A 72,089-nucleotide genomic window follows, 5' to 3' on the forward strand; every position below is an offset into this window, starting at 1 on the left:
ATTTATATGAAATCTTAATGGTTAAATTGATAACGAAAGCAATAACATTCAATTATCATAAATTAATAACCAATGAATCGTAAGTTAATGATTCTATAACGATTCAACATGCCATCAAATGAATAACTAATATGTCAAACCGAATACTTTTAGAATCAAATCTAACCGATTGATATGCTTCAATGCTTCATATTATCTCTCAATTCTTTATTTGTTATATTATCCTTAATAATAATGGGAAAGCAAAAATAGTTTTTTCAAGATTTTCAAAAGTAAATTCTTAAAAGTTTCAAACAGTTGACTATCTGCATGTAAAAAGTCAGTTGATAATATAAGTCTTTGTTCCCTGCTTTATTCTTTCACTAACTTCCCTCTTTCCACAAACACAATGTTTTTGGGTCAATTTGAATACCTTTTTCACATTTTGAATGCTTGCTAAATAGCTTTTTCTTTTGGAAGTGCTAAATGAAAAATGTGTTTCTATACTATTGATTAATCATTTAAAAAAAAAATAACTTAATCATATTTAAATTTAATTTTGGTAAATAATTACATTGACCTTTCATAACTGAACTTTAAAATTTATTTTTAAGATAAGCTAATAAAGAACATGCCATTCTCAAAGTTTTTAACCTTTTGAAAATACTTGGTTTTTTTTGTTAAACGCTAAACAATATAGTATTCAACACCAAGATTATAGTGAGACTAATATGATTTTTTTATCATAATCAAAGGTCCAGACGAATTTAATCTATCGCTCACTCTTTCGTCAAATATTTTTCATATTTTAAAGATTATTTCTATTTGGTCAAATATTTTTCATATTTTAAAGATTATTTCTATTTAGGGGGTGGGGGTGGGGGTGTAAATGCCCATGTGGTTGGCCACAATGAGGGCTATTGCTGCATGCCTACAATCCTATGGAGGCACATGATTGTATGGACTTTTGGTTGGTTGTAACATGCCATCCCAAAAATAAGTAATTTGATAACATCATCACTTACTTTGGATAGGGCATAAGTATAGGCGATGTTTGCGGACAAAATTGGTTACAAAAGATACTTGGTAAAAGCTTATTATTGAGTGGTAAAAGCTTGACCAAAACCTATTTTATAACAAATTGAGCATCTTATTCTAATGTTTCAAGCATGTTAGGTTGATATATATGATGTTGTTATACATGTGTTTTAGACTTTTTCGTTGAGATATTCATCAATTGATGTTAGTTGTATGTACTAAAATCAAATGATGTATTTGTCTTGTTAATTCAAGTGCTTTTTATGTAAATGTACCGCCGCAAAAAAAAAATTCAAAAAAAATGGTCGCATGTATATATAATGTATCAATATTACATGAATATTACATAATTTGTATGTATATGATGTGTATCTATGTATAAGAGATATATACTGCTTTACAATATTTATACATTGCAACAATTATCTTCCTCAATGAGCTAAATTTTCGTTCCCAATCCTGACAAGCTCAAATCTCCTCGAAACAACTCATAATGATTCACGTTTTCGATAAACATCAACTTAAATCTTAATTTTAAAATTGAGCTTCAGAGCTCTTCAATGACAGATTTCAATAAACATCAACTTAAATCTTACTCCAAACAACTTAAAATTTTAGATATGAGTTCCTCTCAGTATCTCATTCTTTTGATATATAACTTAGTAAATAATTATAGGCATTGAAATTTTATGAGACTCTACGAGATGCTTTCAATTAGAGTTGGAACTCTAGAAATTGTGGTCAACAAATTAGGATTCTTGGAAGCTACTCAACCTTAAACCCTAGTTTATGCCTATATAAAGATCACTAAATTCTCTTAAAAGACATCTCGAAAATTTCATAAAGAGATCAAAACCTCAAATAATATGCAAATTGATAGATTATTCATCTAGAGAGGTCAAATCTAAATTATCCTAGTTTGAGAAATATGCCACTAAAGGGCCCTCGAATCATGGATAAATCTTAGGAGAGTAGAATCAAGAGATCAACAAAATTGTACCCGCAATATTTATCAATAACATCATGTTTCTTCAAATTTTATTTGTGATTGCAGTTTATTTTTAATCACTTTAAAATTTGTTGCAAACAAATTGACACGCCCAGTGGGACCAGATTTGCCCTTCATCTCTTCTCTCCTAAATCAAAAGTGAAAATCTGAAGCTGCAAATGTGGAAGAATGAATACTTAAGTCTCGTCTTTGAGTTTCGTTAAGTCTATACTCCGACAAACCTTGAAGCAGGGCATTTGTAGACATTGAAGTTTTGTGGGACTCTACAAGATTAATTCAATTCGAGTTGGGACTGTACAAATTGTGGTCAACTCAAATTAGGATTCTTGGAGGGCACTCAACCCTAAACCCTAGTTTATGCTTATATAAAGGTCACTAAATTCTCTTAAAAGATATCTAAAAAATTTCATAAAGAGATCAAGATCTGGAATACTACATAAATTGATGGATTATTCTTCTAGAGAGGTTAAATCTAAATCATCCCAGTTCGAGAAATACGCCACTAACGGCCCATCGAACATGGATAAATCTTATGAGGGGAGAATCAAGGGAGGAACAAAATTGTACCCGTAATCTTGATGAATAAATTATGTTTCTTCCTTTTTTTTTTTGCGATTGCAATTTATTTTCTATCACTTTAAAATTCGTTGCAAACAAATTTACACGCCCAGTGGGACCAAATTTGCCAAGCTGCAAAGGTGGAAGAACGAGTACTTCAAGTCTCGTCTTTAATTTCATCAAGTCTACACTTTGATAAGTCTTGAAGCAAGGCGTATTTGTAGACATTGAAATTTTGTTAGACTCTACAAAAAGTGTTCAGTTCTAGTTGGGACTCTACAATATGTGTTCAGTTTCATTTAGAATTGTTGGAGGCTACTCAATCTTAAACCCTAGTTGCTTATATAAAATTCCCTTAGAAGACATATTAAAAATTCATAAAGAGATTAAAATCTCAAATATTATCCCATAAACTCTTAGGTATTTTTTTAAGACCAAGATCTCGAATATTCTGCAAATTCATGAAATATTCATATAGAGGTTAAATCTAAATCATCCTAATTCGAGAAATACTCCACTAACGACCCATCGAATCATAGATAAATCTTATGAGAGGAGAATTAAGGGAGGAACAAAATTGTACCCGCAATCTTAATGAATAAAATTGTGTTTTTTCATATTTTTTTGTGATTGTAATTTATTTAGTATCACTTTAAAATTTGTTACAAACAATGATAAAAGAAAAAAATGATCGTTTATTCCTCTACTTCAAGTATATTTTATCATATAATAGGCAAGCAAGAAAATCATTTTGTTCTATAAAATAGGAATTTCAAGGATAATGAATCCAATTAATTACCATATACATTTTTTAATATAATAGATCGAAAAGGTTGGCTCTTCAAAATAGAGATGGTATATTGGTGCAAATTCAAGTGTTTGAATGACCCAAATAAACATTTAGTTAGGCTAGTTTGGAGAAAATGGTTATATTTTTATTATTTTATTATACTTTTTGGATATATTTATTTTTATAATTCAATTTTATGTACATATTTGCCCTTGACCGTTAAATCTGATGTTCCTCTTTTTCTTATCCCATGTAGCATCTACATATAAACAATATATATATTAAAAAATTTATGTCTTATATATATTCTATCCAACTCAATTATTGAGACTCACTAAATCCAATTCTTATACCCTTTCTCCTCTCGTCAGTTTACCCACAAAGAAACATAATATGGATATTATAATTGATATTTTTTTTAAATCGGAAAGGGAGCCACTGTCCCATTTAATTCATTTCAGTTAACATTGATACATCCTAAAAATAAACAAAAAATTTAACAATTTGAACTTAGAACATCAAATTTAGCAATGGATAAGAAAGAACTTTTCAATTCTAGGACAAAAAATATAATTCATATTGTCACAATCCAAAGTATATCCTAGGTATAACATGGTGTATAGGACATTGAAAGCTCAATACAAGCCACTTAGCATACATCATACAAGATAATAAAAACAAAGAAGTTCAAAATATAGAACTTCATAATTCAAAAGAGTTTGACGAAACGAAAGTCTAACATAAGTCTCTATAAGCCATCTAATACATCACAAGGAAAGTGATTGAGACGTAACTCATTCATCACATACAAAATGACATAAAACTATAAAAGTATCTCGATCCCCGGAACATGAAGACCTACCAATCATGAAGACTTACCAATTTTCAAGTCAAGGAAAACCAACTAGCCACAAGTATGGGGATATGATGCATCAGACCCTACATTAGTGAAACAATGTGGCACAAATAAGCATTAGTACATAAAATGTACTAAGTATGGAGCAATATGCATAAATAGGCATGATAATATGAATGACTTAAAACATGCGTAGGCATGATCATTCTTTGAACATTTAAAGGCTTAACGAAGCAAAAAATGAAAATAATAAAATATAGTCAATGCATTTGAAATAAGGGACGTAACAGAAGATTTGAAGAAAACATAGTCAGTTAGTGGGATCTTTAACTTTTAACCGACAAAAAGATCATGAGAGCTATATCATAAAATTCGGTATGTCCTTCATACCGGAAGAGGGGGGATCTTCTTGCCAAGGTAGAATATGTACATATTATCATTTGCTAAAGTGGATCCACTAGCTAGGTCATTTAAGACAATTCTACAAGTGCACATAGTTTGGGACAAGAAATTTCTACTAAAGAGCCTCCACCTCAAAGCCCTCGCAGTGCTAAGTATAAATTAACTTTGTCTACTGAACTGAGGCTTAGAAACACAAACACAAAGTACTTGATATTTTTCACCTTTGTACTGTGGGCTCTCATGGTCCGTTCATGTCACAATTCAATTATCATAACTAAATCCACACTAGCTAATTTACCTATGGACGAATCATATCTTACTAATCAAAGTATTATACACCTAATTATTTTAATATAATTATACGCACAAAGACATAAAATAAGAGTTTCAAAATTAGTAAATAAAAGAAAGTAAGGAATTTAACAGCTATTACACTTTCCAAAATTTGCTAATCACCATACAAGTACTTCAATAAAAAATGTCGAAAAATAGCAAATAATTAAAGAAGTAAAATAATGTCCGAAGAAAATAGAAATCGATTCTTGAGAGGATTTGTGTTAGCCTGGATAGGAATAGCTCACCCTCGTATAAAACTATTATTTCGTTAGATATGAGGTCGCGTACGTGAAAGATTTCGGATCACAATCTACACTCAAAGAAACATACATGAATAACATCAACACAAATATTATTTACTATTTGATAATATAGACCGAATAAACTTAGTAACTAATTTATTGGACAAAGTGTAACACCTCAAAAGTTAGAAAGTCGAAAGAAAAGGGAAAGTTCTTATTTTAGGCATTGCGAAGGTTCTACGAGTCTAACCTACAGACTATAGGAAGTCCTGCATATCATAGAAAGGAAATCGTAGGCCTAGAGATTTTTTTTTTGGAATTTTAAGTTTTTGAAGTATGATTTGGGAATGAACCAGGTGAACTGTAAGAGTTTTAGTGGGACGTAGAAGACACTCATAAGATGGAATCAAAGATTTGATTTAGGACCTCAGGTCTATTAAAGGTTTTGATCATTCGTGGTTGGTTTTACGAGTCATAAGGTATCCTCGTAGAATGGTCCCAAACTTAGAAATTTGTGAAGTTTAACTTGAGTTCCATGGATGGGTCTACAAACCATACAATGGACGGCGGATTGTAGGAAGTTCTCATGGGAAATTATTGAATTTTGAGTTTCTGAAGTTGGTTCTATGATTGATCAAGACGGGTCGTAGAAATTCCTACAAGCCATAGGTCATAACCGTAGGAACCATGCGACAATTAATTTTTAGAATATTTTGATCTTTTTCTACGCATCTAATACCTATATTATGTCGTTTTGCCCCTATTTAAGACTTATAAATATCCGTATACCCCCCAAACTTCCCCAATTATCTCATTCACTCAAACCCCCAAGTCTCGTACACATTCAATCCCTCCAAGTCTCATCCACATTCAACCCCAACAACTCTCTATCAAGGTCAAGAAGAAGAATCTAGTCTATCCAAGTTAAGTCTCCTTTTTAATAGGAGTAACTATAATTAATAATAATTATGTGACTCATGTGTAATTACTTATTCATGTTTTCTCTATATATACTAGATGTACACCTCTTTATCAATAAGACTCATTATTCTATCATGGTATCAGAGCAAGGGTTAAACTCTTCCGAAACCTAAAAAAAAAAAACCTAAAACCTAAAACTTCTTCTTCTTCTTCTTCCTGTCGATCAAAAAAAAAAATCGACTCCGTCTGCTTCTCCTCTTCAACATGGCAGCCGATCCCCTTGCCACTCTTCCCTCCGGCGTGAAATTGCTTCTTCGCAATCTTCACAATCTCATCGCAGAAAAATTAACCGATCATAATTATCCAGCTTGGTCGAATAGCGTCAAGACGGCGCTTTCCGCAAATCTTCTTCTTAGTTGGGTCGACGGTACCAGAACAGTGCCGCCCATCAATGTCACCGTCACAGACAAAGATGGTACGACCTCGACGGAACCAAATCCCGCCCATATGTCGTGGGCTCTTGTTGATGCTCAAATTCATGCCTGCCTTCTCGCTGTGATTACCCCCAAATTCAGAAGTATGCTCGTGGTTTTACTACTTTTGGGGCTCTCTGGAATGCTCTTGCTACCCGCTTTAACTCCTTATCAACAGCCCATGTTTTTCAGTTGCGTGACCGTATTCACACCCTCCGCAAGGGCACACTCACCATGGTCCAATATCTGGACGAAGCAGCCTCGATTATCTCTGATCTTGATGCCCTCAATGAACTTGTTCCCGAACGAGATGTCATCAATGCTGTTGTTCGGGGCCTGCCTGCCGAATTTTCTTCTCTAAAACAGCACATCCGCTATCACGATGGCCCACTCACACTCAATCAAATATCGGGCTGGTTGAATGCCGAAGAATTAAATCTTGCCATCGAATCCAAATTGGACCTCGCTAACTCGACAGCTCAGGCAACGCACATTGCACTTTACGCGGCTGGGCAGCATGGTGGCGGGCGTCCAGGCAGACGCGGTGCACACCGCGGCAGAGGCAGAGGACAACATCAGTCACTCGGCCAAAGCAGCAGTTCTGGCCGCAGCAGACCTGACCAAGACAGCAGACGCGGTGGCGGCAGTTTTTCGTCAAGTCGCAACATGCCTGTGTGTCAAATCTGTGACAAGCGCGGACACGCGCCTCGTGTATGTTGGTATCGCTACGACGAGCAGTCTGTTTCTTCCCCAATCGGCGGAACTCGTGCGATGCATGCATCTACAAGCAACTCTTCAAGTGATTGGTATCTGGATACTGGTGCAAATTCTCATGTGACGCCTGATTACTCTCAACTCCATAATTCGACTTCCTATTCTGGCATCGACACAATCATTGTAGGTAACGGTCAATCTTTACCCATCTCCAATACAGGTTCTGGCTATGTTTACACCCCCACAGGTACTTTCTCATTGTCCACGCTACATCATGTCCCATCCCTAACATCCAATCTTCTGTCTGTCTATCTGTTTACCAAAGAAAATAACTTCACTCTTCTTTTCAATGCCCATAATTTTCAGATAGTGGACATTTAACCAAATAGATCCGGTACAAGGGCTGTTGTGAGCAAGGTCTATACACTCTTCCTTCCAAGCTATCTGCGTCAATCTCATCTTCATCAGTTGCTCATCAAGCCATTCGTTCCTCTACCTGGCACAGCAGACTTAGTCATCCATGTGCCGAAGTTACTAAGTCCATTATGTTTGTCTTAGGTTTTTCGTTTTCCACTAAGGATCATTGTGAGTCATGCTATGTAGCCAAATCGAGTCGTTTACCGTTTATCTTATCTAATACTAAGGCCACATCGCCATTTGAATTAATACATTCTGATGTTTGGGGTCCAACCTCCATCTCCTCCTTTAATGGTTTTCGTTACTATATCTGTTTTGTTGATGATTATAGTAAATTTACATGGCTTTATCCCTTAAAACGCAAATCTGAAGCATATTCGGTTTTTGTAAATTTTGAATGCATGGTCAAAACACAATTCAATTCCAACATCAAAATCTTTTGTAGTGACAATGGCAAAGAATCTTTAAACAATGCCTTTGGCCTTTTTCTCCAATCTCTTGGTATTATTCATCACACATCTTGCCCCTATACTCCTGAACAAAATGGTGTTGCCGAACACAAACACCGTCACCTCATTGAGACTGTTGTCACCCTCCTTCATGAGTCTCATCTCCCTGCATCCTTCTGGGTCGAGGCGTTGGCCACTGCCAACTATCTCATCAACCGCATGCCCACACCCTCCCTCTCTAACACATCTCCTTATGAATGTCTATACAAACACCGTCCGGATTACACTCACTTTCGCCCTTTTGGTTGTCTTGCCTACCCTTGGCTACGACCTCACACTCAACACACACTTCAACCCCGGTCTACACCATGTGTCTTTCTAGGCTACCACCCCACCATAGAAGGATACAAATGTTTTGACCCCGTCTCTCAAAAAATATGTCTCTCGTCATGTTCGTTTTATCGATAATGAATTTCCCTATCCCCGGTTGAATTTTGTCACTGCCACGTCCAATCCACTTGGTATTATTCCAATCTTTCCACCGAGCTCACATGGCCTTGTACCGGCACCCATTAACCCATCCATCCTGCAACCAACAACTAACCCCGACTCTCCCGTCCAAAATGGATCACCCAACAACCACAATCCACCTATCCCACCAAGCTTCAACCCTCCTCACCAACACTTCCACCAGCCGAACCAGCACCCCCTCCACCCCCACCCCCACCACCTTTACATCCCATGCAAACTCGTTCTGAATCCGGCATTTTCAAGTCCAAAGCCTATGCCACTACTTTACCTGCTATCTCTCCCTCTGAACCTATTACCTACAAACAAGCCTCTAGCAATCCCCTTTGATGTCAGGATATGGACGATGAATACAGGTCTCTTATTAATCAGCGTACTTGGGAATTGGTGCCAACACCCCGACATCGAAAACCAATTGGTTGCAAGTGGGTGTACCGCATCAAACGTAATGCCGATGGATCCATATCTCGTTATAAAGCTCGCCTAGTTGCGAAGGGTTATCATCAAGAGTATGACATTGACTATAAGGAGACTTTCAGCAAGTCGTCAACCAGCAGACTATCCGACTAGTCTTGTCTCTCGCTCTTCATAATGACTGGCCCCTACACTAGCTATATGTTAGCAATGCCTTTCTGCATGGCACTCTGGAGGAGGACATTTATATGGATCAACCACCCGGCTACGTTGATTCCCGCAATTCACATCTTGTCTGCAAGCTTAAAAAAGTCCCTATGGTCTTAAACAGTCCCCCCGTGCTTGGTATAATCGTTTCTCTTCCTTTCTGCAGGATATGGGCTTCCGCACGTGCACTCATGACACGATTCTATTCACTCTACGGCATCCTCGTGGCCTGGTTATAATTCTTCTCTATGTTGATGATATTGTGATTACCGGCAGCTCATCTGATCTTATCTCCATTATCACAAAGGCCATGCATCAAAATTTTCAGCTGAAAGATCTTGGCCCTCTACATTACTTCCTTGGCATTGAAGTACTCCGTACCTCCTCTAGTCTCCTACTTCATCAGTCAAAATACACTGAGGATCTTCTCACTCGGGCAAGAATGGCTGAATCTAAAACTGCACCTACTCCCATGGCTGTCCGTCCACCATTCACCTCAGACAGCCGTCTATTCGACAATCTGACCCTCTATCGAAGCATCGTGGGTGGCCTTCATTATTTGGTTGTTACTCGTCCAGATATTCAATATGTTGTTAATCGTGTCTCTCAATCCATGCATGCTCCAACTGAACAAAACTTCCAGGCATTAAAACGCATTCTTCGTTATCTAAAGGGTAGCTCTCGTCGTGGACTTCTTTTCCAAAAAGGAAATCTGGAGCTCTCCATCTACTCCGACTAAGACTAAGCTAACGACAAGGATGATCATCGCTCCACTACTGGGTATCTACTGTTTCTTGGACCAAATTTAATCTCTTGGTGCACCAAAAAGAAAACGTGGGTGTCTCGTTCTTCCAACGAAGCTGAATACAGAGCTATGGCGGCTGGAGTTGCCAAAGCTATGTGGCTTCATCATATTACGGATGCTCTTGGTCTTCCTCCTTTTCGGCAAAAGATTTACTGTGACAACGAGTCCACCATTTGCGTTACGAAAAATCCAGTCCTTCACGATTGTATGAAGCATGTTGGTTCTGATTGCCACTTCGTTCGTGAGCAGGTCATGTCTGGTACTACGAGCACACATCATGTTTTGTCTTCCGAACAACTTGCAGGCATACTTACCAAACCTCTTCCACCGGCTGCGTTTCATTACCTCGCTACCAAGCTTCCCCTCGTACCCATGGATCAGCTTGCGGGGGTAATTACTTATTCATGTTTTCTCTATATATACTGGATGTACACCTCTTTATCAATAAGACTCATTATTTTATCACTTTTAACCATTGATTTTGGGATTTGAATAGAAAGTTATGTAGAGTTTCATCAATGGCTTCCATCAGCCATTGAACCCCAAGGTTTCTCAAATTCTCCAAGTTTAAATTCATCAAAAATTGATTGGGTTTTCATTCAATTCTTCATGGGTTCTAATTGTGTTGATTAAATAATTTGACTTTAACCTTATTGCGATTGTTTTGACTCAATTACATACTTTTCAGTTGTTTTCACATGAACTCATGCATTGATTATGTTGAGTATGTACCCTAATAGACATGAATTTGTGAAGAAACTACGAATCTATGAATGACTTTTTCATGAAGTTATGCATGATTTATGAAAAGAAATGTTTAACGATCTAGGTTTCTATGAGGTGGTGAGTTATGAAGGGTGATTAGGGCGTCATGCGGAAACTTATAATTAGCAAATCATATGATTGATTAATCAGATAACAAAAACTTATACTGAAAATCAAAATATTATTATATCAAAACTAATATAAAGAAAACCATTGAAACTGTAGAGAGAATAAATCTTCCCATAAACAAAAATCTTAAACGACTACATTGTGGATGTTATTGTTATGTCATGTTAGAAGAAATAAATCTATATTTATAGAGTCCGAAAACCTTTTCCAACTAGAAAAGGACTAGCTACTCCAAAACCTTTTTCCAAAAAGGAAAGAATAAATCAAATATGAAAAAATATTATATTTCCTTTCAAGAAAAGTAAAAACATTTATGGTAATGTTTTGACTTTTCTTCAAGAAAAAAATCTTAAATTATGATAAGAAAATCAGGGCAAAACATTAATACGATGAGCATCTATGAAAATGTGAAAGGGTCTTCTCAGATATTAAGAATCATAGTTTGGTAAATTGTTACCTCACATATGTCTTATTCAAGATTTAATGAGCTACTTTATGATATTTTCAGTTTGAATTAGTAAATTAATAGTACTTTTCCATGTATGATGATATGCTTATGTTTGTGACTATTTTGTTGGAATTTAACTTAGCACCGAGAGAACTTTGAGACTCAAACAGGATAGTCTCTAGTAGCAAACCCTAGTTTCAAACTACGTGCCCCAATAGATTTCCCTTAGATGACGATATATGTGTTATGACACTACGTTTTACCTTGACAAGTAGACTCTCCTTTCACGTTATTGAAGTTATATAAAATTTCATCTTAAAGCTCGCATGATATATTATTGGTTAAAACTAATATCTCACAAAATGAATATGAAGCTTTCTTGTGATTTTAAGATGCATTGATGATGTTCATATACATTTTATGATGTTTCTTTAAAGATTTTACTATGCTTAGATTGGTCATGCATTTCATGTTGTTTTTTCTTACGTCCCTTTATGATCATATTTCACATTTTTATGCATATCCATCATACATAGTATATTTCATGCACTAATGCATACTTGTACTTACATTGTTTAATAATATAGGGTGTGACACTTTCTCTCCTCTCGCTCGTGGCAAGTTAATGACTTCAAGGATTTGAAGACTTGGTGAGTCTTCATAATGCAAGGACTATGTCACTATTATTGATTTTATGTGTCTTTACTTATGAAAATTGTATGTGGTGTACATGTTACGTCCCAACCACTTCTTTTGATGTAATAGAAGGCTTGTCAAGACTATGATAGATTTCCGCTTTAATGTCAAATTCTTCTACATATGAGATTCTTTACTTCGTCTAATATATTGTGTATATGTATTTTAAGTGGCTTGTCTAGGGACTCTTGGGGTCCTATATGTCATGTCACATCTAAGGTGTTCTTTGAATCATGACATATAGGTAATAAAGCAAGTGGACATATACAATAATATATGATCGATTAACTCAACAATTCAACAATCAATATAAGCCAAATGAATAACTTTATTTTCGACATATCACTTGGCAAAAATCAGTCATTCACAACTAGTAATGAAGGATTCCTTGAAAAGTATCACACAATGACTGAACATGCAAATCACCAAGTGGATAATCTAAAGTTAATATCTTAAAAGGTCTCTGAACTATGAAAAATTACCTTGTAAAGTCACTAAACTTTGTAATGTATCACTAGAATCACTCAACTTAACGTTTTTTATCTTCTAAAAATATTAAACAATATTTATCACCAAAATAAATCTGACCTGGCAAAATAAATATATTTTATGCCATGTTATCATGGCCCCATAAATAAATAAAATCATAAAATATATTTATTAATATATCCACTACTCATAACTTGTCTTCTTCTAAAACACTTAAACCCTAATTCTCTTGCCAAATCTCCCGCTTCCTTTTTCTACTTCTTTCTCTATTTCTCCCAAAATTCTCACCTCACAAAGAAACACTGTAAAGTCTATTTTAAGGTTATTGATGCTGAATTTTTTCATAAACAATTATTTCCTTCATTTATTCGAGAAATAATGAGCTGAAATCTGTAAAAAAAAAAATGGTCTCCCGCACCCATAAGCCTCTAATACCGACGGAAAGGACCACTATGCGCTTGCTAAAACAATCCTAATTCAATTGATGTAAAAATTATAAACGTTTAGCTATATTGTCCTTTTATTGTAGAATGTCTAAAAATTGGTTTAGGACTTTTTGTATTCTAATTATTTTTCCCCTGTATTCAGAGGAGAGGATGCAGAAAGACTGACTCTTTAAGAGAAAAGTCATGAAGGAGTACATCGTTGAAGTTTAGAAGAAGAAAATATTAGAAATCATAGCAAAATATAGAATTATCTTTGTAATTTTTTGTGGTTATGTGAGACACCTATTGCAACACAATATATTCTTTTCTTTTTTGCTACAATGGTGCTCCTAACAACCTAGTATATAATATATTTTTAGAAATGTTGTAATATTATTTATGTGTTGCTTATTTATATTAGGCTTAAGTCATATGCGGCCCCCTAAAGTTGTCTGCATAATTCATTTAAGCACCTCAACTAAGGTTTGTACCTATTAAACACTTTAATTATTCAAAACTGTGTCTTTTGACCACAAAATGCTGACGTGGCTAAATAAGTGTATCTCACAGCCTAGTAGCGCGTGAATATATTCCTAATTTTTTTTAAAAATAAACTTTACTCTTTTTTTTATCCTAATCAGCATTAATTAATATAACTCAAAATATTTTTTTATTTAAAATAATGTTTGACAAAAAAAAAAGTAACCCCACCCATCCCCACCCCTGTAGGCTGTACCAATTGTCTTCTTCTTCACCCCATTTCTGCACTCTGTTTTTTTTTCTTTCATTTTTATTTTTCACTCTTCATAAATTGAATTTGTTAAAAGAACTTGCAACAAGAAACAAATGGGACATCAAAACTATAAGAGCAATACTTGTTCTCTACATTGATTTTGACATAATTTATCAAAATAATTTATCTACGTAGATTTTTTTCCATAAAGAATCTTAACAATCACTCCATTAATATATTATACTTCATAATTTATTTCACTATTTGCATTAGACTTGATTTCAAAAAGATTAATCTTTTCAAAGGAATAGAAAATGAGAAGTAATTGATGATGATGAAGAAGAAGATAAGGCAAATGATTAGGTTGACGAACTTGGAGGAGGGGGTGGGGGAGATTTTCTTTTTTCTTCTTTTTGTTGTTGCCGGAGGAATCGAATTTGTTGTTGGAATCAGGATGGCTGGTGAAGGGAAGAAGAAGAAAGGTGGGTGGGTGGGTTTGTGTGGGAATGGGGGTTTTCTTTTTTCTCCTTTTTGCTAATTAATTTTTAGGATTATTAATGATTGGAGTTTTTATTTTCATTTTTTAAAAAATAATCAAATATTCATTAGATGGGGCCCATGTACCACATACTGCAATTTTATTGGTTACTTTTTAAAAATAGTGTGCGTGAGTTATACACAACATTTTAAAAGCTTATTATTATTTTGTATTTAATAGGTACATATTCGTTAATATTAGAGTGTCTAATAGGTAGTAGCCTTAGTTGAGGTGTTTAAGTTAATTATGAGGACAATTTTAGGGGGCCGCAGATGACTTAAGCCTTTATATTGGAATTAATGTACATGGTTAACACGGGAGGTAATATAGTCAGTGCTATTGAATTTAACATTTATTTCCAGTGTTGATTAGAAATTTTTTAAATGTTATTGATAGGAAGAAATTTTGATTGTCGGTAATAGTCTAGAAAAATAAATTTTATTGCAAAAACAGAATTTAAGAGGGGAAGACATAAAATTAATAAATTTTATGATTTTGTTTATTTGTTGGTTCATTATTACAATACATTAAAATAAATAAATTTTATAATTTTATTTATTTGTGAGGTCCACAATGACATCACATAAAAAATAATTTAATTTATCACGTTAAATTTGTTTAAAAATAAATTGTAATTGAGTGATTTTCGAAGATAAAGGGTTAAGTTGAGTGATTTTAAAGACAAACTAAAGTTTAGTAACTTTACAAGATAATTTCACATAGTTCATTGACCTTTTAAGATATTAACTCAGATAATCTATAATCAATAAGTAGTCACACACTAAGGGTGGTTGTGAAGTAAATTTCAATTTTTAGCATAAGCTTAGTGTGGAATACCAATGACGAATCTAAAAGTATCAATACAAAAAATAGAATTTGAAATGGATAGGGTGTCGGTGTCACCATCTATGTCATGAGTCCTATGATGAGAGGAGGAATGTGACTGAATTTATTGATGTCGTGTGAAATATTATGCAATGTACTGAAATATCAAAAAAAAACAAATGAAATCGAACAAATTTGAGAATTTTATTGATATGGGAAAAAAACTACAATCACTAATAATTTCTTAAGCAAAATGTAATCCTAACAATGGTGATCTATAGTAGTCTAAAAGAGAGATAATAAAGATGGATCAAAAGAGAGAGGGGGGAGAAGAGAATTTAGAAAGAGAATATTCGTGAGCTTTTGGATAGTGTGAAAATGAACCATATAAATCAGAATTAATTTGTAATATTAATTAGTTATGTGTAATAATTGATTACAAAAATGTCCAGTTAAAATGAACACATGCTCATACTAATCAGTTCTTAATGCTTTAAAAAAGAATGACCATTTTTTTTAATTTGTTTAAAAAAGAATGATCTCTTTCTTTTTTTTGGTAATAACTTTCCAAGTTACACGTTTAAGGGCACAAAATCAAAGGACAATTTTGTACATTTAACCTAACTTTAATTTAGGATCACAAGATTCAAAAGTCTTTTTTATACTCTTAAACTCTATGTCAAGTCAAACCAGATCATTTTTTGTGAAACTGAGTTAGTACTTCTTTTTTATTGTTTACATGCTTGCAAAAATCGGATTTGAACCGACACTTTTCAGACGCACAGTCTGAATTTAAACTGTTTTTATCGTGATAGAAACTCAGGATTAATTATAGTAATTCGAGAAAAGCACCAGAGCAGCAAATTTCATAGCCGCGACAGTTGTTCCTCCATCAAAGACTCTGAGTCTGCTACGTAGCTAGGCTATGAAATTGATTTTCTGATGATAAAAATAGAAAGAATAAAGGATCACGCTTACAAGCAGCCATTTCCATCGTCTTTTGCTAACCCTGATTCTATCAAACCTGCTTCTTCAATCCTGATTAGAACTTCTTCCTGCCTCAACAAAATGTAATCTCAAAATCAAAGAGTATTAGTACATTTAAAATAATTTAAGACAATATATAATTAAGATGTGTGCTGAAATTTCTAGTATAGTTAAAAAAAATAAAAGGAATACTTGTGCTTCTTTCTTAAAAAATAAAAATAAATAAAAGATGTTTCAATTAGAAAGGAAGCGTAAAGTATAAATACGAAAGGAAAGGGCAGATCCACTTCTACAATTTCATTCACTGAACACAACAATGGTTCCTTTTCGCTCCATTTCGATCTTCACCTTCGGCTTCCTCCTTCTCTTCCGATGTTCCTCGTCGTCGGCGGAGCAGCAACAGTTCGCCATTGATGGGAAAGTATTGGAACTCGATGAATCCAATTTCGAAGCGGCTATTTCCACTTTCGATTATATGTTTGTCGATTTCTATGCTCCTTGGTGTGGTCACTGCAAACGTCTTTCTCCTGAGGTCTTTCTTCCTATCGTTTTCTTTTCTATTTGCTTGATTTGCTTTCTTTTTCTTTCTTTTTTTCAAAAAAGGTTTGGATTTGTTTATACTTCAGTGCTGTATTGTTAGAGTGAAATTAAGGATGATTTACATTGAATTCCATAGTTAATAACAGAGATATACTCATTTCTGTAGTTTTCAGGAAGTAATCTTCCACCAAAATCTAAAGATATATTAGAATCAGAAAATATTAATGTGCTTTAGTTTTAGTGAAGCTTCTAATTGTATAAACATTATTTTCAAATAGTAGACGAAAATTGGTGACATTGTTCCTCAGATAGTGGCTTTGATGGAACAATACTATAGGATATAAAGTAATATCATCGTAAGGTTTTGCTTCAAAGTTTTAATTATTAATTAACTATATATGGAAGTTTGATACCTACTGATGTAAAATGATGGTTTGGTACATGAATCTACTCTGCCTCAGATGCTAGTGTATATATGTTTGCACTCTCTTATGGTACCTAATAAGGTGTTGATAGTGTTATGTTTGACTCTTGTGAAATTCTTATAAAAAGAAATAGGCACTTGAGAAATAGATTTTTATGATCTAACCTGATTTGAAACTATAGAGGGATGGAGGGCTGACTTATTATGGTCACGTAATTAAACTCATGTGAAAAAGGAAGCTCTCCTTTATGCTACGAAAGAAAATAGAATGATTTCATTTACAGTGAAAGAAGACTTTGGATGTCACCCATTTAACTTAATATATGTTCACATTCATGATACATGAACTTCCAGAAAAAGCTTTTTTCATGAACAACAAAGTTCAAGTGGCTGAGGAAACATTGCTGGAGGCTGATCTTAGCTGTTGGATTAACCCTTTTATGGTCACTAGTGAGGAATTACTCATTTTGTAATTTCTTGTGACTTTTTTTTTCTGTTGTGGTACTGGTCAAATACTTAAAAGAATTTGTAAGGTTCATATGCAAAGTCAAATATCAAATCTGGAGAGGAAAAAAGGGGTCAGCGATGACGATACCTTGGAAAGCATGTCATTCCTCAGTACATAAAGTGGAGAAGAAAGATAGGAGCAATAGAGGATTATTGAGAACAAAAAAGGATATTTGATTAAATGTAAAAGGCTTAAAGTAATCTTGCAAAGGAAGTTCATTGATATCAGACAGGATCATGATATGTCATGTGAGAACTAAGAAGTGATTGTTACCACATGTTAATAGACTGATAGGCATACTTGTTTGTCGTTCTAGTCTTATCAACTGTTCCCTGTCTTCTAAGAGAAACTTTCTCCCCTTAATAGGAGTGCCTGTATTTTGGGTGCTCAAGTGTGTTGCTTGTGATCACTGAAACTTCTTGAGGGATGAGATTGAATTGTTTCTTTCTAAAGTTTGATGATATTGATATGTTCGTCAATGAAAGGTATTATCAAGCTCTTTACGTGAGTTCACTAAACTTCATATTCTGCATTCTATGTTAGAATTTTTCCCCAACAAAGGGACATTTTTCATTTGCTTGTTTTATTGGATAATAGATATTTTTGAATGTGACATCATGAAGCACTCTGACAAAAGTTCCTTGCAGTTGGACAAAGCATCTGCCAATCTTGCTGTATTGAAGCAGCCCATTGTAATTGCAAAAGTAGATGCTGACAAATACAGTCGTCTTGCTTCTAAATATGAAATTGAGTATGTCTGCTTTACACATATTAGTTATTACTACAATTATTTTGTTTAACCGTTTTCATAATGTGAAACTTGCTTTCTGGTTAAATCAAGTTGCTTGAACCATAAAAGAGAATAAGTTTCTTTAGTTTGGTATAACATTTTTATTAGCATTATTAGATCCACGGTTTGTTATCTTAATCCATTTGTTAGTCTGCTATAGATTGCCAAAGACTGTAGATGCAGATCCTACAAAAAACTTCCTATTCCTAATCCAGTATTTCTTTTTCTTTTTCTTGAGAAAGGTAACTGTATTAAAAAGAAACAAGCACTGAGAAGGTGCTGTTCAGAAGTATTTACAGAAAATTCTAAGATAATTTTTATTCTTAGAGGATTCTATAAGATTTATCATTGCTTCAGCTTCATTAAAAAAGGTCTATTTACACTAAAAGTAAATGTTTCATCTTTATCCCCTGACTAGAATTTTCCTCGTCTTCAAAGCATCTGTCATTTCTTCCTCTCCAAATATTCCACCATATACATGCAGGAATAGTATACCACCATTTCTTCTGCTTTGTATATCTTCCTTTAATGTTCCAGCACTTTAAAGTTCACATGTATCTCTGCGCATAGTCCGTTTAAGCCCCATCACGTTAAGGAACAACTGCTACAATTGATCAGTAGCATGACAATGCAATAATAGATTATTGACATTCTCAGATTCTTTTTTTTTGTTTCATATATAACAGTTTAAGCACAACATGATTCCTCTGTAGATTTCCATGTGTTAAGCAAGCTATTCTAGCCACCAACCAGGTGACCCATGCCACTTCATAAGTGACATTTGTTTTCCAGATTTTTCCTCTAGGCCAACATCCTCCTTGCTCTCCAACAGAATTCAGAAGCCTATAACAAGATTTTACTGTAAAGGCACCGTTTCCATGAGCTTTCCGGATTAGCTTATCTTGTCCTTGAGTCCCTTTGAAAGGTTAGAGTATTTAAAGAAATCAGACATTATGCTCAATTCCCAATCATTTAAATGTCCCTGAAGTTGAAATTTCATCCTTCCCCTCAGAATAGCCAAACTAGCATCAGGTAGAACAGTACGTCTGAATAGATCAGGGAATAACGTCTTTAAGGGAGATACCTAATCCAGTTAATATCCCAAAATCGAAATCTTTTTCCATCACTCACTACAAACCCAATATTACCTACAATGTTTTGCCAAAGAGCTTTAATAGTCCATAAAGTCGCTCCATATGGTGAAGTCACTACTTTTGTAGTCCAAAAACCTTGAGACCCATACTTTACACTTATTTCTTCTTTCCATAGTGCACGTTCTTCTAAAATCTAAAGTGAATCTTCACAACCATTGCATCAGTAAGCTCCAGTTGTGTTGCCTCAAAATTCTAATGTCTAAACCCCTTCTTATTAAGTGTAAATGAACTCCATCTAACTAAATGGAGAGTTCTCTTATCTCTGTTGCCATGCCAAAGAAAACCCCTTCTTAGTTCGTCTAATCTCTTCTCCACTTTGACTAGTAATAAAGACATCACATATGTGGGAAGGGCATCAAAGATACTATTTATCAGCATTGATCTTCCCCCAGTGTCGCTAACCTCTCTACAACCCCCTGCCAAGTGTCTATAGCTCTGTTGCTTGTTCCTAGATCCCATTGCAACCCCATTCCTGATCCATTATTCATCCCTATATGAAACCATTTTTGGATTGCAACAGACAAAATTGACTGAAGACACTTGTTTAAATCACATAGGTTATGACGCACGCACACAAAAACATGGAATGTAGCTTGAGCATCCTGCCCAAGCCTCTTTGCTGTCTATCTACACCTGACAGCTGCCACCACCATCCACTGCCCTGCACCTCTCCCGGAACATCTTCGGAGCCTCCTTATCTTACCTCCCTATATCCCAATTCAGAACATGATCTCAATGTGCCTTCTCTTCCAGACTCTCCCATATCTAAGTAGTTCCAACATTTCTGGAATTTCCTTGTTCATCTAATGTAGCGTTCTGATGTAGGATGCTCTTTATTTGGTGAATCCTAGTCAGAGGCAGATTAGCTTGGTCAGATAAGCATCAAGGGATATGATGAGGAATGTGCTGCTGGGTAGAAGATGATGTAAGGGGGAATGGGAACGTGATGCTGAGTTGTGGACTTTGTGGCCAAAGGATTTTTGAATCGGGGTCTTAATTAATCTATGGAGGATGTTTCCTATAGAGTCCCCATGAGGCTGAACCAGCTAACATCAATTCTTTTCAGTCTCCTTTTTCACTATAGTATAAACATTGGCTGAAGTCCAAACATTTTTTCCTCTTTGGGAGAGGATGAGAATATATTTTCTTCTCTTTTCATTCGACAATTAAAATCCAAAAGACAGACTATACCTATTCACATGTTTTAGAAATTTTGGTAATCTATTCTAGTAAATGAATGCAATTGCTGCCTGAGATGAATTAATGCGGAGAAACATGGTCAATGAGGATTCATATACCGGACCCATTATGTTTGAATTGAGGCGTAGTTGTTGTAAATGTTTGCAGTTATTGGGTAAAAAGACAGTGAAATGTTTCTTTTGTTGCAATGCAGTGGATTTCCAACTTTGAAGATATTCATGCATGGAGTTCCAACAGATTATTATGGACCTAGGAAGGCAGATTTACTTGTGAGATTCTTGAAGAAGTTTGTCGCTCCTGACGTGTCCGTACTCAATTCTGACTCTGCTATTAGTGAATTTATTGAAGAGGCTGGCAAAAATTTTCCTATATTCATAGGCTTTGGTTTGAATGAGTCTGTCATATCACATTTGGCGGTGAAATACAAGAAAAGTGCATGGTTTTCTGTGGCAAAAGATTTCTCAGATACAACAATCGAATTCTATGATTTTGACAAAGTACCTGCATTGGTAACCCTTCATCTGAGCTACAATGAACAGAGCATATTTTATGGCCCTTTTGAAGGTCAGTAAGTTCTTGAAATTTTGGTGTAGTCACAACCCTTGTGCTTGCATTATTCCCTTTTCATATGGAACACACAATTGACAAATACTGAGACATGTTTATTCTTGAAAGGCTTCTGCTTATATGCTTTAGTAGCTGCCCAAGTTCCATGGCTATGAGCTTTATACAGTGTTTTCCATTTTAATCGCTTGGTTCTGCATATTAAAGAACAACTGAGAACTATTTTCAGCTGAAATTGTGCCTTGAATTTTATTACAAACAGTGTCTGGATCTAAGCTTTCCTGCTATGGTTGCAGAAAAGTTCCTTGAGGATTATATCAAACAGAGCTTGCTCCCTCTGGTTTTACCTATTAATCAAGACACTCTGAAGTCGTTGAAAGACGACAAGAGGAAAATTGTTCTAACAATTGTAGAAGATGAGGATGATGAGAGGTCAAAAAGACTAGTAAAACTCTTGAAAGCTGCGGCATCTGCGAACCGTGACTTGGTGTTTGCTTTTGTTGGGTTCAAGCAGTGGCAAGACTTTGCCGAGTCATTTGAAGTATCCAAGAAAATTAAACTACCAAAGATGATTGTGTGGGACGGAGACGTGGAGTATTTTTCAGTAAGCTTGAAACCTTCTTTTCCTCTCCCTCTCTCTTTCTCTCTCTCTCTCTCCAAGTGTAGTTTTCCCTAGCAATGTTTTACAGCTCTAAACAAGATTTTGCTTGTGTGCACCTTCACATGTTAAGTTAGCGACCAGCATGACCTTGCGCATTCTATAATTTCTCTTTTAAGTATTAGAGTGACATGAATCTGTAGTTAGCCTACTTTCTGTTTGGACTTCCTCCTTTTTTGCCAATTTCCTTATCTATTAATTAACCAGCTGGTAAAGGAAGTACAAACATTAATTATTCGTGTATTATATACTTGTTTTAGAGGTTCAGATTTCCAACAACTGATCTTGAACTATGGATGACCTGATGACTTTAGTAGATATCACCTAGGTCATCTAAGTACTAAAAGAAAAAGAGAAACAAGGAACATAAAGCCCAAACATGTGAAATAACGTTGTAAATGCCCTGTTTAATTGTTATCTGCTCTCCAGCTAATAGATTCCACCAGAAGTTTCAGGGTGACAACTATTGCAGGACTATGGCAATTTTAAAACCATTGGACATGGTCTTAATTTAATCTTTAATTGTACATGAATTTGGAAATTTAGTCTTTGTTCATCTATGAGTATGTTTATTTTGCTTCATGAGGAGTATGAGTCACTTTTGACTTTTAGTTTTGATGCCTTCTTAGGTTTTTATAAACTGATAAAGCTCTGCATAAAACGCTTAAGTTGATTTTATCTTGAATTCTTGTTAGTTACCTAGTCCATACATATTTGCTTAGGTTTTATATTTATATGCTTCTCTTCTCTGGGATGAATCGATGCTGGATGCATATCGTGAAAGCTATAGGGGAACCTGGAAGAAAATTTTGAGTTGAATCTCGAGATGATCTTGTTATGTATTGCATTTTGTTGGTGCGCTTGGGATTATGTTATAGGTTTTAACAGCTTCTTACCCTCATTTTTTAAGTTTCTGACTGACATATAGTGTAAAACACATTTTTAAGTATACTCCAACTTTAGGACTAAGGTGAAACATTGAGGTGATAATGATATAGTAATTGACTTTATTTACTGATGTTGAGCTTTTACACGAACAATAGGTCATCGGCTCAGACAGTGTTGAAGACGAAGATCAAGGGTCCCAAATTACGCGGTTTCTTAAGGGATACAGAGATGGAAGTGTTATACAGAAACACATCATTTCGGATGATTACAAGGCTTTCAGAAACTCAATGTTTCTGATCGGAGCACTTATCCTTGTTCTCGTTGTGATACTGGTGGCGATGATGATGCAGGCTGTTAAAGAAGAGCCCTCTAGGGAACAGGTTGATCATCCAGGGAGCTCCACATCTCTATCAGAAGCCAGAGAAGCACTTCGTTCTGGCGATAAAGAAGAAAAGATAGATTAAGTTTACACTTTTCGGAACATTAATTTCAATCTAACAGAAATAAGTAGCTTGAGAGATTTTTGACAAGATGAGCAATTTTACATAGCAGCCTCAGAAAGATGGTTTAAGTTTATCGTAAACGAATACACCAACAGCTATACTTGTAGAATTGCTTTAGTGAAAGGACTGGTGATTTATTAATTATTGAAGTTGTAGAAGAAATGGGTTTGTGCTGTGTATAATATGAGTTAAAAACGAAAAACTAGAATGCTACTTTGTTTTGATCTTATACATAATAAATATATGCAGTTTGTTGAAAGCAGGACAAGATAACTCATCTTTTTACAACCCTTACCAATTAGATGCTACTAATTTTACATCTTCATTTTTGCAAAATCAGTAATGATGGCTGGAAAATTGCTGTTCTCTGGTGAAGATCTTGTATCCAAATTTAGACGAAAGATGAAAACCATCAACCCTATATTTACATGGGCCAAATAAACAGAAATCATTGGCCACTGGGGGGTGTGTGTGTGTGTAGGGGGGGGAGTTGATCAATTTAAATAAGAAAATATGATCAGTAAAGATTCATATAACCAACTCCAATAGATTTGATTCGGGACCACGGCATCATCCTTATTGTGAAACGTTAAACGTGTTCATCCTCTGATTACAACTGGACCCAATACATTCAAACTAAAAGCTTTAGTCATCTGTGTCAATGATCTATACATACAAGCTCAAACCCTAAGCAATAGGTTTCAACTAAAAAGGCCTAAACCATCTAGAAAATGGAGACTGTTAACATCCATAGCACTAAACAAGAAGGGTATGTAAAAAAGGGCTACTGCATACAGCATGAACACCCATCGCTTTGCGCGTGCACTCGTGAAAACATCAAAATAAAAATAGTAAAAACCTCAATATAGAAACCAAATCTGTAACATTAGCGTCACACTAATAATATACAAATCCAGGGCTTCCCGTCATTTTCCAGTCTGCACATATGCCAGAGCTGCATCTCCAAAGCTGTTGCTTTGTCTTTAGGTGTGATTTGAGGTGAAATTGACCCAACCTCACTGATCTTTGGTTAAAAGGGTAGTACAAACTTGAACCCAGATTTTCCAGAAACGACACATCATGACTCACATCCTGGAAGAGACTGAGCTGAAGCAAATGGCGAAAAGCTAGTAGTTGACTCACTATGACGCAGTGGGTTGGGATGCCGACTTGAGGAGCCTATATAACTGGACGAGGCATTTCCTGGACTAGGAATATATGGTGACATGTATCTTGAATTAAGAGGAGATAAAGAAGGATAGCCCAATGAGTGAGGGGAAATCAAATAAGATGCACGAGATCTCTGGGAAGACGCATTTTGAAGGTCAAGTGAACTGCGGCTTATAGTAAGATGAGGTGACTGATGGTAGAACTGAAGCGACTGATGATTATAAGGAGTACTAGAAATTGATTGAGGACGAGAAACTGAAGGGGATCGGGATGCTCCTTGGCCTATTTGTATTGCTGATGATGAAGCTAATGATGATCTTAGTGATGACAACGAAGATAAAGAAGCTAGACTAGAAGAAAGCAATGGCGTAGATTCTGATGCTGGTGGCTCACCATTGCTAGTTCTTGCATCACGTTTACAGACGGGGCAAAACGTTCTCCATGATGTAAGCCACGCATCAACGCACATAGCATGAAATTCTGCAAAAATTCCGAGGAGATCTGATGAGAACAAACAGAATATGACATATATCAACAAATTACTCCCCCAGATTGGGGAAAGTATTCATATGAACTATTAAGTAAAACCATAGATACACCAAATAAGCACTTTCACAATGTGATATAGCAGCAGGGACGAGGATAATACTCTGATATATCCACTGATCACACTTTTACTGTAGAATTAAGGTTTTATCATAGTGTGCTGCCTAGAATTTTGACAATGACTATTGCAGAACTGATATTCATAGATATGGATCCAGAATATAATTATTGAATATTACTCTATTTTTTAGAAGTGGAAAGTGCAAGAGAACAACAACAATCCTGGAAGTTTTAACAAAAAACATCACGGGTAATCCTTCAATGTAAAGTGCATTATTCACAGAAAATACAAACTTATCAAGTTTCAACCAACATTATCAATCTCAATAACAAATCTATGAAAAAAATCAGCATGTTCCATTCTATAAAATAATCTACATGTACCCTTGAACAACATTCTCTTCATGTTGTTCTTTTTACATCAGTAAAACACCTACTTTACCAATAAAAAAAATTACACCTCTGCAATAAAACATGAGAGCTAAAATGCTTGGGGTTTTCAGAAATAGTTGGCAGTAATCAAACCCAGCACGTGTACTAAGCTCTGCAGCAATAGCCATGACATGCTCATGAACTAAATTTCTCTTGGCTGCCTTAGCTGTGAACTCTGTGATACCCAGCTTAGGGAGTTCTGATCCCTCTGAAGAATTCAACTCCACTTCTACAATATTAATGCAAGGGCTTTCGACTAATGTTTCTTTTTGGTAAACCCTCAATACTTTTGATGTAATTACTACAGGAGTTCACTATCGGTGTACTTCTATGTTTATAATACCAGTTAACTTTCTCAAAAAAAAACTGTTTCTGATCTCTTTGACAACATTAATTCCAATTCACTCCTCAAGCAATGGTATAAATCTGAATTTCTGCTCTAAAAACAACCTTCATCTAGACATGGATAGATTTCAAAAGTCTATGCAATTGACATGCTGAAACACATATGACACCTTCAATAAAAAGTTGTGGAGAATATGAGGAGTAATGTCTCTATTTCTGAGAACCCATCCAGCTTCAAGCTGGGGCGCAATCAACAATGGAAGACATTCACCTTCTAAGGACATTGTTGGGCAGTATAGGGAGAGGAATAGAGGTGCACATATGGTATTCATTGACCTAGAAAAGGCATAGGACAGTCCCGAGGGAGTTTTATGGAAATGCTTCCAAACACTCAGTCCAGGTGGGATTGCACCAGGGATTAGCTCTCGGACCGTTTTTATTTGTCTTGGTGATTAATGAATTCCCATAGTAATGATCTCGTCCATGGTATTGATCGACAAGTCAGGTGGCGTAGTTGACAATCGATTGGAAATTTGGAGACAGACCCTAGAGTTAATTAAGCAGGACTAGACCAGAGTACATAGAGTGTCAGTTCATTGACAAACCACAGGAGACAGAATGGTGAAGTAAGGATAGCTATGATACACAAGTCATCCTCAAGAGAAGAAGCTTCAAATATCTCAAGTCAATAATCCCAAAAAAATGGGGAGATGGCACATCATATTTTAACAGGATGGATGAAATGGAGGCTCAATTGGTGACCTAGGTGATAAAAATGTCACCAAGACTTGAAGGAAGTTTTATATAGTGGTAGACCGGCTATGTTGCATGGGATTGAATGTTGGTCTGTCAAGAACTCTTACGTTCAAATTTCAGAAGACGATAGCAAAAATAAGGATGTATTAACAGACAAAAAGAGAGAAGAATAGAAACGAGGATACACTGGACAAGGTGGGAGTGACCTCCGTAGTGGACAAGATGAGAGAAGTGAGGTTGAGATGGTTCATGCAATGAGGAGGTGCAAGAGGGTGGTAGAGATAGGTCTAAGGAGATGTAGGAGTAGATCAAGTAAAAATTGGGAAGAGGTGATTAGACATGTCATGACTCATCTTCAGCTCACTGAGGGCATGACCCAAGATAAGAGAGCATGGAGGTCAAAGACTAGGATAGACGGTTAGTAGTAGTCAAGCAACTTCTCTCTTCCTAGTGATAAGCACATGGTTCTAGACCGGAGGACCTATCTGCTTTCTTACCAATAGTAGTACCATTTTGTTAGCATTAGCCTATTCTTCAGTTTTATTACAACGGCTGTTACTAATAATTTGGCTATCTTTACAATTTAGTTGTCAGTATTTCCTTTCTCCGATATTTCATCATAGCTTATTACTCTTTCTTTTTCTCAAACTTAGTTTTAAAAAACAATTTTCATGAGCCTAGGATCTTTCAGAAAGAGTCTCTTTACACCACAAAGGTAAGAGCAAGGTCTGTGTGCACCCTGCACAGACCTCACTTGTGGGACCACACTGGGTGTGTTGTTGTGTTTGCAAGTAATATTATGATGTAGAGTTGAAAATTTGCAAAATGTCATCTCAAAAGTGCATGCATGTTATTTTGTCCAAAAAAAAAAGTGCATGCATGTTATAGTGATTACACCAGAGTTTTTCCCCAATAAAGGGACATGAGGTAACCTTTTGACAGACGGAAGGCATGAACAGAAGTACACAGTTTCGTGGCCAAACAAGTAGCAATAATGCGACCGGATAATAGAGAGTTTTTCATCCAGGAAGTGAAGACATTCTTTAAGCAAGCACAGAATCCATCATGCTGCCTGATATGTGGTTGCGCTAGGCAACAAGTCAGAGATGAAGGAAAGCCAGAATTGCCACTTCTAAATTCCCTGAGTAAGTTCTAAAAATATGTAACAAACCTGAAATCCACCAATAGTGATATCACCAACCCCAATGTCAACTATGTCAAGCAATCTTAGAAACCAATCACCAGGTTGTAAACTCAAAAAACACATTCGGGGAAAACCTTGTCAAGTGACAACAACGCAAAGAATGAGCCTCACCCAAGGAAAGAACCAACCCTAAGGAATTAGTGCATTCATTGCTTTTACCTAAGTGCTAAACAGAACCTTTATATAAACAAGCTGAATTAGCGCATTCATTGCTTTTACCTAAGTGTCAAACAGAACCTTCATATATGAACAAACTGAAAATCACAATACCTCAGGAAGAGAGAAAAACTTACTGTGCCTGCAAGGAAGAATTCTAAGCTTGTCTCCCACAATATAGTCTTCAAGACAGATAGCACATGTTACTGATGTACAATTATCCTCCAAAACTGATGTAAATATCAAGCTTGGCATAGCTTTCACCAAATGACTACTCATTCCATGAAATTCACGAAAGCGTGAGGCCCGAGGCCGGTCTCTTCGTATCCGATGTCTACGGACAAAGAAACAGGTAGCAAGCACTGCTGACATAGCTAGTAACGAAATGAATGATATAGCCATGATGGACCAGGCAGAGTTCTCAAAACTTGGGATTATCCATACTTCAACATCAATGTCACCAGCATACTTTGTCATTCTTTCCCCTGAAACTCTAGAAACAAACACCGCGGGTATCTGTACACCAGCAGAGTTTCCTGCCACTGTATCATGTGACTAGTTAAACACTCGGAAGTTCAAAATTCAACAGTTTTAAATACTTGAGCAACAGGAAGCAAGAGTTAAAAGGAAGGAAACATGTATATTAAGGTGGGTAATGGTAACAAAACTAAATTTCGGAAAGATGGTTGGATAGACCAAACCTCTCTCAGAGAACTTTTTCCAGATTTGTTTCTAATATGTGAGAACCCTGATGCTAGAGTTAGCGATTGTTGGACAGAACAGGGATGGGACATATCTTTAAGAAGACTACTTAATGACTGGGAGGTGGAGAAGGTGGCAGCGCTACTGGAAAAACTAGCTTGAATGATTATTACTACAACAGCAGCGGACAAGCAACAGACAAGATCCTGGGGAAACATAGCAAGGATGGGAGTCTTCTCCGCTAACAATGCCAATAAAAGAGGACTAATGGGGATGACAGGGGCCCCAAAATATAATTGGAACTACTTTTGGAAGAGTTATATTCCTACAAAAATAAAGTGTTTCACCTGGTCAGTGATAAAGAGGGCATGTTTAACAGAAGAAGTTCTACAACAGAAAGGCAGACAACTGGTTCCTAGGTGTTTCTTGTGCAATTTGACAGGGGAAACAAAAAACCATCTTTTCCTGCATTGTAAGTTTACTGCTAAATTTGGAACTTGTTTCTATACATCACAAGCATGAACTGGAAAATGCCAGAACATACATTAGATTTGTTGAGCTGTTGGATTTGGAGGGAGGCAGTAAGAGTCAAAAGAGATGGTGGAAGCTAATACCATCATGTGTATGGTGGTCAGTCTGGAAAGAAAGAAATGGAATATGTTTTGAAGATAGATCCACATTTTCGTGTACGCTGTCTACTTTAATGCACCATTTAAATACCAGGACTTAATCCCAGAATGTCAGTAAATCATTACATCAAATATAAGATCAGGATAGCAAAAAGCAATAGACATTGTCAGTGAAAATGTGTTATTTCTTAATAGTCTTCCTCAATCACCTTTCACCCAGTTATCAGTTCTGGAGCAGTTTTCAGCTGAAAACAGTCATGACTTTAAAACATACTTGTATAACTGTCACTTATCAAAAGAAAAAAAAAAGAACTTGTACAACTATTATCCAGGGACCATAATAATTTACAAGAACGACATTTGAATTGTGCTCCAGGTGCTTTTTGTGCGGATCAAGTTCAGAGAGCATAGATCATTTGTTTCTACACTGCTATATCACTGATCAATTATGGAAACTGTTCCCTCACATGGTGGGACTTAAATGGTTCATGCTTAGAGACAACTGAGTTGATGAAGTGCTGGAACATCAAGGATAAGAACAAGTAGCAAAGGGAACGGGGGCGGCACTATACCTTCATGTATTTGGTGGTCCACTTTGCGTTAAAGGAATCTAAGGTGCTTTGAAGATGAAGAAAGCTCTATTAAAAAGATCGAATCTTCCATTGTGTTTAACATGTTATATCAAAGTCGAGCAGTTTTGGTAATGAGATTTCCTAATGTGACATAGCTGGTTCTACAGAGTTTGTGAAGTCAGTAGTGAGTCCTATGTAAACGTGAGTCGTAAAATTCATTTGCCCATCTTCTACCCCAATAAATCAAGAATATAGAGTATTAGCTGACAGGATACAAAACTTGAATCAGTTCCAGTGATATCCGCTTAAAATTAATCCATAAGCCATTTATGACCTCTTGTTACATACATAACCAAGTCAACTAAGACAGACCACTTCAAGTCTTCAACCTTCATCCTAGAACCCAAAACCCTAGTTCGAGCTGAATCATATATTTTAACAAACATCTTATATTGTAACTACATAATGCACTAATCAATAAATTCAAGAGGTAGAGTTTATTGAAATCTGTTTACTTTTTAGAACACCACCTTACTTTCTACCTCAATAAAATCAAGATTCGTGGAGTATAAGCTGGCGGGATACAGGACTTCGATCTGTTTCAGTGATATTTCGCTTAGAAAAAAAATTCAATAAGCCATTTTATGACCTCTGGCCACTTACATAACCAAGTAACAAATAAGTCCATTTCAAGCTTTATTTTGGAACCCGGGACCAGAGAGTTTGAGCTGAATCAGACATTTAACTAGAATCTAAGATTGTCATCAAGTTGTAACCTCAGAATGCACTAAATCAATAATTTTTAACTGGAAGAGTTCATTACTTGCAACTAGATCACCGTATTCATCGTTGTAGATAATGGCTGCCTTAAAACCTGCCGCCTGGGCTTGTCTGACTTTATCTTCAAAACTACATCCACCCCTTATTATCAGCAAGAACAGATCATGGGTGCTATTTTTAACTGGTTCAACCTTGTTGGTCAAAGTCGAGCAGGCATCTAAAGGCTCCGCCACATACAATATCCCGCATTTGCCTGATCCTCTTACTGAGGGAGCTGATATTTGAAAAAAATACATTTAGTACAAATACAACAGCATCAAAGAAAGTAAACAAGATGTCAAAAAGAAGTTTTAACGAAAACAAGACTAAGTTTCAACGAAAAAGCAGCAGTAAAATATCAAGAATCAAATTATACTACATCCACAATTTCTTATTGTTAGAATAAAGTTCAATCACTATAACTTAGGATAGTGATTTCTATTAGCTAGGATAGATAAGTTCTGTTAGCTACAGTTTGGGATATATGGCCAAGTGTAAGCTATATTATCTCCCTATTCTTCTGTAGTTTCGTGTAAACAATTGCGTATATTTTAAGCAATTCTACTCAATAGAAAACACACTGAATTCTCTCAATATCTGATCGTGTAACATGGTGCCAGAGCCTACAATGGAATCATCAACTTTCAGATCCACCTTTCCAACAACCACCTTAAGCACTCCAAGTCTTTTTGCTACTTTACCCCATGCTCAACTTTCTTTTCCTATGAAACTCAAACCAACAAACCACCTGACTTGGAAAACACAATTTGTTCCTATCATCAAATGTTACAATGTTATTCAATCATATCAATGGTACACCAGCACCTCCCTCCACCATGATCAATACCACAACAAGTCAATCAAACCCAAATTCTGAGTATCTAAAGTGGTTACAAGAAGACCAACTCTTACTAAGTTGGATTTTATCATCTTTAACCAAGGAAATTTTTCCTTATGTGACTTGTTTAGACTTTGCCGTTAAAGCTTGCACCAGTCTCTCAAAAGCATTTGGCATAAGCAACAGCCAATTACACATCACCTTGCAAAACACTCTTGGTGACAAACCACTGGCTCAATTTCTTCGCGAATTTAAAGCTATCTCTGATGAGCTTGTCACGGCAGGCACACGTGTCTCCTGATGAATTCAATGCCACCATTTTCCAATTACTTCCTTCTGATTATCATCCCGTCATTGCAACATTATCCGCAAAAATGATTTTCTAATCTCTCTGGTAGACTTATGGTTCATGAGATCCTCTCGCAGAACTCTCGCTTACCAATCTTTGTTGTTGCCGTTGTTGCTCGACAACACACTACATCTACACACCAATTCCATCGGAGCTCCCAGAAAAACAACACACAGAAACAATGGTGCGTCCTCTAAAGGAACAAGACGTGGTTAACTAATCCTTGTCAGATTTGTGGACTCAATAATCATCAAGCTAACTGATGTTCGCAAATGTTATGATCCAAATAATATCACAGCCAATGTGGCCAATGTTAATGCTTCTTCCAATGATTGGTTTCCTAAAACTGTTGCTTCTCATCACATGACTCCTGACTAGGGGTGGCAATTTCAGCCCATATTAATAAAATGAGCCCACTTTGACCATATATAATGACTTGGATCGCTCATATTATAATTGGTCAAAAAATATGGGCTTCAAGCTATTTTAAAAGTCTCTTCAAATATGGTCAATATGGGTGTCCATTTGATCCATATTATATCACTTACTTTCACTCAATAAAAAAAAATTAGAGATAGGTTGGTGGAAGTTGAGGTGGAGTGGGGGGGGGGGCGGAGAATGCCGGGAGAAGAGGGTAAACTTTTTTTTTTTTGCAAAAACAGTTTGTTTTTTTTTAAAAAAAAATAGGGTATGTTGGTGGAAGGTGGGGTGGGGGCAAGGGGTTGCCAGGGGGCGGGGTAAATTTTTATTTATTTTTTTGAAAAACAGATTTTTTTTTTTTGAAAAATAATTTTTTTTAGGGGTAGGTTGGTTAAAGGTGGAGGGGGGGGGGTATGTGGAGAGGGTACATTTATATTTTTGAAAAACAAATTTGGTTAAATGGGTTAGAACCATTTTGACCAAATCCATATTTGACCATATTATATTTGGATGGATATGATCCAACCCATTTTTCCTCAAATCATATTCAACCCATGCAAAACCAATCCAATCCGACCATTTGCCACCCCTACTCCTGACTTGTCTGCACTTGAGATTCTCAGAGGAGTACAAAGGGCCTGACATGGTCACTATAGGTGATGGACATAGTTTGCACATTAAAAAATTGGTCACACTACACTATCTTCTAGTAATAATCAGTTTCATTTGAAAAATGTTTTACATGTGCCTGCCATACAACAATTGTTGTCTGTCAATAAATTGGCTAAAGATAGCTCTTTTAAATTTGACTCTGATGGGCTTACTGTGAAACAATTAACAAATAAAAAAAGTGTTGTTGAAGGGACTAATTGAGGACAGAATTTCCAGGGTACCTATTGCTACATTAGAGGACATTACAAGGAAGAGCAAGGCTTTTAAATCAGTTCAAACTGCTAAACCCGATTGGCATGCTCGGCTTGGTCACCTTCAATAATCAACAGTCTCCTTCGATGTTAATATATAAGCCGTGTTTCCCTAGTAACTCAATAAAATCCTCTGGCCTACGTCAAGTTTGTTGTTTAGGCAAACATAGTCAGATTTCTTACCTGTCACTGCCTCTATTGATGTAAACCATTGGAATTGATTCATGGAGATGTATGGGGACCAACTCCCAACTTATATTTTTAAATGGAAACAAGTATTTTGTTCTATTTGTGGATGATTTCTCTCGTTATTGTTGGTGCCCAATTAAACAAAAAATTAGGTTCTTTCTACTTTTGTTGAATTCCACAAATTGGTTGAAACCCGTTTCAAACCAAAATCATTGATCTCCAATCAGATTTGGGTGGTGAATTTCGTACTATCAATACTTATTTGAAGGAACCTGGTATTCAACATCACATTAGCTGTCCTCATACACATCAGCAAAATGGTCAAGCTGAAAGAAATATCAGACACCTAGTGGATACATCCCTCACCTGGCTCGCTTATTCTGCAGTTCCATCTAGATTTTGGAACTTCGCTGTGCACACCACTGTATACTTAGTTAACAGGATCCCACTCAAGTGCTTCAACATGTCTCACCATTTGAAAAGCTTCAGGGCACTTCACCAGATTATGAACTGTGTCGTGTCTTTAGCAGCTTTTGTTTTTCTCGGTTACGCCAAGGACCATCATGGGTATGTCTGCTTCAATCCTCATGATAGTCAAATTTATCTTAGTAGACATGTTCATATAGATGAAACCCATTCTGTATCTAAGAAGAGAAAGTTGTTTGATTCCTCTATTCTAGGCACTCCTCCGGGGCAATTTATTTCCACTCATTGGCTCATATTAATTGCGGCAATACCACAACCTGACTCAATTGTACCATCATCTTCGAAACTTCCACATAATTCAGTAGATTCTTCTAACAACAACAATTCTGGTCTAGCTTCCCAGCTTCCAGTGCTTCTCAAGACCACATTAATTTCCATTCGGAGAAACAACTGGATACCCTTCCAACTCCTACTGAGCCATCACGACCACCTGAATGCACTCATCCAGTAGTTCTAGGGAAAAATACTAAGAAGAAGTTATTGGTTTTCGTCTATTTCGGATGATAAAGTTCAATCTTCCTCTGTTACTCTTTCGAAACCAACATGCTACGCTAAAGTACTCAAAGTTCCATCATGGAGAAAAGCTATGAGCTCTAAAATGACTGCTTTGGTACAACATCAAACATCAAAACTTGATGGCACCACCAAGTGGTACAATGATTGGTTGGTAGTCAAAGAATCAAGTTGGGGGAATAGATTATGATGCCACTTTCCGTCCAGTTATCAAGCCTACAACAGGCTAAGTGTTCTTTCCTTGGCAATCTACAACGAATGCACTCTTCAGCAATTGGACATTTCCAATGCATTTCTCAATGGAAATTGGAAGCAGATGTGCAAACGTCTCAATCTCCAGCTTTATTGATCGATGATGTCCTGCTTATGTGTAAATTGAGGAAATCAATCTATGGTCTTAAAGGCTTAAACAAGCCCTACAGTCTTGGTTTCACAGGCTCTCATACTGACTCCTTGCTCTTTATCAAACACTAAAACAGTGATGTTCTTTATATCCTCGTCTATGTCGATGATATTATCATCGACAGGGAGTCACTCAAATGCAGTTCACACCTGCATAACTCAATTTTTCCAAAGAATTCAAGTTGCAAGATCTCAGAAAACTTCAATACTTTACCGGAATTGAAGTTAGAAATCTCGGCAGTAGTATTATTCTTTCTCGACAAAAATACCTTCAGGATCTTCTCACCTCTGCTCACATGGAACATGCCACATCTGTCAAGTCTCCTATGGCTAGCACATGTAACCTGCAACTTCAAGAAAGCGAATCGCTGGTAAATCCCAAGTTTATCGGAGAACTGTGGGAGAACTACAATATCCAGACTTGGCTTTTGCTGTGAACAAATTCTGCCAATTTTTATCTGCACCAACAACCACTCACTGGACAGCCTGCAAACATGTTCTTCGATATGTCAAAGTCACCTTGCAGCAAGGATTTTTTATTACTCACTCAACCAGCTCCCAACTTCAAGCTTTTTGTGATGCTGATCGGGCAAGGCAACACAGGTCGTAGGAGATCTACGGTAGGTTTAGCTGTGTATATGGGACGAAATTTAACATCCTGGCCAGCAATGAAGGTTGAGTATCGATCCCAATACCACAGAAGAAATAATATGGCTTCGTTCTCTTCTTCAATAACTTAAATAGCCAATTAGCCAATCCGTAACCCCAGAATCATCTGGTCTGACAACATTGGAGCTTCATATCTAGCCGTCAATCTGTGTTAAAGGCTCGAATGAAGCATGTCAAAGTTGGTTTTCACTTTGTCAGAGAACAAGTCGAGGTTGGTCATATATAAGTGCAGTTTATATCCTCTATCGACCGATTAGCAGATATGTTAACTAAGCCTTTGTCCACCAGCCGGTTTCAACTCATCAAAGGCAAGTTTTCAAGAATCTTGGGCAAACACCAGTGTTTTGGAGAGCAAGAAGCCAGAAAAAGCATTGAGGGTTTGCTTCAAAGAAGCGTGAAGTGTGAACTGTGAAGCGAAGCGCACACATTTTTCTACTAAAGCGTTATTTAGTACAAAAATAAAAAATACTAAATATGCATATAGAAATTGCCAAGAACTCAATATAAATAACATAGTATAAGAAGTAAATAAAAGATACTCAATAATCCTCATAATCATAACATATTAAAAATAAATTAAGTATATAACAGATGGTCAATAATCCTCATAATCATAACATACTAAGCAAATGCAAAGAGCAAAACCAAATCAGTTTAAAAAAAACAGGGCATAACAGGTGAAAGAAAACCTAGAAGCAGTCGCTAAAGCCTGAAAGAGAGTCCAGAGGAGAAGAAGAAGAAAAGAGAGGCAGAACTTATCGTTTGAATGGCAGCAACAGTTGTTGAGATGTTTGAGTCACAGAGGAAGAAGAGGGAAATGTTTGAGTCGCAGCAGACAAGTGTGTTATACAAAAGTTAAAAAGAACACTAACAGCACTTAAGCGCGCTTTTTGTCGCCTTTGCTTTTTAAGCGTGCTTCTCGCTTCGCCTACTGAAGTGCTTGCTTTTCAAGCAGCGCCTCGCTTCAGAGCATAAAAGCGCAGTGCTTGCGCCTTGCTTCGTGCTTTTTGTCGCTTTTCAGTTCTCACAAGACTGGGCAAACCTTCTTAGCCTGAGGGGGATGTTAGAGATAAAGTTCAATCACTACAAATTAGGATAGTGATCTCTATTAGTTAGGATAGATCAGTTCTGTTAGCTACATTTTAGAATATATGGCTAAGTGTTGTTAGTCATGAGCCCTGAACGTCAGTTCTTTCAGTTCCATCTGGACTGATCTCTCACAATGCAAATAAAGATCTGTTGATTCCTTCTCGTACAACAAAGGAAAAAGTAGAAAAAGGGTAGCCTTGCTTAACAAGAGTGAAGCTTCTTCTGTACAGAATGGTAAATAACTTCTTTTTCCCAACAATGACCTATTGACAACTCCAAAGTGCCAAAAACTAGATTGATAGGGTCTAGTTTACCATGTAACAGAGGCAGGTAAAATTAAACAAAAAAATTCAGTATACATAAGCTACTAAAACTTTTAAACGAACTCATCTTCCAATTTCCATTCAATATCACTCCAAAACTACTCCAGTTTACAACAAAATAATACAAAATAGAAGAAAGATCAAAACTAAATACGATACGAATAAGGCCATAACAAAGTAAAAGTAAGATTTAACTCACCAAAATTAGCTTCAATGTCTTCAAACGATAGAGTTTCATTCTTTCCTACCAAAACCACATTACCAAGAACTCTACAACCCAAAAAACAAACAACACTCAAGTACCAAAATACCCACAAATTCATCATCTCTAACAAACCCTTTCTGCCAATTATCAATAAAATAAGAAGAAACTCAAAAACCCACAATTCAATTCACCATCTTTGACTCCACAAGCACAACCCAAATCTCACAAAACCCCACAACACTTTACGCTAATTTTCAAGAAAATCCCACAAAAAAAGAAATCTTTTTTTTTAACTTTGTCGAAAGAATAGAAACATCAGCTTCCATTCTCTATCCAACAAGAAGGAAACATTCGCTTAGTGATAATTTTAGTCCTTTTTTTTCCTTTTCTTTTTCCCTGTAGGGTGTTTTGGGAGAGGAGGAGAAAAAAAGAGAAGTTTTTGGAAGAATTTGTGAATTTTGGGTGACAAAGTATACATTTAAGAAAGGAAAACAATAAAAATATTGCCATATTTATATAAGATATGGTTTACACAGTGTGTGCTCACTGTTGTGTGATGATTATCTCAAGCTAAAAATACAAGAACATAAATATATAAATACATAGAAAAAGAAAAACAATTAAAAAGAGGTAGGAAAAAAGGGGTAAATTATTGAAAGTTGAAAAAAAGCTAAAAAGGTGAATGAATTTGATTATAGATTATACATGCATCACATGACCATAATAATTTCACTCTGTTAGGAATGTATCTTAGGGATCGTCGGAGAGACCATGTAAAAATAGTATTGAAATGTGTATTAGAAATATAAATATAGTTATACTTATATTACTTATATTAATATTATATTTTATGTAACATTTAATCTGGTGTGTATCTAAGCAATATGTATTACATGATTTGGAGTATATATCTAGTATACTCTATCAAATGATTTCTTAGTGAGTTTTTTTTTTTCATTACCCTTTTCTTCCTTTTCCAAGTAATGATTTTTTTAATCAAAAAAATAGACATAAATCATTGTTTATCAAAATAATAGTAAGAATTAGTTGATTTTGATTTTTAGCTAATGAATATAATTAGTTTTTGCTAATCTATTGAATATGTAACTTGCCCCAAATTTTTGTGAAAATTTTGACAAAGTTTTTCGGTAGAAATTTTAGAAATTATAGTGATTTTTTTTTTTGAGATATTTTATTCTTCTTGTTCTTGGTGTTATTATCACTGTTTTCTTCTTCAATTGTTACTAGTCTTTATATTCTCGAATTTCAAAGTATATTACAATTGGTTCTAAAGTTATATGCACAATGTCTGTCAAATTAGTATAATGACATAACACTTGAATTTTATTTTATATTTTTCACTATTTGAAGACCATCAAAATTACGTAGCATTTAAATTTATGAATTAAAACTTTTGGTATAAAATTAAACTTAGGTGAATTATTATTATTGCTTATAATAGTAATAATTCGATCATGGATATAAAAGGATACACTTTTATTGTGTTAAAAACATTAATTTACTTTTGAAATTTCTCATTTATAATGATACTAAGGTGTTTTTACGGGCGAAATTTTTATTAGCATAAAAATAAAGAAGACGCGATCATGATTGAAATATATTTACATTACTTTTGTGTAAGGTTATACAATAAGCTCGCAAAGAAAAGAGGGAAAACGAATGTTAGTGGTGCAGTGGCGTGTTAGGTCGTTGAAGTAGGATTCTGAATGGAGTTCAGGCAAAAAGATTTGACTGGCCTTATGGCAAAGCAGAAACTGTACAAAGTGGTGGGCAACTGATTGACCTGATGTGATCTCCAAAAGTGTTATTTCCTGTAAGGCAGAAATATTACATCAAATATTTGTATTTGAGACTTTAGCATAAACAAATGGAGCTGCACTTACCTTTTCTTTACAGAGGTAAAAAGTAGCTGCCAAAAAGCTTGGATCAACTATAAAAGTTATTTCGAAAGAAGATGTTTGGTTAGTATGTTGGAGAAATATTGGTTGAACAATGAATTAGGAGTGATAATGACCTTTAGTTTGGTTTTTCTAGAGTTGGTGGCTCCAACTTCTGCTTCATTCTTAGTGATGATGATTCTGCATGTTTACTCGTTTGTTCTGGTTCAGCCTGTTGCTTTCTTTTTCTTCTTCCTGGATATTGATTTCGTTTGGTGTTGTAGGAGGATGTGGTGTATATTCCTTTTCCATGCACGACTGGATATATAGTTTTGTAGCATTCGGATTTGGAGCACGTGTAAACGTCTTTTTTTTGCCCGAATAGAAAAGATCTTGTTGGTAAAGCCGGTGTGATCCTTTATAGGGGGATAATTGCTCTGTGAGAGTGAATTGATTATGTATGAAATCATGTTAATCACTTTATTTATGTAAGAATCATAACTATATTATTTAGTTAGAGTTTATACCTGACTGGAATTTCTTTCGTATTTTTCTTCCGCAGTTAGGGATAGCAATTTTTCTCCCTCTTTGTTCATAATCATTCCTGTTGTTGTACCTGAGTTATGTTCCAAATTTACATTAAATCGACACCTGTGATTGTATGTCGAAAACGTTATTACTTGTCATAAAAAATTAAGAAGTAGACAAATTTGATGTCGTTGGTGCAGTAATATGGTACCTGGGGATGAACATTATGTGTTGGCCGCAGTTCATGCAGTGAATTTGCATGATGATCGGGTAACGGACATCCTGTCCACAATTGAAACATACTACACATAGTATTTCTTTTGGTCAGCCGGGAAGGATATCTTTGCTTCAATTGAAAATGTTTATCCCTGTGTAAGGAAAAGAGTGAAAGCAGGTGTTTGTTGTGAGTGTTAAGATTAAAAAATGAATTAATTTTTTTACTACAGAATTTGACGTTTGCAATTGGGATGACTTCTTCATCTACTGGAATGGAGATGAGAGATCCAGATTTGGATGTGCTCGTCAAAGTAAATGTAGTAAGTGTAGCTTTATTCTCTGTTATCCTGCATATAATTTCAAGAAGCTCAATTGTTTTGACAGTGTTTTGATTCATCTATGTAGAATAAAAAACACAGTGAGAATATATGGAGGAGTAAAGTAATGCCATGCTCGTAGTTGTTGTCATTGTCCATAAGGGGGATCAATTTGAATTGTTGTGTTAAATTTGATCGTCAATGATACCCTTGTGTGAGTTGAATTAGGTACTTATAAGTTGAGGAAATGTTAAACATGTTAATGAGCATTTATCATGACATAGTCCTTCATTACTCCCAATTTCACCATCTAATGAATTTCTCCTGCCTAAAACAGGCACTTGAATTTCCAAGAAATGAACCACAGTACACATATGAAACAACATCCTATGAGAACCTGGCAAGAAAAACTGAAATTTGAAAATATACTTTAGTGTACAGGTTCTAAGTTGCAGCAATATTTGTGCATGTCTGATGATGGCTATGTGTCTGTGTAAGTGTCGAATAAAAGAACAACGGAAGGGAAGGAGAAAATTTTCAGTTCAATTTTAGGGTTATAACCAATTTAAACTCAAAAATATGTGCGGGGGATCGGATGATAGCATTGAAGCAGTAGGTTTCTAATGTTTGCTTCATTAATTAATTTTCCGATGGATTTATTTTTATCATCGTGTTTCTCTGTTTCACAGTTAATTTCATGTTATGTGTTTTTGTTTTCATTTGAAACTATAGGCAAACAAGATAAAACTCAGAAATACAAACAACTAAAGTCCAAAATTAAGATAAAAAGAAGCTAAAGAAGACAAAAAATGAAAGCCAAAATTGAAGAAATCCAAACCCACCACACAAACGAAGCATAACATCAAGTTGCATTCTAACTATTTTGTAATATGCAAATTGAGATCATTTAAATCCAGTATGGTAAGACTAATCAGTCATTAGTGAAATGTTGGGTAAAATCAACATCACAAACATAAAGTTGCGTATATATATATATCTATATCACAGTCGAGAAATAAAATCGAAATGAATTCCGTTACGACCCAATTCACATAATCCACCAAGTGTAAGGCTTCCGAGGAAGTGCCTACCTAAGAAAGAGCTATTGGATTCGGTCGAACCCATGAACATGCACCTAACTCCACCTCTATCTATTAAGAATATACACAAAACACCATGCAATCAATGGTGCAAATAAAGGCAATAGAATAAATTTGGAGAGCATTGGAAGACCTTCTACTTATGCAGCCACAATAAAAGTGTTAAAGGACAGAAATTATATCATTGCCAAACGCAGAACACTATCGTGAACTTCGTGGCCGTATGATATCAACATTTGTCTCTCATTACTTTACTGAAGTAACTGATTATACCAAAATTCTAACTACAAAAACCCCACAAAAAAGAACACAGCAAAAAATCTCTCACCTTCCCCACGACCATCTCTTTTTCTTCCTTTGTATAGGAGACGATTCATAAACTTTAAACTTGGCAATATTCAATATTAAACAATCCAAGCTATTACGATAACGACATAAAAAGTTTCAAAGACTATTATAATCAAAAGTCCTTGATTGTTATGTTGTTAAATCACAAATCTACTCTACAGTTAGTTGTGCACACATATGTAGGTAAACTCACGCGAGTGTGGCATAAGAATTATGCAACACAAAAGTTTATTTTTTGACCAATAAAAGACCCTCTCTACAAATAGAAGACCAATTATGTGAAACCAATAATATTGAAGCCTGTAATATTGGTAAGCCATTAGGCTAAACAGAAGCTGTTATTATTTGTATCTTACCGTTGTATCTTGATCCTCCGATGCGGCATGCGAGTATTATAGGATATTCATGGAGGCGCTGCAACACTTTGTTGCCTTCGTTATCCATAATGGTTTGATTCCATATAGTGAAGGTTAAAGTGTTTTTACTGTAGAGTGCAACAAATTTATTTGCATATTTATTGTTTAAAAATTTACGAAAAGAAACAGTTAAATTCTTTTTAGGGTTAACCAAATATACTTACAATACATCCATAACAATAAGTTCCTGTAGCCATTTGTTCATAGTTGTAAGATGTCTTGGTGGAAAACAATTGACGACGATTGCTAGTATATCTGTTGAGGATGACACTTAAAAAGAGCATATGTACATTTGAACTGCAAATTCGCAACTTGAGGTGTATTTGTAGAAAAGACTAAGTGTAAAGTTAGGTTGCATGATTGAACTTATGTATATATATTGTAAAGAAGAAGGTGTGGTGGTGAAGAAAAGGAAAATTTGTCATTAAGTGTTATATGAAATTTTAGGAAAGGTTTAATGTAACAACAATATAATCCTACAAAGAGTCTGAGAGAGTGGTGTGTATACAGCCCTACCCGTGTTGCTGCTATGTGGTTATTAAGAAAAGTTCATAACTTGGATCAGATAAGAAGTTCGAAGGCGTATCAACTGAATTTTATTGTGGTTGTGGTGCAATATGGTTAAGTTAACCTGTAACTTCTGAAAAAACTTAGCATATGAACTTATAAACTTCAAATCTTAAATTAAAATGTAATGTAACATGACATTTTCAGCTAATTTTGTTATTGTAGTGACGTGGCAGTTTTTCATGATTTTGATCGGACAGTAGAATAATGATATATATCATGCCTTATAGATAAACAATTTAGAAACAAACTAGAATAATCTAGAATTCAAATAAAATAATTGATAAATAAATCAATTTAAAACATAAAATATTTTTTCTTTTTCATTAATTATACATTATAATAGTATTATTTGTCTAAGAAATTTTCTATATAATAGGAAGCATATGAACATAAATCAACAAATTCATTTTATTAATAATTATTTGATTCAAATTAGAAAGATTCTTCTTAAATTAAACATTATGAAAACATGTAAAGATTTCAAAAATGACTCATATTTTTTCTCATTCATAATAATTTATAGGTTTAGTTCTGTTAATTAATATTGATGCAAGAACAATAATACGTATAATAAAGTCCCATGAATAAAATTTGGAATGTAGATTTTCAAGAACGTAACAAAATTTTGCTCAAATATTTTATTTATATTGTGCAATTCTTTAAACATATTAAAAGTTTGAGCTGGAACTCAATATCAAAATATTCTCTCTGTTCAGTGGATATATGTTGAAACTCAATTCACGTGGAAATACATCCTCTCAAATACTAAGGGTGATAAAAAATTTGTATCAATTGTATAATTAGGTATCAAAATACTCTCTCTGTTTAGCGGATATATGTTGAAACGCAACTCACGTGGAAATACATCCTCTCAAATACTGAGGGTGATAAATAATTTGTATCAATTGTATAATTAGGTATCAAAATACTCTCTCTGTTTAGCGGATACATGTTGAAACTCAACTCACGTGGAAATACATCCTCTCAAATACTGAGGGTGATAAATAATTTGTATCAATTGTATAATTAGGTATCAAAATACTCTCTCTGTTTAGCGGATACATGTTGAAACTCAACTCACGTGGAAATACATCCTCTCAAATACTGAGGGTGATAAATAATTTGTATCAATTGTATAATTAGGTTAAACTGTAATAATAGGATATATTTGACTTACACAATAAAAACTAATTAAATTAATATTTGATAAATTAATAATTATTCTGAGATAATATTGTCTTTCATTCTCGACTTAGGTCAATGAAAAAAAAATCACCTATATTTCGATAAAATAATAAGATAATATATTTTCAAAAGCTTCCTCTATAGGTATATGGTCTAATCAATATTAAAAATATATCTAAGACAATTTAGTGAAATATGATTCTATTATGTTTTTTTAATTAAAATTTCAATCTAGTTGAAGTTCATCTCTAGCTTTTGCATCAAAAAGTTTCGATGTTATCTTTTCAAACTGCACCATAAAACTGTGAAGAATTCTAGATGTGATATGTGTTTTCTTATGCGTAATTGGTTGTAAAGGTATCATATTAACTTCAACTTAATCATCAATATTGTTTTGCAGGTATCCACATATGAACCTCTGAATATGTATCACTTTCATTCGAGTAATCCAAAAGGTTACTGATGTAAATTCATTTATTGTAATTGGGATCATTAGTCATGATCCCATGTTCATACATGATGTTTTTACAAAACACTTTTTAAATTAATAAATATTAGTTTATCAATTAAATAATACCTCTATAGAATAATAATATTTCATGATTTCACCTATATTAATTTAGTGAGATTTCACCGTAATAATATTTAATATTGATCCATAATTATCATCCACCTCATAGAGGGTACTGCATTAATCTAGTCTCAACTGTCCTTTCTAGTTTATTATATAATTTATTTGTATGATGAAGTAGTTATTTTATTTATTTAATTATTTAGAAAATTAGTTGAGAAGGAGTAGTTAGGGGGTGGGTGGGTTCACACTTCACATGGTTGATTTACTTTACTTTGATTATAATGGAGACCTAATGAGTCAACAAGCAAAAGAGTGACAAGAAAATAAAGGATTTTAAGTGCAAAATGATATTTTTAATTGTACTAGAATTTAATTTGATTAGCAATTGTCTTTGTTTATTTAGGTTGTCCATCATTGTCTTTTCCTATTCTCTTTCGTTTTTTTTATATATTTTATTATATTAAAAAAAATATTCAATACGAATTCTATGTAAGATTTTTTTTAATGACGTTTTAAATATAAGGTCTCTATTTCATAAAAGTAGACTGAATTTTCCTCCTAAATATTGTACTTCTTTTATGTTGACAATATAGTTGAAAATAATTATGAACTTTTATCTTGAGTTATTTAAGTAATGATTTTTTTTAAACTAAAACGATAATGAAAAGAGAGACATTGATTATTAGCTTTTGCTTTGTATCTTCATGTGTATTCTAGTAGGAGTTTGTTATATGGACTTGAAAAAAAAAAAAAAGAAGTGAAAGAAAATTACATACATTTAGTTTCTATATAAGCTAAAAAATAAAAAATGGAATTCTTAATGCATGGTTTAGATTCGGAAATATATCATTTAATTAGTTGGAGGGTATAAAAGTATTTGAATCATAAATACTATAATTAGATTTATATGAGATACGATAAAAAAATTTTTTAAGTAAGTGTGTCATCTATTTGAGTAAGCAAGATGTTTAAACACGTAGCACGTTTAAGAAAATAGTACATATAAACAAGTAGATGAAATATGTGGATAAAACAAATAGGTGTAGTATGTAGGTGAAACACTCAAAATGAAAGAAGGATAAACTAATGAATTAACGAACAAGTAAGCACTCCTTATAAATGAACTCGGTCCTTCCAACACTATCAAATTTCTCAAATCAATTTCACATAAACATGATCATTATATATATAAATAAAATTGAACACAAATGAGTAACTTATAGAAAACTAACTAGACAATGACATGAAACTGCAGAGTCGATCAAATAAAATGATATTAAGACGTCTTCCTTCACAACAAAAAAAACACATACACGTATTAAGAGCAAACATTACCCAAGTACTGAGACGCACCTGATGTATCAGGACGTTACTTTATGCAATGTGTCGTTATCACTTAACGTGATACATCGAGACGTACATGATGTATCGGAACATTGAGTGATATATTCGAAATTGAGACTCGATATATTAGGACATTAAAAGATGTATCCAAAATCGAGACGCGATGTATCAACCTATCATGATGTTTTAGGATGTATTCAGATTCCACCAAATTTAAGAGATTTTTAAAATTTGGAAAAGAATTGGGATAAAATATAATTAGCTCTTAACACTATGAAATTTAAAAAAGAACACATGTTTACGTATGATTAAAATCAACAAATTATAGTTTAGTAGACAATATAATTACTTTGACAAGAAGATTAGAAGTAGATATCTCTTGAACATTCCTCTAATTTTTAATACACGTGTATTACGTGTGACACTTTTCTATGTTTGAAATGGTAGAAATAATTTTTCGAAAAATAATAAGATCAAGTATTTGTCTGCTAGAAATTTCTTTTTGAGGAAAACATATTCTCCCACAAGGAAATATGAAAATATTTTATTTTGGAAAGGTTTTTCTTGCTTATTTTCTATGATAAATAATAAGTAAAGGTATTATCTTAAAATATTTGTATGAAATCTAAAAGAACACCATGGGTAGAGCTGTCAATATGGGTTAGCCCACCCCATTCGGGCTAACTCATACAGGCTTTGACATTTTATGGGCAAGGCCGGGCTAGCTCATTTTTTGTGTGGGCCAGAAAATGGTCGGTTCAACCCACAAGTACGTGGGCTAATACAGGCTTGCCAGGCCAGCCCACTTTTTAAAAAATTATATATTTTTATAATTATTAAATTAAATTATAAGTTATGATTTAAAAATATTATGATAAATATCGATAAAACAATATTATATTATGTTAGGCCTCATTTGTTTGCACTTGATGGGATTTGAATCTTAATCATTCAAATTTGCCTCATTAAGTTTGTTTGTTTTTAAGAACTGAATCTTTATTATTCAGATTCATTTCATTAAGTTCGTTTCTTTTATTTTCTTATAAGCCTCTTAATGGGTCTGGATATATCTGAATGAATCAGATCTGTAACACACCCTTAATACTATCCATACTAAAATAAGACTCCTATCTTAATTCAACTAAATCACAACAACTCATAAAAGTTATTTTCTTATTTAATTAATATTTAATTACATGCTTGTCATAATAATTTCCTTTATTCATATTAACTTAATATACATTTTTTACTCTCATAAATTAATCAATATATTTGAATTGATAAGCACTCCCATGATATAATATTTAGCATGATTTCAAAAAATAAGAAAGTATTAGTTATTTAATCGATAACAATAATAAAATTTCTAAAATAAAATAAAATAAAATATTTTCCTAAACTATATATTTACTACTCTATATAAACTATTTTAAATTGTATTATATTAGATTCTCAAAGAATTTGAGTGCAACAAATAATCATATTAATGATGTAACTTGATGTTGAGTTCTTAAAAGATAAATCATATTACCTTGTTACGGTAAAAAAGTTCAAAATATTATTTTATATGAAAAAAAACTATTTTACTAACAAGATTTTGATAATATTTTATTGATATAACGTTTAATTTCATATGTCCATTCATATATTGAAAACAAATTGTCCCAATAATTTAGTGTTCAGATTCAAAGACAATATTTTAATATTCAGATGTTTATTCAGATTTACACATCTAGATCTTAATGCACATCTTAATATTTAAATGTGTATTCAAATTCAGACGTCTTAATCTTAATAGAAACAAATGAGACCTTAATGTCACTACTTGTTAATCAAATTCACAAATAAAATTATATTTATAATATTTAGGAAAAATGCACAAGTACCCCCTAGACTATGACCGAAATCCCAAAGACACACCTTACTAAGGTCGTATTACCCCCCTAAACTTTTTTTTTTTTTTGTAATTTTGTGTACCTCTTTGGCTTACGTGACATCTAAATATCTCCGAAGCGCCTCAATTGCGTGGAGTCACATAGAGTGCCACAGACAAAAGGTGTATAAAATTACAAAAAAAAAAGTTCAGGAGGTAATAGGACCTTAGTTTAGTTAAGGTGTGTCTCTGCGATTTTGGTCATAGTCTAGGGGGTACTTGTGCATTTTCCTTGATATTTATTATTTTTTTTCAACTAAAAGTATAAATATCTAAATAGAAATATTAACCTAATTGTTTTGATTTTGGACTCTCTTTTTTTAAAAATTTTATTATTATATTATATTTTTTAATTAATTTTTATTGGCCCACGGGCCGGGCCCTACCGATATTTCTCAAGCCCCCAAATGAGCAGGCTTATTCAGGCCGGGCTAAAAAGCCATTTTCTTAAATAGGCTCCAAAAATCTTAGCCCAACCCTATTAAATCCCGGGTTAGACCAGACCGGCCCAACGGGCCTAGCCCATATTGACGGTTCTAACCATGGGTGGAGGTCGAGAAAGTAGGGTGGTCAATGGGGAGGAGACAATAATCTTGAAATCTGATCCTTTATGAAATTTGATTTTTGGTATTACTTGAAGAAATCATCTTTTTTGATTTCGAAGAAATTTGTTTTTCATAGAATGCATTGTTAAAAATAATTTAACAAATCAAACATAAGCAAATTATAAAACATAAAAAAGTAACGATATATTCAATATAATCTCAAATTGAAATTTTGAAATTATAGAATGTGAAATAAATCTCATCCATACTCCTTTCCCAGAGATCGTTTTTAATAGATTGCGTTATGAAAGAAAAAATATTCAAAATCTATCAAATAAAAAATTGACATCAATAAAAAGTCATGACAAAATAATGTAAATAAATAAAAAAGACAATAATGTATACCAAAACACAACCTTATTAGACAAAATTATGTTCCTTAATAACCATCTCAATTCTTAATTAGCAAATCATTGCTCCAACTCACATGTAGACATTATTTTCAAGCTTTAATACTCAAAAAATCTCATTAAAACACTACCAAATTTGCTAAAACTTTTATCAACCTTCATTATATGTCTTCTCCAACCAAACAACAGAAAACATTTATCTTAAAAATAAGCCATTTTCCTGAATTTCTTTTTTCTTCAGAAAATAAAGGCCAGATTATACTGACTCAAATATTTCCAAGATATTATCCCTTTTATTTCTTCTATAGGATATAAATAAAACATGACATAGTTAATCCACATTTACCCCATATTCAGCTCAAACCTTAAAATATTGAGATGTCACTTCCACACCAATAAGAATAACATGTCTATACAGTCAACTAAAAAATCCCACCATTCTATTTTTCTTTATATAATCAGTAAGGGGAAGAAGATTAACACAACTACATAAAACACAACATTAATCAAGACAACTGACTTCTCTGGGCTTGCAGCATGGCAACCTCAAGAAGCAAATCTTGATCTATCTAATATAGTAGACATGCAAACACTAATGAACAACAAAAGTAAAAAAAAAAAAAAGAAGTATCTTCAATATTTTTTTCCATGTACCTATTTGAACTCCCAAGAATGTTTCTGCCCCTATTTTCAACAAAGTTTTAAGATGATGAAACCGCGTCCTTCTGCTAGCTCTGATCTGTCAATAGCGAAGCCGCGACTCTCTTCAATGATTTACTAGCTTTCTCCATATCAGATACTGAGTGTCCTGCTGACACAAACAATCGAAGCCCAACCGGCAAATTACATTTATCAAGTGTTGATCTCTTTGAAGTAACAACAAAAACGGAATCTTCCTTCAAGACCTGCAATGACAATATTTGTCGCGTGGAAGATTATTATTAGGATGTGTATGAGAATAAGAAGAAATTACAGATACACTAAGATGATCACTTACACGATCCGCGATATCTTCTAATAGTTTTATATCACTCTTTGAAGAACCTGTGGACTTCTTGAGTCTTAGAAAAACTATCGGAGATAGTGGATCGCTCATTATTTCCATCCCCTGAATATCTTCTAGACCTGAAAACCATACCAGGTAGAAAAGTTAATATCTTTTCACAACCCTTGACATGAGCTTGAAGCCTTCAAGGAGAAGGGGAAGGCACTTGGTGTTGAGCAAATATACCTTTAAACAGTGTATTAATGTTCTCCCTCAATTTTGTGATAAGATCAGGATTTTCTTCCAAGATATCAAAAGCTTTGACTGCGGCACTTGCCAGATAAGGAGGCAAAGAAGCAGAAAACACATAGCCAGAGCTACTGAGACGCTGCCAAACAAAGAACACCATCAAAAAGGCTTAATTGGAAAAAGTGAACAGGAGTTAATGACAAGATTATTAAGATTGAACATGTTATTTTTTGTTGTTGAAAGGCCAGGGGAGAATTTATGTACAAAAAGCGAGGCACGTGAACCCGTGGTCTCTCCGTAAAACAAGGTATTTTATGTACACACTTTCTAAAATTGTATATTATTATCTGTGGACATTTATGCTACAAGATTCAAAAGACTAAATGGTGCACTTGATTGAAGGTTTGAGTTACGTATCTAGAAGACTAGGGAAACTCCTACTAAATATATTCTTTCCTTCTTCATTTTTTAGTGTTGCACCTATGTTCTAGAAATCCTAGATTCGCCACTGGAAGTGACTATAGTCTGGTGGCAACCTATCACACTTCAATACCTGGTGTTCAATGACTCTTGTACTCCCGGTGCAAAATCCTCCTTCTGTGGCCAATGCATGCCCCATGGCAGCCGTAATGATATCTATCTTGTCAACCTGCAACAGGATAATCTGTTTAGGATATACAGAAAATACAATCCATAATAATTGAATTTTGCGGCTATCATTAACATACCGGCACATTGTAATACTCTGTTAGACCTTTACCAGAACTGCCAAGCACACCCAAGGAATTGCTTTCATCCAACAATACCCGGAATCTGTATTTTTCTTTCAGTTTGATAATTTCATCCAATGGAGCTATTTGACCAGAATTCTAGAAGAAGTAGAAACAAATGAATTAAAGAATAGTCCTCTCAGAGAAACAGGATGCTTGGCAATTAACAAGTTAAAACAACAAACAGAAACCTGCACATTTTCTTGTCGGTTTTTTTTCCTTTCCGTTTTCTTATTTACAAGATAAATGCAACCTTATCCCAATTTAAGAAACAGCCAAGCCAACTCTGACACTTCATTAAGGAAGGGCTAAGATATGGGGTGGGGGGACGGGAGAGTTTGCATTAAATTGAGAAGTGAATTATCCTATAGACTTATCTCTTGAATGGCAAACAAAACGATAACCCGGTCACAGATTTCAGAACTTTCTGGATCATAACAAGTCACCACGGCTCATGCCAAGTTGAAGTGTCATATACAGTTAATCAACCTTGCTTACATCTTTAAAGCTAAATCCCGGTCAAATTTTGAGTCTGACTGCAAGCCTAAATTGGATTCAACTTATTGCAAGCTTATGAAATGCTCACCTCCTTCGTCCCTTGAGGAGGTGATCATGGTCCAGGCAATGCTATGACATACAGCTTTGACAATTAAATAAAACCCTGTTAATAAAACAGAAGATACCTGATATACTGCTTCAACAATAATATATCGCCTAAGTTTTTTAGCTTGCTTGTTTTCTTGAGTGATTTTCTCCAATGTATTTCTCAAGGACTCCATATCATTGTGCTTGAAGTATATGATTGTACTTCTAGAGAGCTGAAGTCCATTTTGTATTCCCCAATGGACACCTTCATCCCTATGCACGCAAAAGATATAGTTGAAAATGAGAACTAATTCATGAAACTCTAATATGTTTATAGAAGCAATGTACAACAGAAAAACCTTATGGATGCAATACTTATTTATGGGTATAATTTTGTTTGTTACAGTTGACAAAAAAATTATCAGGAGACGTACTGGTGAGAAGCTTATTAATATTAAAAATCCACCTTCTGATACTAAACATATCACAAAGAAATCTGAGTACAGAAGTGGTGGAAGATTCTTAATGAATTCCATCTACGAACATCAGCTTAAGTTTTTTTTTTCCATTTTAGAAGTCTTAACAATACCACAGCCATTTTGAATTTTTTTTTCTACAGCCTGGTTCCTTCATAATCCCTTCCTCCTACCCCAAGAAAAGATACTCCATCCTGCGTAAGGATCCATTCAGAAAATATTTGTTCTACAGCCTGGTTCAATTTTTAAAGAATGATATCAACAATCAACGAGCAAAGAATGAATAAACTTACGCAACAATGACATCTCCCTTCTTGCAAAATGCTGGAATTGCACTGAACATGGTAGAAAGTCCATAAGAGTAGAGTATAGAATCGGGAGTTCCAAGAAACTTAGCTATCCTGGCCTCACAATCAAGGTGAACATCTGCATGAAATAAAGAATGATAAGGTTGGGCCTCCCAAAAGAGAAAGCGGAAGTTGGCAGGTACAGCAGAAGAAAACTAACTAACTCCTTAATGATGAATATCATATTATACCAATTGTTCCATAGAATCCACGAGGACCACAAGAACCTACACCATATTTCTCCAATGCCCTGGTGCATGTCTCCTGATATACGACATTAGGTAATGATACATTTGAAAATCAAGCACCAACATGCAAAATATAGGTTGACAATTCAAAATATTCAAAAGAAGGGTTTCTTACAAGTAACTTTTCATTTCCTAATAACCCGAGGTAATTAGCTGAAGTGAAATTTATTACTTCCTTGCCATTAATAGTTGTATGAGGACCTGCAGCGCTGCATTAATAGAACTTGTAAGCAATTAGACAAATGAGAGAACTCAAGTAGAAAACAACCACAGAAATATGGAGGGTTTCTTTGAAGCAAGCTATACTGTTGGTACTTGGTACAATTTATTAAAGTAGCTCATAGAAGGGAAGGAAAAAAATTGGAGGCAGGCGGAAAGGAGGGGGGGGGGGGGCATGATCTTCACAACTTGACTTAAAATTTTTTAGCCTGAGTAAGCTAGAGTATAAGAGGCAACAAACACCAAGCAAATCTTGATGACTGTCGGGTTAACAAGCCAAACTTGCAGATATTTCCTTTTTCTTATTCTTCAACCCCAAAAAGGGAATAGGTAGATGTGTTACGCAATTAGCGCTTATCTAAACTTTTCTTCTCTTGTGAGCTGCATGCTCAGTGGTTTTTTTTAGTGTCAATAGCTTTTAAAATCCCAATGAACTTATTGAGTCCCATCCCTTGTTACCCCATTGAGTCTCATCTTCTTTAACCTAAAATGTTTGAGACCAAATCCTTAAATCAGTTCTAATTCCTCCTGGAAGTTCTAAAGTACTTGCTAGGCTCAGTTCAGGATCATCAGACCATAAGAAAAAGAGATTAGATAGGTAGCCCCTAGAGGCTCTAGAGGTGGTTCCCACAGTATACAACAGTATGACATTTGAATTAGTTCCTTGGCTGGTTCTCCCCTTAAGTAAGAATAGAATCTTATAGTGGTAAAAGCATAGTTAGACAAATGAGGAGAAAAAATGCAGAATAGTGATAATAGAATCTAACAAGGAGGTTTATGCTTTCGCATTTCAAATGAAAGAGTATTTCCACCTTTCAAGTACTGGAGGCTCCGATTTCATCTCATCTGTAATGGTGGGAATAAGAGGTTCCGGGACCCATTCATCACACAGTTCATCTATTTCCTAAAAAGCAGAGCACACATGTTCATCAGCTTAAATGTATTCAAGCAGCATGCTGCATAGAAGATAGACAACTTTGCTACTTACAAATAAATGCTGACAAGTTACAAACAACATTTCTCTTTATTTTAACAATTACAAAAGCAAATAATATCCACCTCCTCCATTTATTAAATGCTCCACCCACCCCAATTTATGTGGCACCGTTTGACTTGGCATAAAGTTTAAGAAATAGAGGAAGTCTTTTGAAATTTGTGGTCTAAGAACTCCTTGACAATTTGTGAGACTAATAATCATTCGTGAAGGGTAATAATTTTAAAGCAAAGGAGACGGTCTTTCTGGGAGGAATTAAAAAGGAAAGTGTTTCACCTAAATTGGGACAGAGAGAGTACATAAAGTACAAAAGGACCCAGCATTGATAATAATGTACATGGTGCCAAGGAAAGACTTCTATGCTTATAACTAAGAAGCCTACCTCCTAGCTATGAACATCAAACAGTGGAAAATATATTAGCACCAGATGACACCAATCACTATACAAAGGTCAAGATAAAGATTTGCAAAAACAAACAGAAAGTTGGAGCTCTTCAATTTACAAGTTCACAGCTCATTTTCCCAAGCACCTTGCAGTTTAGAGAACAGGATATGGAGGAATCTACAGTATACTTGAAATAGAAGAGTTTGACATCTTTAAGTAGGAGGATCTCTACTTTGAGAGAGTGTTAAATGCAGCAGCTTTAAAAAATATTATGCTATTCTTCTAAGAATGTAAGTTCGTTTAAGTTACTTCTTTTATTATCTTTTCTGGCCTAGGGTATAGGAATTTTGCAACTTTAAAGAGCAGCCAGCTAAAAGCTGTGTCTTCTGAATATTAATCAGAAAGTTCCGGTCTTCGAATTTGGATCCCTGCCTTGATCACTTTCCGACAAGATATTCATTTAACTCCACAAAACAGAAACTGGAAGATGGGAGTGTACTGTAATTCAATAATTTTCTCTCCCACTCTCTTTTCCTTTTAAGTATATCATTTTGGAAATGAGGAAGAGCAATTCACGAGTATGAAATACAGATTGGACGTTGAACATGTAATATGAATGAGAAAATCAACCAAACAACAATAATAATGCCTCAGTCCCAAACAATATGAGAAAATTACAGAGTGAGGAAGAACACAAAAATGGACTAACACAATAAGGCAAGAAACAAACATAGAACCGGTGGATAATTTAGGTGTGACAAAGGATGACTGACAAACCTTCTTTGTCAATGGTCTTTTAGGTGGTTTATAACTTTTCTGCGATAGTAGGAAAAGGATGACCACCAGGAGAAGACCCTCAACAAATAGATGCCCTGCAGGAGAGGCAAAAGAGTATGTCTTCTCAGAGGTCAGCTAGTTTAACAATTATAGCTGTTTTATGGATAGGGAAAATACCTCCAATGTTAACTCCAAACACCACAGCTCTTGCAAACGGAGCTTCGGATATCCATGTGACCCAATCAGATGCATCTCTCAGCTTATTTGTAAGAACTGATATTGTTGTATCCATTATCTATGTCAATTGCAGACAGGGCTGCCAACAGAAACCACATGGAAAAGAAGGTTGTTACACTCGGGTCTATCACATAATGATTGGTATGGAATCTGAATGCTCAGAAGCTAGAAATGATGCTCCAAAACAACTCAAAATTCTCGATTGATTCAGGAGAAAATAAATTAAACCAGAAGTATATTTGAGGTTCATCAAATAAGTATTCTCCCGGATACCCCTCTCCCTCTTCTCTCTCTCTCTCTCAAAACACGCATACTCACAATATTAGCTCCCGAGTTAGACTTCATCCCATGAGTTTATTACTCACTATGGCTAAGCTATATCATTGTACCAAACAGATGAACCCTTGGTCTCCAAGATACTTCTCCTATCTAATTTTAGTACCCTTTTCTTTTGGACAGTAATATTAACCAATTACAGAGTTGAATTGACATATATTAACACATTTCTTCAAATAAATATGAGGCATAGTGACTAGTTCAAACGAAACTCTCTAAATCCCATTTCATCATTTCAATAAAACTATAAAAAGGAAATCTGAATGAAAAATATGAGTTAAATCCAAGAACAATATTCCTACTTGATCCCTTCCATGAAACCATAATTCAGATCGAATTTCTAAATCAAGATCACAAATTGATCCAAACCCACCCTAGATTTGTAAATAAAAATCCTCTGAAGCACAAATCTTTTTTTTTTGAATAAAACTAAGATTGGAAGATTACCCACGTAAAAGTTTACATCTTTACAGGAGAAACTGACCTGAAAGAGTGGTTCTTGAAACTTCAATGGAGTCTTCAAAGATAAATTTATTACCAAATTCAAGATTTTGAATAGAGGATTTGGTGATTCTTGGTTTTGAAATGAATATATAAATATATATAATTATAATGAGCATTGATTGCAGAAAAAAAAAATACAGATTGGCTTTACAGGGATGAAGGGAGATGGGGCCAGCAGGCTTAATGGTCAATACAATTTTCTGAATATTCATCTTGGTCAAATCATATGGATTTTTTTATTAGTATTATTTTTATAATTATAAAAAATTTCATCTTACATAAATAGTAGTACTATTTTTATTCCTATGTCCTTCATAAATTGTATTAATTATTCTACTATATTTTAATATTTTTTATATAACAAGCAAGAAGTAAGGGCCCGTTTGGATGGGCTTAATAAAAGCAGCTTTAAAAAAGTACTTTTGAAAGTGCTGAAACTTATTTTTAAAATAAGCAGTTATGCGTTTGGATAAAAGTGCTGAAGTTGCTATGCCAAACGTGAAAAGGGAAAAATGAAAGAAAGAGATGTTAGGGTTATGTGGGTAATTTGGAGATTGTATAAGAATATTAAGGGCAAAAAGATAAAAATGTGGTCAACTTAAAACAACTTATAAGCTAAAAAAGAAAAAGCACCCCTACCCCAGCTTTTAACTTTTGGCTTAAAATATTTTTTTTTTAACTTAAAATAAGTTATTTTGAGTATTGCCAAACAGCTAAATAAGTCAAAAACCAGCTTTTAAGTCAGTTTGACCAGCTTTTAAGCTGAGCCAAACAGGCTCTAAGTAGACAGTTTATTTGAAGATATTTTAGTCATTTTCTTTTAGTTCTATGCTATGTTTGTTTGTAATGAGGTTGCTTATCATATCTAATTCGATTTCCTCTTCTTTTTTATATTTCTAGGTCAGTCTATTCGATTTTTTTTAATCTATAGGTATATAAGGAATGACAAAATTAAAAATAAAGATATTCGGGATAATGCGAGAGTGACTTCCGTAATAGATAAAATGAGAAAAGCAAGATTGAGATGGTTTGCATATGTGGAGAGAAGATAGACATCACCCTTGTGAGGAGGTAAGAGAGGTTGGTTATAATAGCTACGAGGAGCGATAGAGGCATTATATTAAGGAACGTGATTAAACAGGATATGGTACAATTTTAGATTTTGTACCAATAACAAGACCGTGTGGAGGATGCAAACTAGAATAGAATTTTTAGTAAATAGTGCAGGATTGTTTTGCTTTCTGAAGGTTTATGCTTGTTGGTGTTTGCTTATCCGTCATTGTACTAGGTATATTATTGTAATTTTGCTTTTAATATCTATCATTGTTCGTTGTTTACTGTATCTCACCCTATTTTACTTGTTCCTTTTTTTTTTTTTTTGCAAATTTTGTATTGCTTCCCTTGTTAGTTATTATGTTTTTATGTTATTTTCTTCTTCTTTGCTTGGTGTATCTGAGCTGAGAAACTTTCAAAAATAATATATTTTTTATTAATTTTTATAAGATAATAATAAAATTTATATATTAAATCCTATTATTTTTTTTCTCTCACATGTTCCATTGCTTTTGTCATACTGTACTCTCACCTCATTCAAATCTTAGTGAAGTTATTAAGTCATCAATCTGTCGCCTCTATCATATTCTATTTTAATATCTTTTTGTGAATATCTTCCATTTGAATCTTGTGACAGGTATTGAGCCATCATTTAAATGTTGATTTTTTTATTATAATAAATATTAATATGTCTTAGACTTGAACTTTTAAGTTAATTAAAGATAGTTAAATATCGTATTTGATATACTTAACGAAAAAGCTAAAACATGTAAAAGAAAATATAATAAGTTCATATCTTTTTTTTTTTAATTTAGATTTGTGATAGTAGGGCTTTATTTGAGAGAAAGTTCTTTGTATGAAAGATTTTTTCATATTCAAGGCTCGAACCTAAGATCTATGATTAAGGAAGAAGTAGCCTTTCCACTATACAACATACGTTAGTAATGAGTTAATATCTACTTTTCCTTCAAACCTTGTCTTTTTCTGTAAGATTAAAATGATCGATACTTCAGTTAACCCTATTTCAATTCGATCTACACGACCATATTTTTAGACACTTGTTAGAAAGAATTACTATAACTTTTTTTAAATTTTTAAATAATTTAGTTTTAAAATCTTTTATTTTACTTTTAGGTGACGACTTTTACAACATCATGATTCATGATATTATTGCATTTTCAACCATAAAATAACTTCAAAAGTCATATAACTACACAAATATTATTATATGTTTAAAATTAAAATTTTAAAAATCTCTCCTTCTTAAATTAAGTGTCCAATTAAATTTGATCACGTAATTAAAATAAAAAAAATATACATTTTCACTAATTAAGTGATAAAAACAACATATGACAAATTATTTATGAGAAGAAGAAAATAATATTAAAAATTAGTATTATAATTCAAATTTTTAAAGAAAGTCGAATGAAATAAAGAGACTTTATGTAGACAACTAAAAAACTAAAACTGGTAAATTTTGATTATTCTTTAACAAAAACAAAAAGATAGAAAAGAATAATACTTAATAGTGTTGTTGAAATCTTTTAACAGTTTATTAATATTTTTTCTCTATATCTATTTAAAATTTTATTTAAGGTTTAAGCGAAAAAAAAGTTATTTTAATTCAGTAATTTGTATAAATCTTCAATTTAGAATTATTACTCATCGAAAACTCAATAGTATTACAAAAGGAATCTTTATCTTTTTAGACTATATAACTATAGTAATCTTTTATAGTTTGATATAAATATCTGATGTAGATAAGTATTTATTATATTATTCTTTTGTATTGAGTTGATTCCTTTTAAATTCATACCATAATATGTTATACTAAACTGATTCGAGTAGATAGACGCAAAATTTTCAACAAAATTTTAAAATGTATCTTTTCTTCATCATATTGACATAAAAAGAATTATAACTTTTTATATAATTTTTAAATATTTAAATTAATCTATCCAATTTAACTTATAAGAATAATCAAAATTGATTCCCGATAAGTGAAAAAGGGAGTAATACATTCTATTTTGTATTCCTTTCACTTGCATAGCATGTCATAGAAAAACACATAGTTTGACAACTCAAGAGTTGCAACATTGATAAACATTTTCTCTTAAAAACAAGTAGCAACTACGAGTAAAGATTATGACGGAATGATAAGTACTCTGCCATCCATTATGTCAACATCACATTGCTTATTAATCCATGAATGAAAAATGTAAAGTGTATTTCCAATATTATCATACCTCACTAGACGTTTCTAATCATATACATAATAACAATTCAACGTAACGATCTCCAAAACAAAATGTTCTCTATAAAAAAAAACAAGAATAGAGAAAGGGAAAATACATTTTTCATCATATAAAAAATAATATAAGAGAAAACATGACACAACGCCAACGATTGGGAGGGGAAATATCGACTGATGGCTAAAATACAATAATACTGAAACACAGTTACTATTCATCCTTTCTGAAATCAGAACCTGGAGGACACGCGGGTGGGCAAGCTCCAGGGGTTGCCGGTGAGATATCTCAACAGTAATGGAGCCAAGCATTTTAACTTTTCGGAATGTGTATACCTACAAGACTGCAAGGCAGAAGCGTTTTAACGTTAATTGATTGTAGAAGATATGAGCAAAAATATGGCTAGACTAATATAATGTTCCTTTCTCTAACAATATCAGCAAACAAATGCTTTCTTCTAATGAAGTGTTTGTTCAACTGTGCGATAAGTGGAGAGAAATAGAGAGAACTCATTCGTGTATTCTCACTTTTTTTAAAAAAAAATGTGTATTTCTCACTTGATTCAAATGCACTGGCCTATATATGTTAGGTGTAGAATGCACAAAGAAAGTGTGAACACAATAAATAGAAGACGATGGTGCATTTATCGCACCACTGAATAGTTATTATGTTGCCACCGAAGACCTTGACCTCTAAAAAAGATCAAGTTGACTTGAAGGATACAAGGTGCTAAAAATAGGAGAGTCAAATAACGGGTAAAAACTTCCGTTGAGGATTGGATTTCAAGATTTACAAAAAATATGTATTTTACCTCACCTTTCAAAAATAAAGGGAAAGGATATAAAATGCACATAGGTCTTTAAAAAATAAAACTCAGATCAATGACCTGAAAAATATTCCCCCCCATATATTAAAATTCTTACTGACATTCCAATCTAAATGACACCACCATTCAGAAGTTAAAACATTAGTTCTGCCAAGCAAAATAGAGGAGCTAACTGCTACTGTTCTCAAATTTCAGGGCAACTAGTACAATATTTCTATAAATGGCAGACAGCAATCAGCTTAATTGCTACATGAAACAAGTATATTATTTTATCAAGAAAACTATGACTAGATTGATATCTTAAAGTTGTAAGACAAGTAGAATTTTTTCTTTCCAGGTGAACATGAGGCGAGCATACATCAAAGAATGTTAAAGAGAAACCTAGAACATCTTCTCACAAAGTGCAAAGCATCACAAGTTAAAATAGCTAGATTAGAAGATGAGAGTTCCATTTACCTTTATGTATGGACCCATAGGGGTTCCAAAGAGAATGACCTGTCATTTCTTGTCTGAGCTGCAGGAGCTCCTCCTGGAGGTGCATGCACAGTTATTGGAAGTACCCACTCACATTTCTCTCTACCCTCTACCAAAAGAGGATGTTCATATCTGATACATCATGCATAAAGTATTACAGAAACAAAGAGGGATAAATTCGTGAATTTAGTCTATTTGAAGAAGAAAATACCAAATTACAAAGGAAAATCTACAAACAGAATCAGATAGATGAATCAGGACATGGAGAACAAATTGAGGGGAGAAAAGAGCACCAAGATTACAATTATGGTGCATTTGATGAGAGACCATAAAGTTCCTTCCCTTACCATATTTTCTTTACAATTGAATCGATATATCTAAGTGAAGCAAATCAAGGGCATGCTTCAACCTTCCATGATTCACTAGAAATAATTATGTCAAGAGAGTTCCACTTTAAAATAGAGATTGGAGGTTCAATCATGACAAATCTCAAGGTGTCTTCTGATTTTCCACTTTGATGGAAGTGGTACCAACAGCAAAAATTAGATATTGATAGCGGGAGAGTATTTCCTGTTAAAGGTTTCTAGCATAAGAGTCATCATAACAATGCTGAGTATCCTAGTTTATTGTGAGAAGATGGAGAGCATCATCGTTATCAGCTTTCTATTAAGACGGTGGTTCATGATGCATTGCCCAAATAATTTTAGAAAAAGAGGCAAAAGATTGTCAGTCAGAGCTACTTAAGTTCGAATGAACAAGTGATAGAATCTTCTTCTCCATGTGAGTTTCCTAGCACATTTGACATCTATTTGTTCCAAAGGGTTATAAGTCATGTAGAGGTGAGCCTTTAGCCTCTTGATGATTTACCTGGACTAAAATGGAGATACGTAATTAATGGGCTGCAATTTCATTCAACAGCTTACATATTGTTCACGGATTCGCAGGCATGAAGAATTGAAAGGTTGAAGCAGAAAAAAATTGTGCACAAGATCCCTGTCAAAATTTCTTAAGTCCCTCATATTTGATGGGAATAAAGAACTGAAGTAGATGATGAGCTGATATACTTCTAAATCCTTTTGATCTGGTGATCTTTTTCAGCTTTTAAGTTAGTCTGCAAGCGTCTTTTGTATGATACTTTTCCCTGTAATGTGCTTTACCCTCCCTTTTTTGCACCCTCTTATTGGAAACTCCAACTCTTCGATCAATGAATTATGCAACGACAAAATATTCTTGTTACATGAGCAAGTACATACCTTGACCAGTCAGCATTCTTGGGAGTGGTAAAGAATTCAAATCGAAGAGCCCATTGTACGGAGACATAGTGAGTGGAAAAAGACATAGGACCATCCATCGGAATGGAAAAAAGGAAGCTTGTCTGAATTAAATCAGCAACCACCTCATGATGATCACTATGAACCTGAATAAATCAAAAAGCCTTGGTGACTAATCACCAAATGAAGGGGCTCAAGTGTTTATCTCTTCTAAATAAATCCGCCAAAACACTTCTGTCAAATGCAAAGAGTTGTAAAGAAATCATCAACAGGTAAAGAATACCTTCGTAATAGAAGGAGCATGTCTCCGTGAAGGATGTACATAGCGTCGGCTGATAGTTTCGGTCATCTCCAGTGTAATTGAAAGCTAGAAGGCAACAAAAGGATCAGTAAACTCCAGAAAGCATAAACTAATAAATAAACCACATGTTTAAGGCTTATTACAAGCATGAACTTTGATGTATAGGACTACCTCAAGGCATCTTCTAGAACCCTCTTCATGAAAAAAAGTCAGGGTTCCACCTATCTGTTGCCAAAGAATAAATTGAAGGTATAAGCTTCCAATCAGTCAGGTGCAAATAGGCATTGGTAATAGTACTAATGGAAGGACCAATACACTGAATAATTCATTTACCATATCACTGAAGTAATATGTCGACTCAGAATTTTTTGGAGAAAATCTTAGAAGCACTTGGTCATCCAGTCTAATGTTGTAAGATCTCCCTCGAATAAACCCTTCTGCTGCAGAAAATGTTGGCGACCGATTATCATGAAGATCTTTCGTTAACAAATCGTCAGTTGGATTATATGGAGGGAACAAATACTAATAAGATATATATAAGTGCAAGCTCGATTTACATGCTCCAGATTCACCCATGCCTGAGACAGAAGGTACCATCGAATCATCATATTTGGAGAAGGCCTTGGTACTTTTCAGCTGTTGACTTGGGGACAAAGCATCTGCTGAAAGAATGAAGTAAAACCCTCAGCTCTTGTTTGGTTAGAATAAAATAAAAGCCAGCTTGATTAAGAGGTGTTGCAGCATTCCCATTGGAAAATAAAAGAGCATAGAAACAAGACATCAGCCACAGCTATCTGTGGAAGTGACATTAATCAATTGAACCATGAAAACAGATACACGTTTTCTGAGACTAGTCTTATTCTCTTAAATTATTTCAGCGATAACGCTGCGTCATATGTATATAGACATGTTTTTGGTCGTCTTACCCCCACTAGAATCATACAAGACATCAGCCACAGCTATCTGTGGAAGTGCCAGTTGTGAAGATATGCTTGACCGTCCTTCAAGATATGGAAGATCTTTGCTTGAAGTCCTTGCCAAGGAAGACCGCAAGGATAATGAGCTTCCGAATGTCCGGTGTATATTATCTTTCATGGGATTATAGGAGGAAACTGATGAAACTTCATCCCTTGAACTTTCATATCCTTCCTCCACACCATCAAAAGTTTCATTTATTTTAGCCTGCAAGCACATAAAATCACATCAACAGCTCAACATGCATTCTACAAGTATGCTCTCTGTTCTGTCAGATTTTGATTATTCTACAATAAACTATTAACTGAAGTTACTGCATTGGCATAACCAGATCCCGCCACGGAAAAAAGAAACACATAACATGTAATGACCCAGAAGGTCATTTTTGGAAATTTTTGTAAAATTACCGTTTTACCCCTTGTGGTAATTGCCCCGAGTCATTCCTGATCAGTCAATGAAGTTGGTTTGGGAATTTTGAACTATTTGTTAACTACGGATATTTAGTCAAGGGTAGTCTTTTTAAAATAATTAAATTAGTTGGTCTATAAGTTATTTAATACCCGCCCATGTGTTGAAATAAGTTAGTGGGAGTTGATATTTTTAGATCATAATTTGAGAAAGAGAATGGGTACGCCACATTGAAAGTTATTGTTGTTTTCAGTCATAGGTTGAAGCGTGTCCGTGGGTATTCTCAATGGGAAGTTAATGGTATTTATGGGACAATGATTATGGGCTAATCATAGGGGTGTAAATTGAGGATTTTGTAGATTGTAGTTTCCAGTGAATTGGCGCACTAGTTTGTAGCTTGGCCTCAATTATTTTTTTTCCAATTTTTCTTGTACTAATTACTTCTTGATTCAAGTCTTGATAAAATTGGAATAGGTAATACCCTTCGGGGTGGGGCCCAGTGGTTTGGGCTTTGGGCTTGGGACTTCCATGTTGTAGGTCTCAAGTTCGAAACCCCTTGCCAGCGAAAGCAAGGGGTTTTGCCTTCTGGATCGAGCTCGTCGCACCGGGCTTGCCTAGTGCGGGTTAGTTTGCATGTTATTGCATAGGAGCGGGATTTTACCCTGTGCGCACCCAAAGGGTAGCGACTGTGGGTTTTCCTTGTCATAAAAAAAAAATTGGAATAGGTAATTAAATATTAGGTGTATTGTATTATATGATTACCATTTGAGTTATGTTATTTGGAAGAATTAAGAATTAACCCTCCGCTTGGAACTTAGGAAATATATTATAGATTTGGGTGAATTTTTGGTATAGGTTAGACGTATAGTAATATGGGTGTCTACAGACTTTGTTGCTTATGAATATTGTACATTTGAACAGATTGCATTGATTTGAAAGCCCAACGAAAGGGGAAAGCTCAAGTCCCGAAGTGATTGTTTGATTATTTGAGCCAAGTGGGTTTGTCGGTCCTTTTTAAGTGTATAGAATCGTGTATTTCCTTGTTGTATTTGTTGGGGCGTAATGAGAATTGGTGATGGGTTAACTTGTTCATATTGGATGATCCTAATGATGAAAAGGGGTGATAAAAGTAACTTGATTAGTTATTGATGTGTGAGGTGTTGAGAATGATTGAAAGGTTAATTGATTCATTGTTGATGTTGTATCACGATTCTGTTGTTGTGAATTGTGCATTGATATGAAAATGGTCATCTCCTCATTATTTGTGTGTACATGCCTATTTGCATTGGTTTTGAGACACGGTTGTAACAAGTTTTGCGTGAATTGAGGAAGAATAAGGAATTTAAAGAGCATGTACCATTTCGGGGGATGTATCGCACGCCACGACATATATTATGATTCGAGGGACGTATCGCATCCTGTGACAGATTCTATTATTGAGGGGTTGTATCGCATGTCGTGATGGATGCATGGACTGATACGTCCCCATGGGTCCCAAACTTAGAGACAGCGGGTGTGTATCGCTAGGTCAGACATACATCAATATACTTGGCATTGCATATCTTTATCGTTTGTCAACTTCTGAGTGTGTATTTGTGGAACTTGTGATTGATGAGTATTGTACTTGTTGAGGATCTGTAATTTTGTTAGTGTTGTTATTGAGCTATGTACTATGTAAATTGTGAATTATTAGGTTAGGTTGGATTTATGCAGGTTATAGTTGTGTACGTTCGGTTGGAGTTTTAGAAGTACCCATATTCTATATTACTTGACTTTGTGTTTAGGAGTTTGCTTGCTGAGTACCGTGTTATTTGGTACTCACCCTTTGTTGCTACAATTGTATAGGTTTCAAGCCCGAATCTTCATGATACTCCCACTTCTCTTCCCGTCTGAGGCTTTCTATGGAGATTTGTCATGTAGTTGTTTGTCATTCCAACGGACCTCTTACTCTTATTTATGGTCTTGTTCTACTTTAGAGACGATGTCATTTGAGACTTGTATTTTTCTTTCAAATCTTAATACATTAGAGGCTTGTGCATGTGACAACCAAGTTTTGAGGGTTTTCATTAATTAACTTTGTAATCCGCATTATTAATTGTTGTTTAACTTTCAACCTTATTTTACTTCAGCATTTTATCGTTATATTTGGGTTTAGGCTAACTTGTTTTGGTGAGATAAGACGAGTGTCATCACATCTATTTTTGGGTTGTGACATAACAAGAAGTGACAGAAGAAAATGAAGGGACGGAATAGACAAAGAGAGGAAGAAATTAAAAAGGGTTCTGCTAGTCTAAAATCATAACATTGTTTTCTCTTGGCAAGTACAAATTGAAGAAGATAGATTCACCTTTCTCTTCTGCCTGAGATCCCCAAGTCTCCAAGAAATTGGAAGCCACAAACATGTGATTGATACAATTTCTCATTTTTCTTCTTACTTTTCTTGCAATGTCAGATGTTGCTCCATTCCTAAATGGGGATGGCTAACGAAAGCTAAGTGATTCTACTTTGTGAGTGTTAATGCTAGGTTTGTTAAGTTACGAAGCAAGTCTTAGTTATCCTCCTAAATTGAATTCTCATGGTGAAAAACGTTTTAGTTGGATCAATCATTTCTAGGAGAACCCATGACATCGTGGGGTTCTAGTCCAGAAAATTTGGTTAACGTTTAGACAGTGCTAAAAAAGTTGATAAAGCTCACAATCAAATAACAATACATCAGAGCTCCATATAGTAATTTATTTCTTCTAGCTTGACACAGTCCTTGGCTTTGTATTCATAATCAACTTTCATAGAAATTCAATTTTATTTTTAAAGATAAAAAGAAAAGGAGAAGAACTGAAAAATGTTTTTCGTCACTCATAGGCCTCATTGCCTTAGGAAAAGAGGAGGGTATTTTGGTCTTTCAACATTTGGAATTGGAAAGTTACACCAAAAGCAAACATTGCCTAAGGTTGTGGCCAGCAATAGTGTGGGGAAGGCATTAGGCTTTTCAAGTTTAGTTTTCATATTAGAAAGGAGAATACTCTACTATTCCCCGGAAACAGTTTGGAATTGAGTTGCAGTTGTTATCATGGTAATAGTTACTAGAACCATCTTTCATGCTCTTGTTCTTTCAAATTCTAGTGAATCCTAATACAGTCAATAATTCTTTCTCTTCCCACAAGAAGCATACTGAATAATAAGTAAAACTGGCAACAGAATGGTTTACCCAGTCAGTATCTGCATCCATCTCTTTCCAGTAAACATCCAAAAGCAGAGTTGAAGCAGGAACAATCCCTGTTACATTGTAAAACTCAATATGATCATGTCAAGTATTTCCGGAAAAAAAAAATTAGGATGGAATTGTCAGAACTGAGAAGCCAAGAAAGAAAATAACAAAAAAACATATACATATAGCCATTTAAAAGAGATCAATTCACTGTATCATATTAGGTAATGCAAAGTAATCGTAATAGTACATCATTTGACTTGTCAGCATTGTAGGAATAAATATGACTGCCCACATGAAAAAGATAGTTCAGCCAGATAATAAGGATTTCTGAGAAGTCATATAATACAAGTAGTAAAACAATGTTCTTTACTTGAAGGAGCTTGTAGGTATTTTTTAACTTCCATATAATGTGGCAACCATATATACAACAATGAACAAAATACCCAGTGTGATCCCACAAGTGGGGTCTGGGGGGAGAATAGAGTGTACGGAGAGCTTACCCCTACCTTGAGAGACTGTTTCCGATAGACCCTCGGCTCAAGAAAAACATTTCAAAATAGGTTTGAGAAATACACACTGAAAGAAGCTCTGATGAAAATACTAAGAAAAGAGAAATATTGGAAGCAAAAATAGCAAGATAACCGAAGCAAAAGAACTATAGTAGTGATAAAATATATATGCAAGAAAATATGGGTACATTGTGGCTCCTCAAAAGAACCAAATTTTCTGAATTCGTTTTCTTGTCACTATCTTTGCCGCCACCCCCACCCCCTAGTATTCCTACGTTATTGAAGATATCTTCCAATAAAACAATGACCTGATTTGAAACTTTTCATAAAAAATTCAACCGCTAAATCACGAACCAGAGAACAGAAAATGAGTTTAAAGGTTTAAAAGAACAAAATAGTACCACTACTGCGCCCTTCTTCACTTTGAAGGCCATTACTCTTCTGAGTTACCCATAATTGCAGTGGAATTCTTGTTTCCTGCGTGGATTGAGATAGAGAAATTATTAGAATCCAAAAGAAGAAAAAAACTTGCGCACTTGTACCAACTCTAAAACCTCAAGCCTTGGCATCTTTAGCGAGAAGGCTATAGCTTTATCGTGTCCCTCTTTTCCATCCGAAAAAGAAGAATGAGACATAAGGTGGGAGCTGTAGTGTATTTCTCTTCATAGAATAGTCAAAGGATACATTGTAAGGAATAAATTTTCATATAAAATGATTATATGTATTATTTGTATTTCAGGTGGGCAGTAGTTACTTTTTCTTTTTTCGCAATGGAACAGGAATTTTCTAGTCGTTGATTTGCATACAGATGAATAGAAACATAAAGGTAAGAGCACATTCTCTTAATTCCATTCTTAATTACCAAAAGTAAAAGAGACTGAACATAATGCACAATGACCACCAACGAAAACAGTAGCATAGTTGCATTCTTAACAAATCCAAAATTGACAAGTTGCTGCTTAATTGAATAATATGGGTATCGGAGATGTCAGAAATGCTAAAATAAAGCACATGACCAAATAGTACTCTGGATATCGACAAGGATACCGAAAAATCAAACATGCAATTAAAAGAGCATGTCATAAAAGAAGCAGGGCAACTCTTGAAAGCAGCCAAAATATGAATCAAATCAAATAAAGATGATAAAAGATAAATGAAATAACAGAACAGCAAGAAACTAACCAGCTCCGCAAGATCTTGTATAGATTCTTCGCTGAAGTGACCATTTTCCATTATCAAGTATTTTCCAGATAAAATACTTCTAACATAGTAAAGGTAACGAATGGTTGCACCCCTGTATGATGGTGGTATGGTGCTTGGTAGAATTGTTCGCACCATAACTGCAAAATAAAAATAGAGCCTTTCTTTATCCATGTCAAAACAAATTGAATACCTTTAAAGCAGCACTGTTAAAACATTTGAAATGTTGAACACTTTGTTCGGGTTAATTGAACACATTTGTAATGTTGAACACTGAGTTATTAGATAAGTTCAATTTAATTAGGTATTAACCAATACTTAATGGACTTGTGTAAAGGTACTAAGCAATATAGCATGTGTAGAAGTCTGGTACACATACGTCTAGTTTTTTTCAAGTTCTTAGAACATTGAAGAATTATTAGAAAGTACTAACACCATGTTAGACTCATAAAATGAGTACATACTACATACGAACAAAAGAAAGATCCGGGCAACATTTCTTTTTATCACAAGATTCTAGTTGCTTTAGGACTTCAGTTATGCTAATTCTTTCCTTTCCATTACTTTCTCATTGACAAGAACTAGGAATCTAAAAGAGTTTGTGATTAGGGTTCTCAAAGTCCTTTTCTTATAAACAAAATTAGATTCAGCTATGTGATTTATTCAAATGATCAATTGGATTTTGCCTTGTGGTTGTCATGTTCATTTCAAAAATTTATAGTTTTGCTAAATTAAGTCCCTTCCTACACATTTCCCTTGATTTCCCCACAATGTAGTTGGGCTTGACAAAGTTCCAAGCAAAGTCCTTCTTACCATGACCAGCTTCATCACTCAAATCAAACTACAAAGCTCAATGAAATTGTCATCATCTTCGACCAAACGCTTCAAATTTTACTGAATTTCTAAATTTCCCGATCCTGCTATCAAACACTAACTATCAAAACAAAATATATATATCATTCTTTTGAATTACTGCCACTTAACCAAGTACCCTAATTTCATTTCTTTTGTATTACCTAATATAGTACCGCGTTGACACCCTTTGTTGCTTATGTTTAGGCGAAATCTCTTTGCACGTTTGTCAATTAAAAGAAACAACACGGAACTAAATAAATGTCATGTATTTAGAATGAGCAAGAAACATGAGGATAATGTAAAGCAAAAGGTCAAACTTACATTTTCTGGAGCTACCGGCGGAGACAATCTGATTTGATATTAATGCAGGAGCCAAATTATCCATAAAAACATACTCTCCTGGAAGAGTGAAAACATTAAATCTCAAAGAATCACAAAAAGCATGACAAGATATAAGAACATATATATTTAGTAACAACAAATGCAGAGCAGAAGTAGACATTTTTTCTTAAAAGATTGATGGTTTCTGGCTATTGGCCATGAGAAGTTCCCGATAATTTCGAAAATCCATTTTCTAATGTAGCATATTAATTTTAGTCCTTTATAGATTTGGATTATGCCCTCTCAGCTGATGAAGATCTTTAAAATCTCACATATTCAATAGTAGTTGGACCATAATAGATGAAACATGAGCATAACCATTTGGGCTTGTTAATAGATGCATCTAGTGTCCATGTTTAGTAATTTTAGTACTAAATATGCATCTCTATTGTTGAAAGGCAAGAAAATCACCAAAACTCTGTAGAGTATTCTTTATAATTATATTATTGCGTTAAGAGAATTATCAAGAAACTGGTTTGAAATATTCTCAATGATTATGCCATCATAATTTGGGATTCCAGCAATTAGAAATCTTCCATTATTCCATCTCATGAAGGACTTCTCCATGAAGAGTTCTCTTATATATTGTTAACTACCAATGTCACTACACGTTAACTCATTTTTTTCTGAAAGTTAAGCAATATATATAAAGTAAGACAAATCAGCTTAGTACAAAGATGGTGCCAAGGAAGAAACCCTTCTGCACAAAAATAAAAAGAAGGCTTCCTGATCCCCATATTCCTGTTTTTGTAAAGACACTATGAAATCTAGCATACTATATTCATCCTCTATATCCTGTAATTTATACCAAAAACCCAAATGGCATAAATAGTTGTATTTGAACTTCTGTAGATAATTAATCACCCCTTCAAAAGAATCTAGCATTTCTTTCCTTCCATATATTCCATCAAACACAAGCACGTATTATGCTTCAAATCTTAATTCTACACTGATTCTCCTAGGGCTCCAGTTGACTAGTAGATCTTACACTGTTAAGGCAAAAGAGTGGTCACCCCGCAAAGATTTAAGTAAAAAAGACTAACTCTGACTAGCCACAGGGAAATGAAGCAATCAGTGGCTGCCACTTTCCACCTCACTGCTACAAAAGAAACACCTATTGGAAATGATCATACTCCGTCTCTGAAGGTTGATATGCACGAGACACGCATTACTTGCTACCAACCACATAAAGCAATGGACTTTATAAGACGCCTTGGACTTCCATAGTTGTTTCCATGGCCAATTTATAAGAGTTATCCCCCACACTAACAAGTATCTTGTAGCATGACTCAACAGAGAAGTGCCCATCCAGTTTTCTTGTCCAAACAATGCAGTCCTCAACATCCTCATTATGTGAAATTTGTTCCAGGTCTTTCAAGAACCCAAATGATACTACTCCTGTGATTTCCGAATCTGTTGGATTGTCATCTCTTTATGGCTGTAACCTTTGTAGATGTTTGGAAATGTGAGTCTCAATATATTGTCCCGCTACCTTTGCTCCCCCAAAACTAACATCAGTCCTGTCTCTTATCCAAAGGGCTCGTTTGGTAGGAGGGATAAGGGATAACTAATCCTGGCATTAATTTTATAATGAGTTTGTCCCATGTTTGGTTGGGATTAAATCATGGGATAACTTATCCCGGGAATGTAGTGTTATTTTTACCCCACATTTGGGATAACCAGTTCCCGACCAAACGAGCCCTAAAAGTTATATTTACTTCTCCATATTGAGTGCACCTCTATTCCAAATCTCCATAGCCACTTCCCTAGCAATTCTTTAATAAAGACCTGAAGACCATTAACCCCGAGCCCCTCTCTCCACTTCTTTCAAGACATAACATTCCAACTAACTAGGTAATGTCTCCTTGCTCCGTCAACTATATCCTATAGAAAATTTCTTAGTCTTTCTATCTTGCCTATCATGCTAGCCGAAGCTTGTGATAAGGCCAAGAAGTAGATGGGCACACTACTCTACTCGTGATTAATACTTCATTTCCCCCTTTTAACAAGTACCTCATCTACTGACATACAAGACTTCTCTTGACCCTTTCTACTACCGGATTCCATATTGCACAGTCCTTTTAGGAAGTACCCAAAGGCAGACCAAGGAAACAAGGTAAGGAGAACTATAGCATGTCAAGAGTAACATTTTCAACTCTTTTCCTAATGATTATATCAACTAAGACAGTAAAAAGGGGATTGAGTAAATAAAATACAGAAAGACACAGCTAAATATGCATTGAGAATCAGAAAGAACCTCTGCGTTGCTTAAAATCAGGAGAAGGTTTAGTAGTAGAGAACCACTGAGTATCCAATTTCTCGATCCCTTTCATTTCAAAACTAAGTTTTTCAATAAGCAAAGAAGAAGAAGTCGTTGGGTTCTTGATTTCAATAGTAATGGTTATCGGATCACCCGGTCTATACACTTCTCTATCCGGTTCCAGCTTCAGCTGGGGTTGTTGAAGATCCGTCGCATTGGATCTTCTTCCACTGACACTGCCTCCGCCGCCACCACCGCCGCCAATGCCGGCAGTGATGTTAAAGAAGGAGAAAACACGGGAAGGTTTATTCGGGGCTGACATTTGGAAACCAAAAATTGGAAATTTGTTGAAAAGATCAAAAGGGTTGAAAAATAAGGGGAATTCAAGAAAGGGTTTGTTAGATTTTGCTAAGAAAATGTAAGC

At 34.6% G+C, this 72,089-nt stretch overlaps 4 protein-coding genes across 5 annotated transcripts in view; 1 reads left to right on the plus strand and 3 right to left on the minus strand.

The window, feature by feature from the left end:
- The first annotated feature begins 16,402 nt into the window (after positions 1–16,402).
- On the plus strand, positions 16,403–23,670 carry LOC107003320 (protein disulfide-isomerase 5-2-like). The gene is made up of 5 exons (XM_015201630.2): positions 16,403–16,705; positions 18,293–18,396; positions 20,983–21,353; positions 21,650–21,957; positions 23,055–23,670. Exons 1-5 carry the CDS (start codon positions 16,490–16,492, stop codon positions 23,361–23,363), a joined length of 1,308 nt encoding a protein of 435 aa, XP_015057116.1. The 5' UTR covers positions 16,403–16,489; the 3' UTR covers positions 23,364–23,670.
- A 259-nt stretch (positions 23,671–23,929) lies between these two features.
- LOC107004698 (receptor homology region, transmembrane domain- and RING domain-containing protein 2-like) lies at positions 23,930–37,698 on the minus strand. The gene is made up of 4 exons (XM_015203006.2): positions 37,194–37,698; positions 30,798–31,028; positions 28,209–28,613; positions 23,930–25,052 (listed from the first exon to the last, which is right to left on the minus strand). Exons 1-4 carry the CDS (start codon positions 37,318–37,320, stop codon positions 24,481–24,483), a joined length of 1,335 nt encoding a protein of 444 aa, XP_015058492.1. The 5' UTR covers positions 37,321–37,698; the 3' UTR covers positions 23,930–24,480.
- An 11,237-nt stretch (positions 37,699–48,935) lies between these two features.
- On the minus strand, positions 48,936–55,842 carry LOC107003023 (long chain base biosynthesis protein 1-like). Its single transcript, XM_015201265.1, has 13 exons — positions 55,676–55,842; positions 54,796–54,934; positions 54,619–54,713; positions 53,275–53,366; positions 52,359–52,452; positions 52,187–52,259; positions 51,942–52,074; positions 51,271–51,445; positions 50,546–50,686; positions 50,371–50,466; positions 49,815–49,956; positions 49,581–49,708; positions 48,936–49,488 (listed from the first exon to the last, which is right to left on the minus strand). Exons 2-13 carry the CDS (start codon positions 54,908–54,910, stop codon positions 49,312–49,314), a joined length of 1,461 nt encoding a protein of 486 aa, XP_015056751.1. The 5' UTR covers positions 54,911–54,934; positions 55,676–55,842; the 3' UTR covers positions 48,936–49,311.
- Positions 55,843–58,923: 3,081 nt separating this feature from the next.
- The window catches only part of LOC107003118, a 13,293-nt gene continuing 127 nt past the window's right edge, over positions 58,924–72,089 (minus strand). The window contains exons 1-13 of one of the 2 annotated variants that reach the window (XM_015201381.1): positions 71,663–72,089; positions 69,346–69,423; positions 68,152–68,309; positions 67,371–67,446; positions 66,458–66,525; positions 62,796–63,051; positions 62,427–62,528; positions 62,203–62,309; positions 62,041–62,094; positions 61,852–61,935; positions 61,551–61,714; positions 60,280–60,429; positions 58,924–59,340 (exon numbers count right to left, since the gene is read on the minus strand). The exon at positions 71,663–72,089 is cut by the window's right edge and continues 127 nt beyond it. In XM_015201381.1, the coding sequence (XP_015056867.1) occupies positions 60,282–60,429; positions 61,551–61,714; positions 61,852–61,935; positions 62,041–62,094; positions 62,203–62,309; positions 62,427–62,528; positions 62,796–63,051; positions 66,458–66,525; positions 67,371–67,446; positions 68,152–68,309; positions 69,346–69,423; positions 71,663–71,987 (1,620 nt within the window). In that variant the 5' untranslated portion in view covers positions 71,988–72,089 and the 3' untranslated portion in view covers positions 58,924–59,340; positions 60,280–60,281. Of the gene's footprint in view, positions 59,341–60,279; positions 60,430–61,550; positions 61,715–61,851; positions 61,936–62,040; positions 62,095–62,202; positions 62,310–62,426; positions 62,532–62,795; positions 63,052–66,457; positions 66,526–67,370; positions 67,447–68,151; positions 68,310–69,345; positions 69,424–71,662 lie in introns of both variants that reach the window. The other variant, XM_015201379.1, reaches the window with a different exon arrangement.

This window comes from Solanum pennellii, chromosome 11, assembly GCF_001406875.1.
Source record: "Solanum pennellii chromosome 11, SPENNV200".
Classification (NCBI taxonomy): domain Eukaryota; kingdom Viridiplantae; phylum Streptophyta; class Magnoliopsida; order Solanales; family Solanaceae; genus Solanum; species Solanum pennellii.

What these genes read in the sequence shown, in the direction of transcription:
- LOC107003320 (XM_015201630.2), top strand. Translation starts at nt 16,490, where the DNA reads ATGGTTCCTTTTCGCTCCATTTCGATCTTCACCTTCGGCTTCCTCCTT. An exon ending in GCTTCTAAATATGAAATTGA is followed by an intron (nt 18,397 to 20,982) that starts GTATGTCTGCTT and finishes GTTGCAATGCAG; the next exon opens with TGGATTTCCAACTTTGAAGA. An exon ending in ATTTTATGGCCCTTTTGAAG is followed by an intron (nt 21,354 to 21,649) that starts GTCAGTAAGTTC and finishes CTATGGTTGCAG; the next exon opens with AAAAGTTCCTTGAGGATTAT.
- LOC107004698 (XM_015203006.2), bottom strand. Translation starts at nt 37,320, where the DNA reads ATGATGAATTTGTGGGTATTTTGGTACTTGAGTGTTGTTTGTTTTTTG. An exon ending in AGACATTGAAGCTAATTTTG is followed by an intron (nt 31,029 to 37,193) that starts GTGAGTTAAATC and finishes TTCAAATATCAG; the next exon opens with CTCCCTCAGTAAGAGGATCA. An exon ending in ATACGGTGATCTAGTTGCAA is followed by an intron (nt 28,614 to 30,797) that starts GTAATGAACTCT and finishes CACATGATACAG; the next exon opens with TGGCAGGAAACTCTGCTGGT.
- LOC107003023 (XM_015201265.1), bottom strand. Translation starts at nt 54,910, where the DNA reads ATGGATACAACAATATCAGTTCTTACAAATAAGCTGAGAGATGCATCT. An exon ending in TGGATTCTATGGAACAATTG is followed by an intron (nt 52,075 to 52,186) that starts GTATAATATGAT and finishes TATTTCATGCAG; the next exon opens with ATGTTCACCTTGATTGTGAG. An exon ending in TTGTTGAAGCAGTATATCAG is followed by an intron (nt 50,687 to 51,270) that starts GTATCTTCTGTT and finishes TACTTCTTCTAG; the next exon opens with AATTCTGGTCAAATAGCTCC.